The sequence below is a fragment of the Azolla caroliniana genome, unplaced genomic scaffold, assembly GCF_043228905.1.
Source record: "Azolla caroliniana isolate FFs.n. ecotype wild unplaced genomic scaffold, voAzoCaro1.0.p SCAF_10, whole genome shotgun sequence".
Classification (NCBI taxonomy): Eukaryota; Viridiplantae; Streptophyta; class Polypodiopsida; order Salviniales; family Salviniaceae; genus Azolla; species Azolla caroliniana.
Genome location: NW_028230445.1, coordinates 5,294,705 through 5,355,652, shown reverse-complemented (window position 1 = coordinate 5,355,652; position 60,948 = coordinate 5,294,705). Strand labels below are relative to the sequence as shown.

The window sequence follows — 60,948 nt, the reverse complement described above, 5'->3', positions numbered from 1 at the left end:
GACTCATTACGACCAAGCGAAGACTAGTAATACCTCACACGCTCGGAATCAAAGCTTTTTGCTCCTCGATCGATCAATGGATTGGTCGGTAGTAGCAGATTCAGAGTGAAAATGGTGTGGTTACAACTTACCCCCATGGAAAGCTGGAAGGGTGGTTTCTTGATAATCTGGGAAGGGCAGAGCCTGAGATTTTGGGAAGGGTAGTCTCGAGATTTCCGTGAAACATATAAAATTTGAGATGAACATACAGCAGGTATTTGAAAATTCCGTGTATTTTTGAGACATCTTGGCATGTAGCCTCGCCCTCTCTGTGAATCATCATCATCATCATCATCATCATCATCATCTCTTTCGTCGATCTCCTCAGACATGGCCATCCCTACCAAGATCAAAGCTATCGATTTTTACAGGTATTTATTTATCAGTAACTACATTGCGCTTCCCCTCCCCTTTTCATTTTTTTTTTTTGTTTAATTGCCTTGTGCCTTTTCTTGTTCTAACTTTTGTTTCTTCTTTATTTCATTTTAGTTCTATAAATTACCGGGTTATGCTTTGTTTTAGATACGTTTGTCACTGTTTTAGTTGCAGAGAATCCTGTGCCTCTGCATGCGTATTTAATTATCTAGAAATTACTGAATTATGCTCCAATAGGATCCTTTTCTTGCCGTTTATTTACAGAAAATTTATGCTCTTTCTGTTTATTTTTCCTGTTTTCCTCAACACGCATGTGAGAATGTTCTCTAATAATTTGAAGTAAATGTGCCAAACGTAATCCACAATTTAGCCAAACGTCTTTTATTTAGCCAAGCCCTTTTAGCAAATCTTTGCATTCTGTTTTCTTTTAAAAATTTAGTATCATGTGATCAAGTTCATAATCATTAGATGGGACAAATGAAACACTTTTATTTGCAAAACTAACTGAAAATCTTTGAGAATGAATAAATTATTCTTTGTTTTGTTTCACATTGTTGTTCTTATGTAGTAATATTTGGTTAAATACAAGCCAATCAATCTCGGAGATAATAATATTAGTTTAATTATGAGTTAATCAGCCATGAAGTCCTTTATTATTGAACATGTCAGGATTTTTTATGCTCAATGATCTCAACTTTGCATCACACGAGATTATCACATCCATTATTTTGTTTGCATTGTGTAAATTCGATAGTGTCACAAACAAAAGAGTCTAGATATTCTGCAAGAAAAATGAATATCAAGAGCAAAACAAGAAGCCTCAATGAAATAAACTCAAGTCCACTGAAGCTAGTTCATGCTTCCTAATTACAAGTTTACTTAACCTAAAATCTATGAGATTCAATCAGCCCATTTAGCACATATAATTTTCCATGCTTTGCGGAATAGTAAATTAGGTTAATTGTGAACTAATTAATCTTGAAAGCCTTCGTTATGAAAGGATTTTCATTTAAATCCACATTACATCTCTTGCTCGTAATTGAGTCAATATATTCTAGCATCTCCTTTTAATGGCCATGGGGTGATTGCCTGCCACTTTTCTTATATGCTCATACTGTGTAGCCTTTTGAATTCTCCGGGTTGGCTGCACGCTGGGTTACCTCTCTTCGAGAGAAATGCTATTGTTAGAACACAGGCTGGGCATACATTTATTCAACAATGGCCATTTTTTGAAGGTGGAAATGGAAGAAGAAAGAGGAAGGAATGATATATTAACATCTTTCAAGAGGTTCAAATGGCCTATGAGAGTGAATGGGAGATCATGTTTGAAAACATGGTTTCCTCTTGTGAAGGATAGACCAGAGTAATTATAAGCAAATTACTCAGTTGTCTAAGATAACTGGCTATCTGGCCTGCTTTAACCTTTAAGGTCTCATGATTATTTGGTTGAGGGTATCACCATACATGTTCTTGAGAAAGATTGGAGAGAGGGAGGGTCTTAATGATGAAGCAAAGGGACAATAATAACATCAAAGTTTGAATACATTCAACCAAATGTTCACTGGATCAATAAACTGATAGAATGTAAACTGAAGTCCAAGAATATGCATGCCATGTTGTCGCATAAACTTGTGTGCGTGTGCTACTTGAGCGAGACCATAGGGGACTTGAACCAGGAGGATGTGATGCCGTATGAGAAGACTTAGAACCCTTTGAGGGCAGCCCTTGTCTAATCCTCCTTCCTTTTGAGGAAACCTTGTCACACAAGGAGAATGGGGATTAAGACCCATGCTTAATACAAAAAACTCATGGATCAAGGCAACACCCACTAATTTGTTTACAAAATATTCCCTTTTCAAAATAAGGTTTACAATGAGTGATTACAATTGTGGATGCAAGAGGTGATGACAAAGAAATGGTTGCTAGGAAACAGGAAGTAAACTAGGAGGAAGAACTCTTGAGTTTCGGTGGCTTGAGCTCACGACCAATGGCCATTGCACCTTTTATTGTCGAAGCTTTCTACACCATCTTTTGCATCCTCCTCTTGGAGATCCTCCTTTTCTCCTCTTTTTCCCTTGTTCAAGCAAGAAGACCCCTCAAGAATAACCCAAGTTCGAGTTGAAGAAGAAGGAGAAGTGGCCCAATATCCACTCTCACACCCCAAAAACTCGTATAATAAAATAAAAGAAGAAAGAAGAAGCCTAAAAGAAGGGGGTAAAAGAATACCCAAGGAGTAGTAAAAGTAAAAGACAAGTTCTTCAAAACACCCAAACCTCCCAAAAAAAATCCAACATCAAAATGAGCCCTCAACTCCCTTGTTTATAGTGAAAGAGGAAGTTCACACACTGCATTAAATGCTCACCCACTCCCCTTCCATCGAAATGATTTCTACACACACGTCTTAGAGCCATTGATTTTTATTTCTCTATTATATTTACGTATTTACATTAATTTCTACATTATCCCCCATTTTCTCTTTATTCCTTCTTTGGACCCACCACATCATGACAACATAAGGGAAGTTCAATAATTAATGACCAAATAACGCCTAGAATTTTGATGCAATGACAACTTGAACTGGTCATCTGCCTTGATCTATATATAGATGAGAGGATTGCTAAAAGGTATACAGATTGAAAAAGTTTTGCCATTTGGATTTGATTTTTCAGTTAACATCAATACTTTATTGGTTTACCCTTGTCATATCTCAGCATTTAATCATTTTCTATGTGGAGAAGCATTAACATGATTCCTGTAAACGTGATTCTATTTCAGATAGTTTGTCACATTTAAATCGACAAGTTTCATATGCATTATTTTTTATTTTCCTGTTTTTTATTTCCTTGAATAATGAATACAGGAAAATCCCAAGGGACTTGACAGAAGCCAGTTTATCTGGGGCAGGATTGTCTATTTTGGCCGCATTATCCATGACTATCTTATTTGCGATGGTACTTATTAATTTTGATAAATAAGTTGTTTCTTCAAATTACATCCAGAGTTGTGGGTAAAATTTCATTGGTTTCGGTGAACAGGAACTTAAGAATTACCTTAGCGTGTCAACAATCACAAGCATTGTGCTAGATGGCAGTAAAGATGGAGATTTTCTACGAATAGATTTCAATATGAGGTCTGACCATGAACAATGGAAGTGGATATGAATTTAAGACTTCTGCATAAATATGTCTATACATTCACTTGTAGTACTGATCATTCTTTCTATTTTCTTCACATGCTTACAATGTTGCATTTGTTTACTCCGTACAGTTTTCCTGCTCTATCATGTGAATTTGCATCTGTAGATGTCAGTGATGTATTGGGCACGGTAATATCTTTAATTTGAAGAAATTTGATTTAGAATGTCTGTTATCATAAATTATCGATAAATCTTGATTTTAAGTTATTGTTTCTTAGAAGGCGTTAATATATCTTTCTTTCAATGATATTCTTTGCAGAATCGATTCAATATAACGAAGACTGTTAGGAAGTTTCCAATCGATCCAAAATTGAACCAAATCGGACCTCAATTCCATGGTGGCCCACTTTCGAATCCTGTAAGTCATGGAAATGAGAATCATGAATCCCTTGATGATCTTGGTGAAGGTGCTGTCATTGTTACAGCAAAGGATTTTGACAGATTTGCAGCAGAGTATGAGCCATCTACTGCACGTCTTTGATGTATGCATGCCTTACAGTTTTTTGCATGTGGCTATTTGAGCACTATGTTTGTGTTTCCCATTTTTTATGCCCTCTGTTTTCATATCTTATCAGTAAAAAGAACTAAAGTCTTCTGAAGGAATATTCTTAATTTAGCATCTCGTCTGTGCAGTATACCAAAGATATGTTTGTGTTTTATTCTTGTCATAGAAAGTATATTCTACATCTATAACTAGTGCAGTTCCTGATCCAATGACCTATTCACTGAGTATACTGTAAGTTATGAAAGTAGGATTGAGGAACACAAGGAAAGTCATTCATGGTCCCCTTATGAAACGCACAGCAAGATTATATAAATCAAAGTTATCTGTTGGAATACCTTTTAATGTAAAACACAGGATCAATGGAAATGTGTTGAAATAGATTGGGTATTGGATTAACTTCTATATGTTGAGTATCATCTTTTGCAAGTACTAACTGTCTGGGCTTTAAATTCATTGCTGATTTTTGAAAGGGTAGAGATTATTTTAGGATGGGAAGATTACTTATGTTGTAGGAGTGCTATAGTTGTTGAATTGGGATAATTTATTTATGTTATAGGTGTTTACCATGGTAGTATGAGCAAATGTGGAGAATTGTTTTTTTCTTGAAAAAGCCTCGTTGAGTAGATTGTAAAAAGGTGATAAAGTAGGATTTCCTGGAAAGCTAAGGTTTAATTAGTATATATATGATCACCTAGGAAGAAAAAATTGAAGGAAAATAATAAGACTTGAAAAGAGCATGTGCGCTGAGAGGATTGCTATCAACAATCATCATTATGATTGTTTCTTGTTATTTTATGCTCTTTTGCATTTGGCAGACAATATATGATTCTGGGCATTTAAACCATTCTTCTTTGATAAGGGCTGTATTTATCACTGTGATATCAGGGCATTCTTCCTATTGAACTTCATGGATAATATAGCTAATTTTTGCCAAAGTTCAATTTGGGCTTTTTAAAGCTTGTCTCTCTGACAATCGTGCTTTTTTCTATGCATTGTGCCTGAGTGCTTCTTTTTCAGCTTTATGATTACTTTTTTCTTTTTTCTTTATCTGGTGTGATATGTCTTGACATGTCTAGCATGTATCAGCAGATGGTTGTATCTTTGGTCCCATCTATCATTTGGCCCTTAAAGTTTTGCAGATATTAAAAATGTATTTAATTTTTTTCACTTTTTCTTTTTCTTTCATTTCTAAATATACAAGGGATAGTCAAGGTACCTTTGGCAGTTATACTAATTTGCTTTTTTTATTTTGGTTTACTCTGATAAAATTTTCAGATGTAATCTCTTTTCGGTGTCATAAGCCATTTTTGCCCCCTAGAAGGCATTAATATGTTCTTCTTTCTTTCTAAAGTTTTAGAAAGCTAGAGTTGGAGGACATTCTTTCTTTTCTTTTTCTATTGTTACTTGCTTCAATGAGTTAACATAAGCAATTATAGTCTTTGTTAGATCTCATTGGTCTTTTAGAGATATTCATCTCTCTTTCGTTCTTTTTTCCTCCATTCTTAAGAAGCTATCTGCTGATGAGGTTTGGGGATGCCATTAATCTTGATGATTGCTTGTATGATGAGGAGAAAAGCATTGATGCCCCATGTTATAATCGGAGTTGAGATGGGAGCACCCCCCACTGAGGCATTATGTCAATCAGGGATTTGTAGCAAATGGACCTATGTTGGAGATACTTCAAAGGCAAAAGTTTAAGTCTATCTAAGTTCAAAATCTTAGTTGCGTAGCTAATGGAACTCCTTGACACCTTATATTTAGTTATATTTGCTTTGGTTTGTTTCTTTCATTGACACTTGGTATGGACGAATCACAATCATCTTCAAAAGGCTAGCCTTTCTTGTTGGATGTATGCACTCATTCTGAATTTCTTCACAAGCTTAATGCTACTATTATCTAGCTAAGCAGAGAGTTATGCCAATTTCATGTAATAATGTTAAATACTCATTTTTATTCCATTTTGTTGCAGGTTTCCAATTTTTGTTGTGAATTTTTATGCCCCATGGTGTTATTGGAGTAACAAACTGGTGAGCTATCTTTGTCCTTGGTTTTGTGCAGAACAATCAATTTTCTCATATATTCTGTCTTTGCTTAAAAACAATGATATCGATCTGTTTGTGATTAGTTTTGACTTTACATACTAGTGTAAGAGCCTAAGATTTTCCTGTTGTCTCTCCTCAAGAAAGCAGTGATATTACTTAGTATTCTGTAAAATATCTGTACTTTATAGCTTTGCCGGAAATTCATAAAACTTCACCATTTTTGACTAAATCTGGTTGTTAAATGTTTTATTTTAAATTTCTAGGAGCCTTCTTGGGAGAAAGCAGCCAAAATTATCTCTGAAAGGTGCTTCTCTCGTTGCTGAGTTGTATGTTCTTAGACTCATGTATAGTTCTTTTAATCAGGGGAAACTCAAATATTCACCTATGTTTATTTTGTGTGAGTGCTGCAGATACAATCCAGAAACTGATGGTAGGATCTTGTTGGGGAAGGTAGACTGCACTGTCTATGGAGAGCTTTGTCAAAAGTAATTTCTCTTTTCATGAATCCCATACTTTTTTGTCTCTAATGCCTGCTGTGCCTTTATGAGAGTCTGGGAGTTCATGTTTAATCATCTCTTAAACAGGAGCGCATTTTGAATATTTGGTTTTCCAAGTAACAATAATTAAAATATTTAATAGATATACTCTTTGACAGAGTCTAGAAATATTTAATTTCTTCCCCTTTGATGTTTTCTTATATGAGGGATTAACTACAGAAATAGACAAGCGGATAGAATGAGGATGCATTGGAGCTCACCCCTATTGCGATCCCAAATAAGCAATTCCCTACGAAGCTAAAGAGGTTGGACAATTTTTACAATTGCGTCTGATGGAAATTCAGGTAGTATGGGAAGACTGAGAGGCCTTGAACATTTAGTGGTAGTGAGGGGACACTAAATAATGCTGAGACACGAAATTCAAAAGAAGAGAGCCTTCACAAATGGAGACCCCTTGCAAATGTGTCCTTGTCTGAATAAAATAAACATTATAACAGTACAAGGTTAAGCTCTAGATCCTTTAACTAATAAAACAGGGACTAGTGCTCAAAGAAAGGTTGTACTGATAACATTTACCCAACAATTTAAGTCACTCTTCTGGCCATAGTTATACTATGTGTTGTGAAGGGTTTGTTAATAACGTTCTTTCAGCTAGACATAGATCAGAGTACGAGGGACAAGTGTGGCTTTAGGAAAAGAGTTAAGAAGAAAGAAGTTTAAAGGTATAATGTGAAACGTCCTAAAGAGATTTAAAACTCAATTTGTAAGCTTTTTCACACGTCTTCACTTTTAGAGAACTTTAGCTAAAGCTGACGCCTGTCCTAAAATTTATCTTTTCATAACATAATCTGCTAATCTACCCCCACTATAGGACCCAAAACTTAAGCTTGTATTTTAAGTGTTTGGTAGTAACTAGTTAGAGAAGACACCTTCATATCATTGAACGTGCTTTGTTTTTCTATATTTTGTCTCTCCTTGTCATTTAGCAGTTAATATTTAAATGATTGATTACTGTTTAGCCTCTTTCACGTATATTTAAGTGTTAGGTTTAGAGTTTGATTTTTAATTGTATGGTGTTTTTCAGTCTATTTGCATGCAATATTGATGAGTTCATTGTTATGCTATGACTGTGCAAAACAATACTTTATATTTTACTATGGTTCTTTTGAGGTGTTAGGTTTAGAGTTTGATTGTTAATTGTATGGTGTTTTTCAGTCTATTTGCATGCACTATTGATGAGTTCATTGTTATGCTATGACTTTGCAAAACAATACTTTATATTTTACTATGGTTCTTTTGTAAACGTTTTTGGTCTCGTAGGCACTATTTGACCTCTAATGGATTATTAAGTCTCTCTATGATGCCCAAGAGTTTTAGTAATAGATGTTGCAATTGAGATTCCGTGCTATGGCTAGGACTTTAATAGTTGTTGCAATACAAACTATGCTGACTAATGGTTCTTCTATATATCTGTGGCTCATGTTCAAAATTTGCTTTTTTATGATGTTCAAGGTTTACATTTTTATAATTCTTCTGGCAGGCAACACATTCAAGGGTATCCTTCAATTCGCATTTTCAAGAAGGGTCATGATTTAAGGTAAATATTCTGAGAATGCGTGAGGATATTGTATATTAAATTATTCTATTTTTCCTGTTGTCAAATAATGTTGATGCTAATGCGTTCTGTTTGTTGAACTATGTATATAATGCTGGAATCTGAATTACAAATGTGTCATAATTATAGAGGGTAAGCTCTCATATCTATTGAATTTTGCTAGTTGTAGCATACACCAAAGGTCAAATTACACTTGAAGGGCTAAAGTTTACTTTGAACTGATTTTGTGAATGTATTAAAGAGAAGAGCATGGATATCATGATCACGAATCGTACTATGGGGAGAGAGACACACACTCTTTGGTCACGGTATCAACTTCTTGCTTTTCCCATTTCATTTTATAAACTTAAACATTGTTATTCATTGTTTTTGTAAAGAAGTACAAAAACTAGTGTCATTTACTGGATATCTCAAGGATACTCCTTGAGCTTCTGAATTGGCTCATAGGTCAACTTTGGCCTATAGTGGACGTTAATTAACTTATATAGTTACATGAGTTTCTTACAATGAACATAGAGATGATTTACCCCTTGGAAAGAAAGAAAAAGTTGTTTTACTAGAGTATTCCTGGCAAGATGTTAGAGCATTCAAGACCTTAGAACCCTCGATTATATGCCTGGATGAAGTATGGCTCCTCACCATCTGTAAGAGGGGCCATTTGTTTTACTCTTACAACCCATTCTTCCTCTGTAAGTGTGTGGTGCACTGGGAAACTGCTCACTATCAGTAGATAACTACTATGGCCTTGTTGCCTCAAGCTTTACAGTACTGACCAGTCATATACAATGAATATTATTGATTTTGTAACCTTCCACTCGTATCATATGATCAAATCTAGAGTTCCACACAGAGATAGGAAAATCAATCACAAAATACTTACAGTTGCCGAAAACGTATGCTGCATGGTCAGGTTTCATTGTTTTGCCTACTATACATGCAGACAAGACACCTGTGAGATGTACAGGGAGAAGTATCTCATCAAAAGCATATGTGTGGTGAGGGTAATGATTTGCATTTGGATATAACCAAAAGGCTAAGTTGTACGTTTCGTCCACAAAATCTGAGCTGCCAGAAACAAAGTCTGATATTTCACTTCCTCAGTTCTCTTACAAAGTTCTCTTGATTCCTGCCTCAAGCTTGCAGGCTATGGAGTCATTGGTGACAGCTTTCAATGAAGTTTCACACGAAAATAAATCCCAAGATCTAGAGTCTGCTTTAAATGCAACAATAAAGCATCCTGCTCCCCGTGCTGGAGGCTGCAGAATAGAAGGTTTTTTGAAAGTTAAGAAGGTATGTAATTGTTGATTGCCTTTTATTAATTGTTTCTAAGACAAGAATCATTTATTTCTGTAGATATCTATCACATCCCATGAATATCAAAAATATCAGAGAATAAGACATTTACATGACTGCTATTTCTTGCTTGTTATTTGATATCTTTAGGATTAAAGCGATTGTATATGTTTAGGGGTTTATTGTGTGAATGGGATTTGTCAATCTAGCAATTGCCTATAAGCATCGTAACTGGATCTAGGGCATATGTATATTTTTTGGCAAGGACTAAAATGGCGTATCGACCTCTACCATGCTTCTTATATTTGATCATACATATTAGGGTATCTGGTGACTGTTGGTTGATCTGAAATTATGGGTTTCTGACCATTGTTTTCAGATATAAAAACTTAAGATATTTTGTTGTTTACATATTTCAGAATTAGGATTTTTGAAACTAGGAATTTCAGCAGCAAGTTTTCGGTTTGCTCACTCATGCGGTCTTGTGCAATATGGTGACCTTCCAAAAATCTCTTAAAAATCTTTGAGATTTTGAGGTAGGTCAGGTTGACTAGGACACTCTTGTGTGTTCTTGTATCTTTGGGACTTGTGTTGTGCTGGCGGAAACTTTCTTGTGATCTTTGATTCTAGTTGGAATAATAAAATACTACGGTGAATGTCGTAAACTCTGTTACTCTTCTCAAGCATACTTTAGTGATTATTATTTTGGTGAAAGCTCATAATGGTTAACCATTTCACCCTTGAAGATTGTTTGCACAAGGGATCAAGGCTAAAACGATGAGTAAATATGTTCATTGTAAAAATTATCCATATTTTTACATTGAAATCATTTAGTTATCTCCTAACAAAATGGTCTGAAATCCTCTTTTTCCACAATTTAACGGTTGAAACCATTAGCATTGCTATCTGTGTTGATGTATCGTTGGTATTTTGCATTCATGGCATTATTGAGAATATCAATAGAAAATATAATGCGCAAACATGTAATGCCCATTGGTTAGAAGGCTGACTACAATAACTTATCACAGGTTCCAGGAAATCTAATAATATCAGCGCATTCTGGATCTCATTCCTTTGATTTATCAATGATGAACATGACACATTATGTATCAGAATTTTCCTTTGGAAGAAGGCTCCCATGGAAGATGTTGCAGGAAGTTATGAGGCTCACACCTGAACTGGTTTCAACTGGAGATCACTTACCCGTAAAAATTTATGTATCAGAACATGAAAACATCACTGTAAGGCTTGTACATATGAAATTGCTTGCAAGCAGATCTAAGTATTGCCTAATCACGATGATTTTCTTGGTTTCTAGCATGAACATTATCTCCAGGTTGTGAAAACTGAAGTGATCTCTGCCAAGGCTCAAAGCGAAACAGTACTCGAGAAATATGATTACACTGTTCATAGCAATATCATTCAGACAAGCAGCTTGCCAATTGCCAAGTTTCATTATGAACTTTCACCAATGCAGGTGTGGTTTACCTTCTTAGTTTTAATATTTCTTCGCATGCTTGATACTTACACTGTTATGCATTCGTGTTTGGGAAAAGTTACCCTGCGTTCACTAAAATGTTGGTTCAAAATACCTCTAAATTAAGACACTTTAAAGAAAAGGCTTAAATTTAGAATTTTCTAATCATAATTAATGGCAGAAAATATAGATGAAGAAGGTTTATTACTCTTGGGTAAAGGCGTAGATTTTTAATGAAAAATCTCTGCAGTACCCCAAGTTCATTTTTTCCCGAATGTCCTTGAGTTTTCATTCTTGCCCACAAACTCTATTGGGCAATTTCCAAAAGAGAGAAAATGGGGATGATTTGACCATATAATTGCTGAAACACTATTTATAATTGAGAAAATGATGAAAACTTCTGGGCATTTAAAAATGAGAAAACATCTAAAATACCCATGAGTTTTCTTTATCTCCCCATATGGTCCTGTGATCCCCCAAGAAAGAAAGAAAGAAAGATATATTAACGTCTTTTAAGAGGCCAAAATGTCCTATAATACCAAACAGGAGAAAACGGGGATCAATTGTTCAATAAAGCAGATAATTGCTGTAGATGAGGTTGACTAAGAGCATTTTGGAAAATAATGGAAGCTAAGAAAAAGTGATTATATTCCGAGTTTCTCAGGAATTCTCTCCTATTTCTCTCATGGGCCAAATTTTGGCCTTAGAAGACGTTAATATATCTTTCTTTCTTTCTTTCTTTCTTTTCTCCTATTTACAACACTGCTTCTGCACTACAGCATGTATTTTTACATGGACTTTTGGGATGTCCCCAAAATTGGATTATCATGTCTGCAGGTTCTAGTGAAAGAGAAGTCAAACTCATTTGCACACTTTATCACAAATGTTTGTGCAATCATCGGAGGTGTCTTCACTGTAAGCTACAACTATGATTCTAGTTATGACTTTGTTTTCAATATATTTTCCGATTTAAGTTATAAATGAGTTGTCTAGAATGCTTTTTATTAACAGGTGGCTGGCATTATTGATTCAATATTACATGGTACAATCAGAATAATGAAAAAACTGGAGTTGGGAAAGCAATTCTGAATAGTATTAGGAGAGAATTTTGTTATCAAATGTTTCTAGAGTGGAATGCTAGCTATCAGTGAATTGTGATAACTATGATATGTCGGTTGTACTGATAGTCATGGGAATTGAAGACAATTTTGAGAAACAATTTCATATTCTTAATTAAAGTTCTTACTTTATTTTTGTTGTACTCTTTTTCACAACACTAGTGTTTAGTGTTTTCATTTTGCTTCATGTATTGGGGCTCTATCCTTGTGGCGAGGCATGAATTTTCCAACCCATGCATTTGGAGTCTGAACGTCATGAATTGCATTGAGGTAGGGTTTGAACACATGGCCGTTTGGCATCCAACAGACAAATACGATGCCATTTCTGCTAAAAAGGCATTGGATTGTAATACCAACGAAAATCATACTATGGGGGAGGTGAGGTTTGAACTTGAAACCTATGTCCTAGAGGAGTGCATATCCAATAGAGTATTCTAACTACTAGATCTGCTACATAAGGTTGGGTCCAAATGAACTAGTAATGTGTCACCAATCTACAAACAATTGGTTATTTGTATGGGTTTAATTAAATACCACCATAGGACAATAAAAATTTACCTTTTTTTTCCCCTTAGGAAACCTTTTGACACTAATGTTCTTATAGTTAATTCATCTATGGTTCGTATGTATATGATCCAACATTTTGTATTATGAATGTATTAGCAAGGAAATAAGTAATTTTTATTAATCATTGCTTAACAACACAAATAAAATGTTGAAATTGGGGCCGAGCGTATCATGGAGGTTGTACATCTTAAACTTAGATCCAAATAATTGGTATTGAAAATTGGGTGCAAGCAATAATCTTTATATTAGTAAAGGGGAGCAATTGAAAGTTTTACTAGGAATCATAGCAAACTGATAAGGATTGTTTTTTATTGGCGACCCAAAAAGTTTGATTATGAAGGTGTATGATCTTGACACATAGACTGTAAGCATGGTTGTATATGTCCCATTTATGTGGTCTACAAATGAGTAATTGAGAGGCCTTTTTGAAACTCTTGGTCTTAGATCCAATGTGAACTTCAATTTCATTGGAGATTTAAAATAGTCTCCATGGAGATCATGACAGTGAACAATCGTTGATTCTCTTTCTCCTGCTGCCACCATTGGCTTCTGTAGTCATCCAGTTTTAGGGCTCCTGTAATACAAGTACATAAGAAGAAATTTTCTCCATTGCCATGTTTAAGGAACATAATTTAAATTTTGTGTTTTTAGCTTCAAATTATTGTATTAATGGAAAGAGTCGATAGTCTATTTAAACTTAATGGATAAAAATAATATGGCTGCTAATGAGGGATCCACCATTTTCAAGTAAAAACTGTTAGATATAATCAATGATCAGCCCCAAGTTGTAAATCTATCCCCATATGTGCTCTTAGAGTGCACATTTTGTGATAGCGCCCCAAATGAGGAGCGGCTAGTGTGCAACTCGACCATATGGGTCGATAAGGTGTTAATCTAGGAAACCGTAGATGCGTAGGACACAATATATTTGGGAAAGAGAGAAATAGATAAAAGGATTGGCTAATCAAGTCAGCTAGAATATTTTGTGGGCAAGTTACGATGTACTTAGTCTTGAAGTATGCGTCATTGACTTCAAGATAAATATTATCTAGCACTAGCCTGTACCTAGGGAGTTGGGTCATATTAAATGACAAGTCAGTTGACAGAAAAGGAATATCTCCACTACTGTCAACTGACTTGCACATTTATACTAAGACCAAACATAGATTATAAGTCACTTTTCTCACACAGTGGTCAGATTGATCATTAGTCCTCACTAATTTTGTAGTGAGCCGGTCCATATACTATCTAAGCTCTAAGGTGTGAGCGCATGGGAAAACTACCATTTTGAACTACTCTCATATGTAATAGAAATTCTGTTTTCATATATCCATCTCTGCAGTTGTAACTCTATATACCTATCTACTCGATTCTCAATATTTCTAATATGGTATCAGAGCGAAGAGGTTGATCTAGATTAGGTATATACGGGTAGTTGCTGTCTAGCAAGAGAGAGAGAGAGAGAGAGAGAGAGAGAGAGAGAGAGAGAGAGAGAGAGAGAGAGAGAGAGAGAGAGAGTATCAATGGCCTTGTCCACGAATGTTGCAGCTGCTCCATTGCGCATTCGCCCACCTCCATTGTCTGATGGAAAGCTAGATGGAACCAACTACACTCTATGGAAGTTCAAAATGTCTGCCATTTTGGATTCCTACGAGTTGTTGGAAACAATCATGGGACCCACAGGGGGAGACCCTGAGCCCATGGCAACCTTTGACCCTGCACACCCTACCACATCAATTCCTCCAAATGCTGATCTACTTCGAGCCTGGAAGAGAAGGAATGCTGATGCGCTATGTACCATAGTCACTGGTGTATGTGACTCCGTACTAACACTAGTGCAACATACAACTAGGGCACATGAAGCTTGGAGCATATTGGCCAGCCAGTATGAGACCAGAAACTATACAAGGATACAAAACCTCGAAAATCAGCTTGCTGCAGAGAAGCTCGCTGATGGAGAGAAAGTAGAATTCTTTGTAAAAAGGATTAAGGATCTTCAAGATCAGCTGGCGGCTGTTGGAGTAGTCGTCTCTCAAGAGGATATGGCTCGTCGGTGCATTCGAGTACTTCCTTTCAAGTATGATGGCATTGTGACAACATTGAACACTCAGGTTCGACCCACTCCTTTAAAATTTGATGAACTAAGTGCAATGCTGCTTGAAGAGGAGCTTCGGCTGAAGACAAGAGAAGAAAGGGAAGATTCAGCATTTGTCTCTAGGACTAAGGGTGAAGGGGCATCCAATTCAAACAATGCGAATAGGATACCGAAGAAGAAGAAGTTCAATGGATCGTGTTTCTACTGTGACAAGAAGGGTCACACAATCAAGGATTGTCGAAAGAAGATGGCGGATGAGAAGAATGGTTCTAATAAGACTTCTTGGAGAGAGCCCGAGTCCGCTAACAATGTCGTAGATGAACTTGAGTTATGGGTCGCAACTGAAGAAGTGTGTTCTTCAGTTGACACTCAAGTTGTTGATGAGTCTTGGATTCTCGATAGTGGAGCATCCCGACATATGACCAGTAATCGTGACTGGTACAGTTCTTGGACACCTCTACAAGAGCCCATCAATGTTGTGGTCGGGAACAATGCTCGATGTCCGGCCAAAGGAACCGGAACCGTCTCCCTCAAAGCAACGACCGGTGGGACAAAGCATCTCTCTCAAGTGTTGTACGTGCCAGATCTGAAGAAGAATCTACTGTCCATTTCTGCACTGACTGACAAGGGTCTTGATGTTCGATTCAAGAAGTCGGGTGCAGAAATAACAGATTCTGCTGGCAAGGTTGTAGGAATAGGGGTGAGGCGCAACAATCTCTATGAGCTGAGCGCGTTTACCATTTCTACTGACCACAACACAAGTACCAACACAAAGCAATGGCATGAGAGATTTGGGCATCTCAACGTTGCTGTGTTGAAGGAGATGAAGAAGTCGAATATGGTAGTTGGGTTGCCAACCCTATCTGACTTAAGTCATGTTTGTGATGCTTGTATGATGGGCAAGCATCAAAGATCAGCCATTCCAAAAGAGAGTCAAAATCGGGCAAAGACTCCTCTACAGCTAATACACATTGACCTCTCTGGAAAAATGGTGACTCCTGCAATGGGTGGATCTCTCTACTATATGCTAATAGTCGACGACTTCAGCAGAAAGATGTGGGTTTACTTCCTTCGGGAGAAGGCTGAAGCTTTTAAAATCTTCAAAAGATGGCATAAGTTTGTCGAGCGAGAGTCTGGAAAGTTAGTGAAGGAGCTACGCTCTGATCGAGGTGGAGAATTCTTATCAATAGAATTCTGTGAGTATTGCAAAGAGCATGGAATTAAGCGCCAACTTACAACTGCCTACACCCCACAACAAAATGGCGTTGTCGAACGTCGAAATCGAACAGTTGTCGAGATGGCTAGGTGTATGTTGAAGGCACAAGCGCTGCCCGACCCATTCTGGGCTGAAGCAGTGAACACAGCAGTTTACATCCTCAATCGGAGCTACACGAAGGCACTTCAAGGGAAAACACCCCAAGAAGCTTATTCAGGCAAGAAACCTTCAGTGCTGCACTTCAGAACCTTTGGGTGTATGTGCTACGCACATATTCCAGATGTGAGCAGAAAGAAGTTGGATGCTAAAAGCAAAAAGTGTATCTTTCTCGGATATAGTGAAGAGTCAAAGGCCTATGGACTCTACGATCCAGAGGCAAGAAAGATATTGACAAGCCGCGATGTGGTGTTCGATGAGGAACAACCACAGCTAGCTGAGAACAACGATTCTCAAGTTATCTCATCAACTGAAGAAGTATTTTACCCAATCCCGACCCATTATCCAAAAAAGGAAGCTGAACCATCTGATGGTAATGGTTCACTAGTTCAGCCTATGCCAGTCCCACATGTAAAGAAAATACCTAAGTGGGCTCAACAACTCTTCAATGATCATACTCCTAAAGTTGAGTTTCCTGAAACTTCAACTGATGGATTACGAAGATCAAGAAGAATACAGGAGCAAGGAAGAACCTCTGACCACATTGTCAACATGGCTCTGATGGTGGACATCATAGGCTCAGTGAGTGAGCCGACCTCGGTGGAGGAAGCTATGGCCGACCCGAAGTGGAAAGAGGCGATGATATCAGAATATGATAGCATCATGAAAAATGACACATGGGAGTTGGTAGAGAGGCCAACAAAGAAGAAGGTGATAGGCACGAAGTGGGTATGGAAAGTAAAGTATAAAGCTGATGGCTCTTTGGAGAAATTCAAGGCCAGGCTAGTAGCGCAAGGATACTCCCAAATTGAAGGGTTCGATGTACAAGAAACATTTGCCCCGACAGCTCGCATGACAACAATTCGAATGGTCATAGCGTTGGCTGCTTCAAGAGGATGGCCGATTTATCAAATGGATGTCAAATCAGCATTTCTGAATGGGCATCTCAAGGAGGAGGTATATGTGACACAACCACCGGGGTTTGAGATACCGAATTCAGAAAACAAAGTTTGCAAGCTGAAGAAGGCACTATATGGTCTAAAGCAAGCACCAAGAGCTTGGAACAAGAGGATAGACAACTTCTTACGATCAATCGACTTTAAGCAATGTGCTTCGGATGCAAGTATGTATGTCAAAATGAAGGACGGGAAACAAGTCATCATTATCATTTACGTGGATGATCTAGTACTTACTGGTGACCATGAAGAGTGCATTGGCCAAACACAAGAGTGTTTGAAAACTGAGTTTGAAATGACAGACTTGGGGATTCTACACTACTTCCTTGGAATTGAGGTTTGGCAAACCTCGGTCGGCATCTTCATGTCACAAAGAAAGTATGCAACAGAGATCTTGAAGACCTTCGGGATGATGGACAGCAAGTCGAAGTCGACTCCAATGGAGTCAAACTGCAAGCTATCCCAAGAAGACTCATCACCAATGGTTGACATAAGGAAGTATAGACAACTAGTAGGAAGTCTAATTTTCCTATGCAACACTAGGCCGGATATTTGTTTTGCAGTCAATGTGGTGAGTCGATTCAGCAACAAGCCGAAGGAGACTCATTGGAAAGCTGCTCTACGTGTATTAAAGTACATTGTGGGTACTTTAAATTATGGAATCTTCTACAAGCCAACAATTGACCAACTTAGTGGATATTGCGACTCCGATTGGGCTGGAGATAGTGATTCCAGAAAATCAGTTTCTGGATATTGTTTTTCAATAGGATCTGGAGCTGTTTCATGGAGTAGTAAAAAATAACCAACAGTGGCACTATCTTCAACAGAAGCAGAATACAAAGCAGCATGCATAGCGGCATGCGAGGTAGTTTGGCTAAGAAGAATCCTTATGGATGTGGCAGTCCCAATAAGGACGGCAACGGTATTGAGGTGTGACAATCAGAGTTGCATGGCCATTGCCAAGAACCCCGTATTTCATGCACGTACTAAACACATAGAGATTCAGTATCACTATGTGCGGGAGCTAATAAATGATGAGATTGTGGAGCTTGAGTACTGTCCAACATCAGAAAATGCTGCAGATATCTTCACAAAGGCGCTTGGAGCAGAACAGTTGCAACAACACCTTCGACGACTAGGTGTTGGCCCAATTCCAAGTGAACTCAATGGGTTGATCATTAAGGGGGCGTGTTAGATATAATCAATGATCAGCCCCAAGTTGTAAATCTATCCCCATATGTGCTCTTAGAGTGCACATTTTGTGATAGCGCCCCAAATGAGGAGCGGCTAGTGTGCAACTCGACCATATGGGTCGATAAGGTGTTAATCTAGGAAACCGTAGATGCGTAGGACACAATATATTTGGGAAAGAGAGAAATAGATAAAAGGATTGGCTAATCAAGTCAGCTAGAATATTTTGTGGGCAAGTTACGATGTACTTAGTCTTGAAGTATGCGTCATTGACTTCAAGATAAGTATTATCTAGCACTAGCCTGTACCTAGGGAGTTGGGTCATATTAAATGACAAGTCAGTTGACAGAAAAGGAATATCTCCACTACTGTCAACTGACTTGCACATTTATACTAAGACCAAACATAGATTATAAGTCACTTTTCTCACACAGTGGTCAGATTGATCATTAGTCCCCACTAATTTTGTAGTGAGCCGGTCCATATCCTATCTAAGCTCTAAGGTGTGAGCGCATGGGAAAACTACCATTTTGAACTACTCTCATATGTAATAGAAATTCTGTTTTCATATATCCATCTCTGCAGTTGTAACTCTATATACCTATCTACTCGATTCTCAATATTTCTAATAAACCTGGATTGTAAGCTCTATCAAGATTATCCTCCTTAGACCCTTGTGGAGCCATCTTAGCTTCTTCTTCTTTTTCCGAAAAGATTTCCTTCATTAGTATTAAGAAAAAAACGCCGAAAGGCTACAAAATGTACAATTAGAGAGTGTTAAATACAAAAAGGATAATCATGGGAAGGGCCAAGGCTAATGATATTTCCAGATTGGTCCTTGAGAGGAGACCGTGAATAGAGGCAACTTCCTCCATAACTGCAGTAATTTTTTCCTTTTCTTAAGAACAACCTCCGAATAGCCTGACATATTGTCATATTGCCCACACACTACCACCAATAAGCTCTCCCTTCTTAGCTTTCTTACTAAATGCATAGGAATCTAATTATATCAAGTCAATAGTTTGGAACATCCCCTAAAGAATCTTAACTCTCATAGAATTCGAGTAAGTCAATGGTTTGGAACATCCTGTAAAGAATCTTAACTCTCATAGAATTGGAGTAAGTCAATGGTTTGGAACATCCTGTAAAGAATCTTAACTCTCATAGAATTGGAGTAAGTCAATGGTTTGGAACATTCCGTAAAGAATCTAACTCGAGTAGAATTGGAGTAAGTCAATGGTTTGGGACATTCCATAAAGAATCTAACTCTAGTTGAATTGGAGTATGCGGAAGCATCGTGAGTGTATGCGAGTGGGTGCGTGATAAAGAAAGAAAGAAATATTAACGTCTTCTAAGAGGCCAGAATGGCCAGAAAGGCCAAAAAGACCAAACAAGATATTACATCTTAAGTGTTGTCTCGTCTTTGAGAACAACAAATCAAAATAGAATAAATATTACTTAGTAAATATAAAAGTAAATAAAATAAAAAGAGATGAGGGAAACTGGTTTTTGACACGTGTGAGATTCTCAAGTTAGGTATATTATAACTTTTGTCTTTGAAAGATCTCTCACATAGATCGATCCAGAATGGAGAGGTCTCCAAAGTGAGGGAAGCACCTACGATGGTTGGAGATAATGGCCTTTATTTGTTGACAAGGGTGTTGAGGTCGTGGTCCATGGGGTCGGGTCCTACATGCATGACAATTTGTTATTGCATGATCTATTGTAACCTCTTTGGTATGTCTTGGTCGGGAGCCTATTGTGTATCCCTTGATTGACTTGTAGCATTAGTAGGAGTGATGGGGATAAAGAAAGTTGTGATTGTTCTTTGTGGATGAGCTTGTATTATTGTCCTTCAACAACTTTTCCCTATGTCTCTTGAGTTCTAGCAAGAAAAGTCGTAGGCACCGTTGTTCCTCATATTCCATTACCTTGCCTAGTGGGCTTCGCCTTGTTTAAAGAGGCAATGGTATGTCCCTTTGATTTCATAAAAGACATTACAGTGACAAATATAGTGTTCTTCGAATTCCACTCCTTAATGACACTATTGGCAAATTCTTTCTTCTAGAGGTGTTCGTGTATATCCGCTCACCTCAATCTCTAACTTATGTGATGAAGTTCGCATCTGCCCTATCACACCGCGCAGAGCATAGGGAGCTCCCAAAGACGGGCAATCATTGACACTAAAAGTCTCCATAAATCTTTCTAATGATTTGCCTTGTTAAGAGTCGATCCCTGCATTTCTACTCTAGAGAAAATAACCAAAAATAATAAAATACACAATAGGGGAATGACAACTTATGCACTCAAGAGGAAACTATATTAATCAAGAAAAGATCATGAAGTAATCACAATGGGCCAAGGGGGTTTTATATACGAGTCCTCAAGGGGCTGCCAAATCTACTCATAGATATCAACTCGAGTATGATTCTGTCACTTAACAACTAACTAGATATCACAATCTAGTTTTTCTTGTAACGAGACAGTTCACACCGATTACATTATCATGCTTCTCACGCACTTTTTCACACATTTTGCTTTTCTTCATAAGCACATGGTCACACTAGTTGAGCTTGATTCTCAACACGTATTATTAGCTTGTTGCCCACAATACCTCTGCAAAGTAGCTCATTATTGTGCGAAATCCGTTTACGATGATATTTATTCTCCATTTTCACAAATCCTCTTTGGATTAGCTTGTTCAAGGGCCATGTTACTTGGATTCTTCAACAACCAACTACTTTGGGAAGAGAGTGTTTCCTTCAAAGTTCGTATGTAGTATGGAGCTTGGGATACCAAGTGGATTATTTGACCTAAGCATTCAGCTTAAAGAGACATCACATCTCCCTTTCATGTAACAATCGGCAATGGTTCAGTTTGAATTGAACCGAACTGTGAAACCACAGCTTAACGGTTTAAATGATTCGGTTCGGTTCAAGTTCAGGTTTTTTTAAACGGTTCGGTTTGGTTCCGGTTTGGTTTCAACCGCTAAAAACTATTGTTTAAATAGTTTTTTGTTTTTTATTTTATTTTTTAAAATTTTTTAAAAAATTAAAAAACTTGTTTTTAAACAATCTTTTCATTTTTAGACCTTATTCTCACATTTTAGGAACATCTTTAAACAAATAAAATATTTTAAATTTAAAAATTAAATTTTGACCTAAGTTGAAAACCGAAACTAAACCATGAAACCGCGGTTTTAACGGTTTAATGGTTTAACTGTTTGAAACAAATTTTACGGTTCAGTTTAACGATTTTGTGGTTCGGTTCAGGTTTCAAAAATTTTAAACGGTTCAGTTCCAAACTGGTTCGGTTTTGACCCTCTCGAATCGAACCATTGCCGATTGTTGGCTTCATGCACAAACTCAAGGACCAAACTCCATGAAACCACGGTTTTAACAGTTTTATGGTTTAATTGTTTGGAACAAATTTAACGGTTCAGTTTAACAATTTTGTCGTTCGGTTCAGGTTTCAAAAATTTTAAACGGTTTAGTTTTGACCCTCTTGAACCGAACCGTTGCCTATTGTTAGCTTCATGCACAAACTCAAGGACCAAGGATCATCTTGCTCGAGGATATGCAACTCTGACCATGCTTGAATGACAATGTCATAGGATACACTTCCAATGGACTCTTACCATTGCATGGCTATTTGACACCATGCTCACCCTGCCGCATATATGTTATAGCCATATGGGCCCAAGACCATAGGACGTAAATAAAGCCTCCACAAGTCATGTTATTAGGATGACGTGTTACCGTACAAGATGTACGGAAGAAGAGGAAGAGGAAGAGGAAGAGGAAGAGGAAGGAGAAGCGACGGTAGACGAACAAAGAAAAAACAAGAAGAAGAAGAAGAAGAAAGAGAAAAGAGGAGGAAGATAGAAAGAAGAGAAAGATGAAGCGGAAAATAGAATAGAAAATGCAGACAAGAAGAGGAAGAAGAAAGGGAACATGAAGAAGGAGAAAGCGAAAGGAGAAACAGAAAAGAAGAAGAATAAACAGAGAGAAGGAAGACGAAGAAGGAAGAGAAGAAGCATAGAGGAAATCGTAGGAGACAGAATGGCGGGAAGAAGATAAAGAAGATGTAGACAACAACGGGATAGAAAATGTATGAAGCATAGAAGAAGACAAACACAAAAACGGAGGGAAAAGAAAGACTTAAACGAAAACTTAAATTTATAGGACAAATGCACATGCACACGTGAGTGCATGTGGACAGATAAGAAGAGGCGTGAGTGAGTGATTAGTGTGAATGGTCAAGGGGGCTTGCACCCCTATGTATCTACCCCCTTTTGTAGCTATTTAACCCCCTTATGGGGAATGAATGAAACAAGGAATAATTCTCTCTCAATCTTTCTCTCTTGTCATCTCTCTTTCTCTCTCTCTTCCCTTACGTTAAACCCCCTTGGGAAGGGGGTGGAGCCATTGTAGGCACCACCCCCCACCCCGCAATGCCATCACCAATCTCACAACGCTAATCCTCAAACACATCGTTTCCATGTTTATCATTATTATCAACCCTAACAGATGCAGTACAACCTCTACACCAATCATGATCATCTGAGTTGAATTAGCCACAATGCCCGATGTGATGGTAGAGGTATTTTTCCAAACAATGAATCACATCAACCATCTCCAAACTATGCCACCATAAAAACTTACAAGCAAAGGTAGAAGGAATCTGGTAATCACAAGTGATGAAGTGGTTCGATAATAATGGCCTCGAGATTGAAGAACTTTCCACCCTTTTGATACTGTATACCTCTTCAAAATGATGTGAAAACATATATGTTTGCGGAAGCGTTAAAATAGAAACACAGGAAACACAGAGTGAGAGAGAGTACGCGGGAGAGACAGACAGAGAGAGCAGAACGCTAATTCAAAATTATATGAAATGTTCTCTGTACATACAATGCGCTTACCAACGCTATTTATACAAGTCCTCATGGGACTGATAGAAGTACCGTGTACTTCAATGCTCACACGAGCATCTGACACTTACTACGAGACTATAACTACCTAGTAGTCTAAACTTAACACTAGGCTGCTGGTTACCAATTGGATCCGGCTAACCAGCTCCCCAGCTCACTGGCTCTGTTGCTTGCCGGCTTGGTTGCTCACCGTCATATCGATCCGTCTCGCTTACCGGCTCAAGCTTATTCAGCCGATCCGGCTCTAGTTGAGCTTGCCGCTCAACACTCCCCCTCAAGCTCAACCTGAGGTAGGATAGTAGTGTCAACGTCTGTGGCAGTTGGTTCTACCAATCGACTTCTCCTGGCGTCGCTCCGTGTTGCTCGCGCTCCCCGTCCGGTCCGGTCCTGTTTGCTGTGACCCCTTTGGTTCTACGCGCCTCGACCTTCTCGGTCGGCATGTTTGCTCAATAGGCCCATCTCAGCTCCTTCGTTGTTATGACTCCGGCGCTTGCCGATCCGTCGGTTCCTCCGCGATGGCATCGACTTCCACTGCGTCCGTGTCTCCTTGACCTTCAGTTGATCCGACTCATCCGGATTTGTCTGTTGATCCGAGTCGGTTGTCTTAGACTCGTTCCAGCTCTTGTCCGAATCGGTATTCTCCGATTCGTCTACCGGTCTCAGACCCTTCACCACATCGGACCACGTCCGGGTCTTGGCCTTGCTTCCATCTTCGGCTTCTTCAGCCGGTTCATCGAAGTCGAATTCTGTATTTGACTCCGCATCATGGTCACTTCCGTCGTGGTGACCTCCGCATAGCATGCACTTCTCTTCCTGAGTGCACACTTCTTCCTCCTTCTGGTTGGCTCGGTCCTCCTTGACCTTGCCACCACTGCCGCTCGTTCCGACTTGTTCGGATGTGTCGACTTCCTTCGTCGACTCGGCTCCTTTCTTCTTCTTGTCTCCCCTTCTTCTGGTTCTACTCTTACCGACGGGTTCAACAGTTTCTTTGCCTTTGCCCGTTTCGGTAGTTTCTTTGCCCCTGCTTCTCCCCCTCAAGTGCGACAGGTCGAGATGCTGAACACCAAGCATGTCGGTAAAGTGCTGTAACTTGTCCGATCCGAGCGGCTTGGTGAAGATGTCGGCAACTTGCCGATCCGTGTGAACATACCGAAGTTCAACTTCACCGCTCAGGACCCGCTCACGCACAAAATGATAATGCACTTCTATGTGCTTCGTGCGAGCATGGAACATAGGGTTCTTGGCGAGCTGCATCCTGCTGATGTTATCACAATAAATCGGGATCGGGGTCGGTACCTCGATCCGCAAGTCTCGCAGTAGTCGCCGAAGCCAAATGGCTTCGCCGGTAGCCACGGTCGCACCCCGGTACTCAGCCTCAGTGCTAGACAGAGCCACTGTTGGCTGCTTTTTGCCGCTCCACGCAACAGCCGCACTCCCAAGAGAAAACATAAATTCGGAAGTCGATCAACGATCTGACGCATCACCGGCCCAATCGGCATCCGTGTAGCCGACCAACTCTTCAATTATACTTCGCCGGTATAATAGTCCCCGGTCCTTCGTGCCGCTTACATATCGCAATATTCGTTGCGTGCACTGAAGGAATAGTAACCGACGGCCAAAAGCGTAGGAATAAGAAACTATATAAAGCATAACGTATGTAACGGTTCACGCGGGGAAGCGTGAACGGCTAATTAGACCCTGCATATATAAAGGGCAGAAAACCTCTTAAGGAGGTGCGTGTAAATTTTGGGGAAATGTAAAAGAACGCCTGATAATAGAATACCATCTTCTCTGAGTTTCTGTGTATAGCTACGACTAATTCAGTGTCTGTGTCTCGGATACGTAAGCATAGTAGTACGTAAGCGCAACCTGTGATAAGGAGTCGGTTGTAGCCGTCTCCCCTTACACACGGAGGAATCACAAAGGTTCTCTCCTTACGTAGTACGCTTAAGCTCTGTTCGTTGTTCCCACCCACCTTGGGGTCTAGGTCGAAGGACTGACCACGGACCGTGTTCCTAAGAGGCAACACTTTTGGCACGCTTGGTGATCTGTGTTTCCTCACAGACGAGCAACAACGAATGGATGTTTAGCTGCAGACGACCTAGAGAACCAACAAGACAAGACCGGCCAATAACAAGGTCCGTCACACGCCAGGCAGAAGAACGCGCCCGGCAAAAGCCACGCATCGGCGACCCCAGTAATACCTGCCAGGAGTGCAAAGGGGATTCCTTGCTCCCCAAATACCTCGACGAGGCGAGGGGACCACACTTACCGCAACCACCTGGTGACCTTTTTCGATCCGCCGTAGCTCCCACGATGGCCTTTGCCTACCCCCGCTTTAACGGCGAAACCGACGCCGCAACTCATATTCGCATGTTCTTGAACGTTTGGAATGCGAACCACATGGCACAGAACCTTTCCGAGACGGTGGCACATCAGTCGAAAATGACGGAGTTCGGATTAACATTAGATGGGCGTGCGGCGTTCTGGCATTCACAGATGGATTTACCAGCCATAACAACCTTCGATCAGCTGCAGTCCGCCTTCTTGCGTTTTTTCCACCGGAGGGTTCCTCAACACGAGATTCTCGGGCAGCTTTATACAATTAAGCAACTACCGACCGAGACGATAGCAGACTTCAGCTTACGGTTCCAAAATTTACGACGGAAATTGGATCGAAGCCCGGTGGAGGAGGAGGCTCGGGAGACATTTCTGGCAGCGTTACGCCGGCCCATCCGGGCAACACTCAACAGCAATAGCGTGAAAGGGGAAACGACGGATATGGTGATTGAACGCGCGTTACAGCTCGAATTGGATGACGAGGAGGAGAGGTTTTTGATGTCATCCTTACGACAAGCGTTACCTCAGGATGAGGAACGCCAGTTTCGTCAGGCAATCCAGTGCACGATTTGCTTGAACTCGGGGCATTCCGCGGTGGAGTGCAATATGCGAATCCACTACCCAATCTGCCACTCGAAGGTCCACATAATCGACCAATGCGAGTACAATATGTTAAACAGAGCCACGCTCGCGGTCTACAGCATGGACACACAACGGCAACCACATCGGGCGGAACAAAGGAGGCAAGAAGACCGACCCCGGTGTAAGGATCGCAACCCGCGGGAGGACAGGTACAACCGGAATCGCCGGAATCACAACGAGTCTGAGGAGGAGGACCCGGAGGACGAGGATTATCGTGGACATCTGAGTTACGCCAAAGGGGGTCGGCGATACGAACATCAACGCCCGACAAACAAACGGGGCGGCTTCAATGGCTATCGGGGTAAGCCTCGACAATATAGGGATCACCGGTGTTACGACGAAAGCTCAGGGGATGAGCGGCACCAGGAACAATGACGGGATCAACAACAGCCACCGCGAAGAGCAAGTAGCGCCCGGAGAACGGCACACTCCACTTGGGGCTGAGAAGGGAGAATCAAGCATCCATTGTTTTATTTGTCAGCAACCCGGACATTATGCCACACAATGCCCAGCACGCAAGGGAAAGGGGCCCGCCGTCAACACGATTACGGCGGAGGTGCAACAAGTCACGACACGTCAGCAAACGAAAACGGCGGATTGGGCTGCGCAGGACGAGGTACGATGACAAGCCCAAGCCTGGGTGGAAAAAGAAAACGCGACCAATACGGAACGTATGAGGCAGGAGTCCACAAACGCAATGAAGCGAAAAAAGAACGAAAAACCGGGGCCGGACCCCATTTGGCAGGTGTTAGCGGGCTGTGAAATCACGCTACAACTAGTTCCACGTTTCCGCCAGACCATGGAAGCACAGGTGGCGGGCATGACCGGGGCGAGCATTGCCACAAACCTCACTGACGTCAGCGAGGGACCACCAGTGGTGGATCAACACAACTCGGCCATTACAGTAATATTGCACGGGCAGGAAGTCCCTGGATGTGTAATCGACGGCGGCTCGGGCGTCAATGTGATTAGCGCGAAAACTTGCGAACAGTTGGGCATTTCCGAATGGGAGGCGTGTCCATTCTGGCTTCGCATGGCAGATACCCGATCAGTGCGACCGTTGGGGCTAATTCGCAAAATAGGCATCATCGTGGGCGGACACCGCTTCGACATATCGGCGGTCGTCCTCGCTTTGGACGCGCCAGGAGCGTATCCAGTGCTTCTGGGTAGACCATGGCTTCGGACAACAAATATCAAGCAGAGCTGGCAACACGAGTGTATCAGTTTCCAGCAGGGACGCATCAAGGTTCGTGTTCCTACGGAAGGCAACACGCCCCAACCTAAGGGGATAACACCGTTGTATGCAGAAGACATCAATATGTTGGCTGGGGTGGAGGATGCCGAATTGGAAGCGTACCTTGACGAACATCCTCGGATTATTCCGCTGTTCGAGATAGATGTCATCGCAACTGCGGCAAAATATACTACGGCCATTGTTCCAAGCGAAGAGCTGTACAAACCAAACCCAGAGTCCATATTGGAACTCAGCAGAGCACGGGCGGCCTTCGTAAGGGAAATGGAGATTTCACAACGGGTCACCGCTTCCGCTCTCGACGAAGTGAATGTGGGTACGGGATCGGAACCCCGGTTCCTCTCCATAGCAAAGGAATTGAGGCCGGACCAGAGAACCACAATGATCGCACTACTCACGGAATATAAAGATGTGTTCGCATGGGCTCATGAGGACATGAAGGGGTTAGTGTCGAATACAAATGTATAATGGACGTATTCACACTATCCACTTAGAGAGCCCAAGTTCGGGCTATTTCTGTAAATAACATAAAGGGCAATTGCCCTAAGTGAGTCACTATATAAAGTGACTTTGTAACCTTTTGTAAAGGTTGGTTGTTCATTGTTGTAACTGTTGCCCTTTTATGAATATATATATTCTTTGTGTGTGTGTCTCTCTCTCTGTGTGCGTATTTTCTTCTTTCTTCTCTCATACGCAGGTATTTCTTCCTCACAGATTCATACTGTGTGATCTCTTCTGCACTGACGGCCTTGTTCATTCCCTACATTTGGTATCAGAGCTTGGATGTCCTTCATCCCGCAGTCGGCCTCCATTCGAATCTTTGGATCACAACATTATGTTTTTTATCTGTTTTGTATTTGAAGAAACCTAGAAGAGAGAAGAAGAAAAACGAGGCTTGCATCTCATCGCGTTAGATCATCTTTGCTTGGAGAAAGCCAACCGGCTGTATTCTGTTCCTCGTGATCGTAACCGCTCGAGGTGAAATCCCCTTGTGCAACATTGACATGATCGTGCTCCACTCGGTTAAACGGCATCCGAACAGGTCACCGAACGCTGCTCGCCGCCCGTTGTAACCACTCGGTGCAGATCGGTTTCAAGACAACAACCCTAATTCGTACTTCATCTGGTTGATCGACATTTTGGAGGATCAATTGGATCCGTCTCTCTCGTCGTTGCAGTCACCCGAAGCAAAATCAGTCCAGACAATCGGTTTCAATAATCGGTATTTGGCATATATATCCGGAAGCGAACCGGGCTCACTTCGACTCGGCAACATTCGGGAAGACCAGTCGGTTCTGTCCCTCAAGTTACCGGAGTCAATTCGAGCAAGTTCAATAATACATATATCCAAAACCGAACCGACTCGGGTTCAAATCCGACTAGAACGATATCGGGTGAGCCGACCGACTACACTCCAACAAAGTTCGTAGTCAATTCCGAACCGAGCTTCGTCAACCAAAACCGAATCTGATGGCATCAACATCCGGCTCATCGGAAATGAGTCTAAGGAGGTTCGACGGTTCGAACTTCAATTTTTGGAAGGAGCAAATGCAGGACTATCTTATAGTCAAGGGTCAAATCGATCCGATTGAGAATGAAATTGCTCCAGAAATATACAAGGCAAATGAGTGGCAGAAGCTGGACAGAATCGTCCGCGCCACGATTTGGATGCACCTGTCGGAGTCAGTGTACTTCACAGTGCAATCGTGCACGACAGCCTTCGAACTTTGGAAGAAGCTGTCGGAAACCTACGAAAAGAAGGTCGCCTCAACGAAGATGTATTTGATCCGGCGCCTCTACAACTTGCGGATGAAAGACTCCGATTCGGTACAGGCACACCTTAACGAGTACGAAAGTTTGAGCTCCCAAATCTCGTCACAGGGGACAACAATCGAGGATGAACTCAGAGCAATGATACTCATGAGCAGTCTCCCCTCCTCTTGGGAAACCTTCGTTACAACTGTGTGCAACGCTTCTACGACTGCCATCAAGTACTCCGAAGTCACAAGTGCAATCCTGACTAAAGCAGCTCGGAGAAAGTCTTTCACCAAAGACTCGGCAAAAGAAGCCTATGTAGTACAAGGTTCGACCGACCGATCGAACAACCGGGGAAGAAGTTCTTCCCGACCGCCGACAAATCAGCGAAGCTGCAACAAGTCCCGGGAAACCTGAATTTGCAACTACAGCAAGAAACCGGGACACATCAAGGCCGACTGTCGGGCACTCAAGTCAAAGACAGACAAAGCTCAGAGAGCTGATCAGAGGAGTAACCGACATGAGGAAGTCAACTACGTCGGATCTTCAGTCGAGATATTGACGACCGACCCGAACATATTGTCCATAGAGAATCCAGTCGAATCAGAAGTTCTGCTCACGACTGAGGAATCGAGCACATGGATTCTAAACTCGGGCCCGTCGTATCATGTGACACCTCACTGATCACAGTTTCGGCAATATTCGGACCGGCACTCCGACTCAGTTCGAGTCGGAAATTCGCAACACTGTGCTATCATCGAAATCGGCACCGTAGAGCTCAACCTTCCGGGTGGCTCTACACTCGTACTACACAACGTCCGACACGTTCCTGAGCTCTCACGACCCTTGATCTCAGTTGGACAACTTGATGAAGCTGGCATCCGTGTCGCGTCATTACGCGCGTGCGTGGAGAAAGGCGGGACCACGGGGGTCTTGGACTAGGGAGCGACGGAGCGTAGGAAGTCGTGCTTCACCGTTTCCGGGGAGATCCCAGAAGAACACCGGAAGCGACTGAAGGGAGAGAGAGAAAGAGAGGGAGCGCGCGCTTAACACCGACTCACGCACACACACACACATGCTGACCCGACTCACGCCCTTATGTACAGGAAACGCAGGAAAGGGGAAGCACCCGACACCAACGGAGACGCGAATATACACAGACAGACGCAACGTATATATATATATATAAAAGGAAGAATACATTCCCGGCGTCGAACCGGACCAAGGTAGGTTACAGCAGTCGTCGGCTGCCAAGCCGCCGGTCGGGGACCTCACGGGCTCGTCGCGCCGAGCGGGGTCTCCACCGGTACGTGCCAATTCTGGTGAAGGGTGAGAGATTTCGGCCGGTGAGAAACCGGTCTTCCGTAATCTGCATCCCGGCTCGTTGCCGGTTTGATCCGTCAGCTTCGGTTCTTCCTTCGCGCTTACCTCCCCGTTCGCTCGTTCGACTTGTCGATGGGTCTTCCACCGCGATCTCCGTAGTATGCGTACTTCCGCTGGCCCTTGTTCGGCCGTATGCACGCCCCGCTCCCCGCCGTATGCCTGATGTCCTCCGTTGAGCATTCGTGTTGTCCTGATTGTCGTCCCATGTTGTTTCGCATTGCCTTCGTCCTCTCGCCGCCACCTTCCTTCTCCATGGTCTTACATCGTCGCGTCGGCTCGAACCGCCATGGTCTCCGGAACGGTGTGGAGGATCCTCCTCGGTCTTCTACGCGCTACCTCCGAACCGCGCAACCCATCTCCGTGCTCGCCTTTCTGCTCCGGCACCTCCGTGTGCCACATTCACTCGTCCGTTGTTTGGCACTGGCTGTGCCGTACTCTAGTTCATTGCATGCCTTGTCGGCCCGTTTCCCGGCCAGATCGCGCATCACCACTCACCCGCATACTGGTGTCCTCCGCACCCGAGGAACACCCCGCTTGGCCCTTCCCGTCTTCGTGCTACTGCAAAAGGTCCCGAGTCTTCCGCTTGCCGTCGTCCCCTCGCCCCCACCAGCTTGTCACCCCGGGCTTGCCGTGTCAGTCTTCGCTACTTCGACGGAGCTACCGAGATCTACGAAGTGAGTGTGGAGGATCCTCCTCCGGCCTCTCTTGCCATCCCCTGACTCCGACCCTGTGCAGTCCACTAGGTACCCGTCACCTCGTTCCCGACACCTCCCTTGTGCCGTCTTCCGATTCCTTTGTTCGGCACCGCCTGCATCGAACGTCGTCCCGTAGTCACGCTTTGATCCGGCCCGCGATGGCCACTGGTGAGACTCTTACTCCGTCCTAGGTGTGCCTTTCCGGCCCGACACACCTCCTTGTGTTTGCCCCTACCAGCTACTTCCGAAACCGTAACCGGCCGGTGAGGGTTTCGCACTTCGTCTGCCCCGTCTTACCGACTCTCGATCCGCTACCTCGTGTCATTGGTCTCGTTCCCTGCCGCCACCAACCTTCTCTCTCGGTCTCACGTTGCCACGTTGGTCGAACTGTCGGAGTCTCCGGATCGGTGTGAGGGTCCCATAAGACTGGACTCCGTTTCCATGCTTGCCGAAATTCGGGTGTCTTTTGTTTGAGTCCCTCCCGAACTCTCCTCGTGTCTTCCGCGTAGTCGGGTCCCGTTTCCCGCCACCACCAACCTTCTCTCTCGGTCTCATGTTTCCACGTTGGCCGAACTGCCGGAATCTCTGGTTAAGTGTGGGGATCCCGTAGGACCGGACTTCCTTTCGCCTACTGACCTTGCCGGAAGGTCAGATTCGGTTCGTAGCCGCCTCGCCGGCCTGATACCTCCTTGCCGTTCGTCGCCTCCTGCCATCCGATCACGTTCTCCTGCCGCCACCGATCTTCCGTATAGGACTCACGCCGGCTCTCGGGCCGACCGCCGGATCGGTGTGAGGATCTCCGTAGACCGCCCATCCGTACCCCTTTTGCCTTCGTCACCTCGCTGCCACTGTCAATATCTTGGTCTTACGTCGACCGCGTTGCCGACTGCCCAAGTCTCTAGAACCGGTGTGAAGGATCCTCCTTGGGCGTTCGTCGCTTTGTCTTCCTGACCCTATCTCGGGCCGTCCTTTTCCGCATGTCGAGAGGGCGGTTTTCTCCGCACCCTCTCCCGTGGTACCGACGTACCGTCTCCTCGGCCTCTTCGTAGGCCGACTCTCTTCCTCCCTTCCGGAATGGTCATCCGGGAGTCCGCTCCGCCCGGTTCTCGTACCGGTCACCGCCCCTTTTAGTGGTGTCGGTGGATAGCATCCGCTCTGTGATCAATCAAGCCCGCCTGAGCTTTATTCTCTAATGTCCGGAGTTTCGGCTCCGATGCCGACCTTGCCAGACTCGTCCCGAACCTTTAATCACCTTCCTTCGAATTCTCGACCTTCGCCCGGTCGGTCTTTCTCCCCATGTAAAAGAGGGTGGCTCGTCCCGCACCCTCTCCCGTATCGGCACCTTTATGCCGATTCTGGCCCCGATCGAACAATCCACGATCGGATTACGCTCCATCCGAATCGGAATGCCGATCTTCTTGTACCGCTTCCGTCCTCGGTCTCCTCGCAAGCCGTTCCCCATCCATCTTCGCTGGCATCGTGCCAGGACTCCTCGGTGCCGCCATCCATCTCCTCGGTCTTACATGGGCATACGGGCCCGAACGCCAAGTTCTCCGGAATCGGGTCCGTGGGCTCTCGTCCGCTCCTTCCCCGTATCGTCTCGCCGGTGATTCTTGGTCCTTCGCCGCCACCTTCCTCCGGTTGGGACTCACGTGGGCACTCGGGCCCGACTGCCATCGTCTCGGGAGCAAGTGTGGGAAGACACAAAGAATCGCCCGTCCGTTTTACGCCCTTGTTTGTAGCCACCGACCCTTTGTGGTCGGCGGTCGTCTTTTTACCGATCGCGCAAGCCCCGCCTGGGCTTGCTTCTCCGATTTCCGGGGTTTCAGGCTGACACGCCCAAAACCGCTGGTCCCAACTATCCGGTTCCGCGATCTGTATCTCGGCCTCGTACTTGGTCGTTCCATCTCCACAAGTTGAGAGGGCGTTTTGTTCTGCACCCTCTCCCGTGGTACCGTGGTACTGATCTTCCGCCGTCGTGTGGGGCAAGTCCGTCTCCTCAGTCTCGGCTTGTGGCCTTGATCTTTCCTCTTCCTCGAGCATCGCCTCGAGAGCTGCGTACGCCTCCGCAATCCTGGCCCCAACGCCGACCCTTGCCGGCTCTCTTTGCTGTCCGGCCTCTTCCCGCTGTGATGGCACGCCGTCACGCCCCTTCCTCTTAGCCTTCTCGGCTCGCTCATTGTCTAGCCGTAGGCACACCCTTCCGACCTTCGACCGGTCCTCCGTAAGCCCATTCGCTCCGTCATCATCTTTGAGCTCAATCCCGATGGCCTCCCGTTCCGCTCGATCGATCGACCTGACGAACAATAGGACCTTGTTCGTCCCCACCAAACCTTGTTCCCGCTCCGGGAGCCGAGCAAGCCGTCGCTCGAACTCTCGAAACGCCTTCGTCGCGCCCCGGTGGGTCTTTGCCGATGCTACCCACTGGTCGAAGTCGTGTCTTCCTTGGCTCTTCCGCTGTCCTCCGTATGCCTTCAGGAGCGCCTCTTCGAAGGCCTCCCACGAACTATGAGCCTCACGGAGCTCCTTTACTTCTGCATGCATCCGGACAACTACGACCCGACAGAAGAACTCCAGCCTCAACGCCTCGTCTACGCCACGCTCCTCCATTTCCGCATTGTAGGCTTCCAAGTAAGATGGGACTTTGTCCCCGTTGAAACGGCCGACTCTTTCGACCACTCGCTCGACCGCTTGTTGTGCTGCTTCTCGTCTCATCACCACTCGTGCCGACTCCAACACCACTTCGGCCACCATCACCGCGAGGTCGTCTTCTTCTGACTCCATCCTCCCTTGCCGCCTTTCACGTCGGGTTCACCAAAGATGTCGCGTCATTACGCGCGTGCGTGGAGAAAGGCGGGACCACGGGGGTCTTGGACTAGGGAGCGACGGAGCGTAGGAAGTCGTGCTTCACCATTTCCGGGGAGATCCTAAAAGAACACCGGAAGCGACCGAAGGGAGAGAGAGAAAGAGAGGAGCGCGCGCTTAACACCGACTCACGCACACACACGCACACACACACATGCCGACCCGACTCACGCCTTTATGTACAAGAAACGCAGGAAAGGGGAAGCACCCGATACCAATACGCAACGTATATATATATATATATATATATATATAAAAGGAAGAATACATTCCCGGCGTCGAGCCGGACCAAGGTAGGTTACAGTAGTCGTCGGCTGCCAAGCCGCCGGTCGGGGACCTCACGAGCTCGTCGTGCTGAGCGGGGTCTTGCGCAGGAGATGAGCTGAAGCAAACCCTGAGCGAACACGAAGGGGGTAGAAGAAGAAGAATAAGAAGAAGCTAACCCTAAATCTAACGGTATACCCTCTAACGCAAAATGGGCAACCCTTTCGCAAAGGCCGCTCCCTTCCTTTTATAGAACAAGGAGAGGGATGCGTTAGAATGTGGGATAAATCCCAACTTAACTACACTTCGGCGCCATAAAGGCGCCCTCATTATTCACACTAAATGTACAAGGGTGAGCACACATGCTGCACCCCGCCGATGTAGCCAATGTTTCCCGGTTTCCACCTCTGGACGAAATTCTTCACGACACCGTGTTGGTTTCTCATCAGGAGGGTGGACACTCCACAGAGGGAACCTCCTGCTTGCTAGAGGACCAAAGGTACACTCATTGTACCCTTTGTATGTCACACTCAGAGAGGGTGACTTATTTCTGGTAGATATCCCTGTGTCATCCTTATGGCATGGACGACTTGGACACCTCAGCAAGGCCGACATCACGCACCTATCCAGAGCCGGATATATCCCGAAACTCTCCTTCTCGGACCATCAGTTTTGCGAGCATTGCCAGTACGGAAACAAGTAGCCGCATCACACCCGACATCAGCACCAAGAGAGTCGAGCCCACTCGATTTGGTCCACTCGGATGTCTGTGGCCCGATGCCACATCAGTCACTCGGTGGTGCCTCGTACTTCGTCAGTTTCATTGACGACTCGACTCGAAAGGGGTGGGCTTACCCCATCAGAACCAAAGATCGGGTGTTCTCGATCTTCTCAGATTGGCTCGCAATGGTCGAAAACCAGACCGGTCGGAAACTGAAGTGTCTCCGAACCGACAATGGAGGTGAGTTCAAATCTGATGAATTCGTCAAATTTTGCCGAGAACGCGGCATTAGACGTGAATATACAGCACCATATAGTCTGGAGCAGAACGGAATCACAGAACGCATGAATCAGACGATTCAAGAACGCGTTGTATCCATGCTCCAACACTCCGGACTATCGGATGGCTTCTGGGCAGAGGCTCTACTCACGGCAGTACTCATAATCAATATGTCGCCAAGTAGACCTCTAGGACTTAAGATACCTCAGGAAATATGGATCGGCAGAAAGCCGAATTATGACAAGCTGAGGATTTTCGGTTGCGAGGCATACGCCCTCATACCGAAAGACGACCGCCGAAAACTCGAACCGAGATCAAGGAAATGCGTTTTGCTCGGGTATGGACCTGACGGCGAGATCGGATACCGACTCTGGGACCCCGAGCACAGGCAAATCGTCCAAAGTTCGGATGTCGTGTTCAACGAGTCGACTATGCACAAAACGGCCTAAAGGCCTATTGAAGTCCGAAGGGTAATATTTTCCGAAGTGCCAACCCTTCATGACGGCCCAGCACACAACATGAGATCAGTTTCACGGGTAACCGACTTCTCTCGCACCGAATCCACAGATTCGGCACAATTGAATGGCTCGGCTTCCGACCATCCGACATCGACACCCGGTGCAACCAGTCCAGTCATACCTCGAAGATCCGAGAGACTGTCGCAACCTCCGGAGAGGTACTCTCCCGGAATTTTCTTCATCGACGCCGGTGAACCGACGTCCTACGAAGAAGCATCGGCAGCTGCCGATTCAGCCACCTGGCATCTGGCAATGGAGTCGGAAATGCACTCCATCCGCGCCAACAAGACTTGGGATCTGGTCGACTTACCGAAGAATCGACGTGCTCTTCCTTCCAAGTGGGTCTATAGACTAAAGGAGACGTCCGACTCGACCACCCCAAAGTACAAGGCCAGATTACTTGCGAAGGGATTTCGATAGGAATATGGCGTCGATTTCGACGAAATCTTTTCACCAGTGGTGAAAATGACAACCCTTCGTTTTATGCTCAGTGTTGTGGCTGCCGACAATTTGGAGCTGATTCAGCTACATGTGAAAACGGCATTCCTCCACGGTGATCTAAAGGAGGAAATCTACATGGAGCAGCCGAAAGGCTTTGTGGCCACCGGTCAGGAACATCTAGTCTGCCGACTCAGGAAGAGTCTTTACGGCCTGAAACAGGCACCCCGACAGTGGTACAAGAAGTTCGACAATTTCATCCAGTCGGTCGGCTTCTCCAAGAGCGATGAGGACCACTGCCTCTTCACCAAAACAGCTCAAGACGGTTCTCCCGTCTTCCTCATCATCTACGTGGACGACATGCTACTCTCCGGTCGGCATACCGGAGAGCTCACCGAACTCGTTCGGAAATTGCGATTGAAGTTTGCCATGAAGGACCTCGGTCCGGCAAGACACATACTCGGAATGAAGATTAGTTGGAATGGCGCCAAAAGACAGCTTTTTCTGTCTCAAACCGACTACATCGGACGTGTCTTGGAACGCTTCAACAAGCAATCGGCCAAGTCTGCTTCGACCCCGCTCCCCATTCATCTTCGGCTTTCTCAGCGAGACTGCCCGACATCCGGTCCGGAGGGGGAAAATATGAAGTCGGTACCGTATGCACCGGCAGTAGGCTCTCTGATGTACGCGATGGTCGCGACACGACCTGATATTTCTCATGTCGTAGGAGTCATCAGCAGATTTATGCACAATCCCGGCCGATCGCACTGGAACGCAGTCAAGCATGTGTTCAGATATTTAGCTAGAACAAAAGACCACGACATCCTTTTCGGTCCGAACTCAACTTCAGGCGTAGTCGGTTACACCGACTCGGACTTCGTTGGCTGTGTGGACAGTCGCAAGTCAACAACCGGATATTGCTTTAAATTCGGCAATGGAGCAATCTCGTGGAAGTCGAAACTTCAAGAGTGCACAACCACCTCAATGACCGAAGCAGAATATGTAGCTGCCTCTGACGCAACGAAAGAAGCTTTATGGCTCGGTCGGCTGGCGCACACATTTCGGCAAGTCGACTCCAACTCGGCTCCAGTTGTCTACAACGACAGTCAGAGTGTTGTTGCTTTGTCGAAAAATCCGGTTCATCACAATGCCTCCAAGCATATCGAAGTTCGATATCACTTTGTTCGGGACTACGTCATTTCTGGGAAAATCGGTTTAGAGAAGATATCCACAACCGATAATGTCGCAGATGGAATGACCAAGTGTCTTTCAGCAGACCGGTTCCGGTCTCTTCGGCAACAGATGAGCGTAACAACATATCGGTCCGGTTGAAGCCGGACATAGTGCAGGACGGTTTTGGACAACAGACATCGGTTCACTGACGATCGGCTTAAGCTTTTCCGACCCGACCAGTTCGGTCTTCTGTCTACGGATCATGCCGATTTGAACAAAACCGACTTGTCTGGGAACCTATGCCTACATCCGTATTTTTTAGATAACCCATGTATACTTCCATTACGGGGGAGTGTCGAATACAAATGTATAATGGACGTATTCACACTATCCTCTTAGAGAGCCGAAGTTCGGGCTATTTCTGTAAATAACATAAAAGGCAATTGCCCTAAGTGAGTCACTATATAAAGTGACTTTGTAACCTTTTGTAAAGGTTGGTTGTTCATTGTTGTAACTGTTGCCCTTTTAGGAATATATATATTCTTTGTGTGTGTGTGTGTGTCTCTCTCTCTCTGCGTATTTTCTTCTTTCTTCTCTCATACGCATGTATTTCTTCCTCACAGATTCATACTGTGTGATCTCTTCCGCACTGACGGCCTTGTTCATTCCCTACAGTTAGATCCCAAGTTCTATCAGCATAAGATCAATTTAGCAACGGACGCGAAACCTGTCTAGCAGTGTCGCTACTGCATGAACCCCAATTACATGACCTACATGAAAGAAGAAATTGACAAGCTGCTGAGGGCTGGGTTCATACGGCCAGTAAAAAAAGAGACATGGCTTAGCCCGATAGTGGTTGTCCCAAAGAAAAACGGCAAAATACGGGTATGCGTGGATTAATGTAAATTAAACGCTGTAACCATTACAGACGCATTTCCCTTACCCTTCACCGATAGCGTGCTGGACGCCGTCGCAGGCCATGAGATGTACAGTTTCTTAGATGGCTTCAGTGGCTATAACCAAGTACGCATGCACCCCGACGACCAGGAGAAGACGACATTTGTCACAAATTGGGGAGTATATGTGGCGGTCGTCATGATGTTCGGGCTAAAGACAACACCGGCAACATTCCAACGAACGATTACGGAGATCTTTGGGGAATACATTCTGGCGTTCATGCAAGTATTTTTAGACGATTTTGCGGTATATGGGCGAACAAAAGCCCATTTCTCGCACTGACGTCTCTGCCTGGAACGTTGCCGCACCGCACGCTTAAGCCTGAATCCCGCGAAATGTGCCTTTGGCGTGACCAGCGGGACTCTCCTAGGCCACATAGTCAGCAAGGAAGGAATAACGGTTGACCCAAACAATATCTTTGCTATTACACAAGCTAAAACTCTGACAAATGCCAAAGCATTTAGCCGATTTCTGGGCCAAATACGGTGGCATAGTCGGATGATACGGTATTTGGCGGACTTCGCCACGCCACTACACGTTGCCGTACATCGGACTCCTTTCCAATGGATTGCAACAGAGGATAAGGCCTATGAGGCACTTAAGATAATGCTCACACAGGCCCCCGTAGTACAACCTCCAGTTTGGGCGAAGCCATTCCACGTGTTTGTCGACGCCTTAGACATAGCAATAGGAAGCGCGCTAATGCAACTCACCGAACCAAACTGGTACAGGCCAGTATACTACGCAAGTCGTAAATTATCAACAGTAGAGCGTAACTATTCCACAACAGAGCGGGAGGCGCTAGGGATTATCTATAGCATCAATAAATTCCGACATTATTTACTAGGACGGAAATTCACGTTCCATGTGGATCATTCGGCATTATTGTATTTGGTAGAGAAACAAGCCTTGACAGGGAAATTGGCGCGGTGGATGTTGCTGCTCTAGGAATTCGAGTTCGTAATTCAACACCGGCCAGGGACGCAACATGCAGTGGCAGATTTTCTGAGCAGACTTGAGAATGGAGAAACAGTACAGAAAGACGACGACAATTTTCTAGACGCCGACATATGGCGAGTAGCGACAATTGCAGAAAAAACGGAATCCACCTTTCCGGATCGATGGCTTATGGAAATGACGTACTTTTTTACTACAGGACTACCTCCACCACAATTACGCACAAACGAGAAGAAACGACTAGTCGTTCAAAGCCGTCACTTCTGCCTAGTCGAAGGGTATTTATATCACAAAGGAGTCCGTCAGGATGAAAAAGAAGCAGTTTTACGGGAGGCACACTGCGGCACGGCCGACGGCCATTACACGGGCAACGTGACAGCCCGCAAAGTATGGCAAGCGGGCTTATGGTGGCCAACAACGTAGAAGGACGCATCCGAGTATTGTAGAAAGTGTGATTTGTGCCAACGAATGGGTCAGCCCGCGGAGGACGCAAGGATGCCACACCAGCCCATATTACCGCTGGACCCCTTCCAAAACTGGGGATTGGATTTTGTGGGGCCCTTCACACTAGCAGCAGCCCGTACAGGCAACAAATACATATTGGTAGCCACGGATTACTGTACCAAATGGGTAGAAGCAAAGGCACTACGAGAAAATATGGCGGCCATCACAGCCAAATTTCTGTACGAGCACATCTGGTGCCGGTTCGGCTGCCCGATTGAGCTCATCAGTGACCAGGGGAGCCACTTCCTCAATACGGTGGTTCGAGAACTAACACAACATTACGCAGTCGTCCACAAGAAAAGCACGCCATACTACCTGCAGGCGAATGGATTAGCGGAATCCACGAACAAAACTTTACAGACCATTTTGAAGAAAACCGTCAATGAAAATAGAACGGACTGGGATACCAAACTCCAGAGTGCGTTGTGGGCGTACAGAACTAGTTACAAAACAAGCATACTGTCAACACCGTTCCGGCTAGCGTTTGGACTAGAAGCTGTGATGCCGGTCGAATTTCGAGTACCTAGTTTGCGCATTTAGGTACGGAACCAATTATTAGAAGCCAAGTCAGAGGAGGAACGGCTCTACCAACTCGTCGAACTAGGGGAGAAATGCGTCCACAGCATGGCTGTGTTGGAAGAAGAACAACGACGGCGTAAAGCATTTGTCGATCGATATCGGAGCGCAAGGGAGAAGGAGTTCGCCGTGGGCCGAGCGGTGCTAGTTTTTCAAACACCATGGGCCAGATGCCGGGTAAGCTACGTTTCCGCTGGACCGGCCCATACTGGATAATTGGAGCGGAACAGGGCACGTTCCAACTAGGAACACTGGCTAGAGAAATAGTACGGCAAAAAGTGAATGGGTTTCGGCTCAAACCTTACCTAGGCCCTACGCCACCTAACCCATTCACCGTCGAACGGGACAAAGCCGGAGAACCCGCAGCATAAAAGGGACAGGTCCAATTGTACTATAATGTAAAAATAGGGGGTAACTAGCCATTATGAAAAAAGAAAATGAAAAAAAAGAGAAGATAGTGACTATTAAAATGACTAAACGCATGCACAAACTCCTAGTTCAAGAACACACGGCACCACGATGGCTCACCACCCAATGAACCCTAAGCCACAAAAAGAAGGAAATAGAAGGTTTTCTGCACAAAGCAGAAACACAACGTCTAGCTATCAGCACTCCCATCACTCCTCCTCACCTTCTTCCCCATCACATCTCAGAGCTCCAACTCACCACTGCTACCCGTCTCCTCTCCACGAACCTACTCTGGCGATGTCGATCTTCATCTCTACTGCCCTACGCCGATGGCTCGTGGAGAAGCACCTAGATGGTTACATTCGGGTCGCAGAAGCACCTCCGCACCCGGACGCCATGGACATCGTCAGGCGGCTTAACATCGACACGGTCACCAACTCTTCCATTCGGAAGAAGTTAGACTTATCCTCACTAGGCGAAAGACATTTCGAAATACCTCCTACAGAGGAGCTGCAGTGGTATTTTGGTCCATACTCATCCTCCGCCAAAGCCTATAGAACAAAACAGATTCTGGATCCCTTCTTCCATGAAGTTGCCAAGTTCCTACTAGAAGTAGGTTGCGTCCATGTCAACGCTTACGGGATGCCTAAATAGAAGGCAAGCATCATTATCGACACCTTTGAGGGGCGTACAGTCGACTGGGGGTCATCATAGGGCCGACGTTAAGGGAAGGCTTGCATGCGTACCAAGCAGGCAAAAAGCTCAGGCCAATCATCCAATAATACCTTACGGTGTCGTGAAGAAAACCGTCCCCAGGCGCAAACCGTGTATAATGTGTGTGAACCGGCCCTTACACGTGGGAACGTCCCTTGTCGCAAAGTAGATAGGTAGGCGCAAGGGTTAAATCCTAGGTAGCAATATTCTATAGGGGAAATCGAGGAGTATCTCTGTCTGAAAGGATAGAGAATTAATGTGATGTAAACGGGTGAAACGGTCTCCCTCCTTGAGATATAAAAGAGAGGAAGACGAGGGGGAGAAGGGGGGATCGCACACTAGAGGGAACGAAGTGCTGTCGGACTGGGACCGAGCTCTTCTTCTCTGTCGTTCTCCATAGCTCTCTTTTGCGCAGGCTCTCAGGAGGCTGATTCTGCTCCGTGGAACGCCCGTGTGCTTCCGGCAGAATCTCCATCTTGCTCTCCTGTGTGCGTGGGTGATCAGGCGTCGGCATCCACCTTGCCAACCTGGTCGGCTGTAACCGTCCGATTCGTCTGCATACTTACAAATACATGCCTATATTTACATACATACTCTAGTGTTCTCAACTTGTGTCTCCCGTGTTGTTGTGCCGCGTCTCCGTACGCTTCTTTGTCTATACGTGAGTGAGCCTCTCTCTCTCTCTCTCTCTTCACCTATTCCTCGGTTCAAGACCCCAGTGGTCCCGCCTTGTTCTCCACGCACGCGCGTAACAACGTGACATATTTGGTGAACCCGACGTGAACAGGCGGCAGAGGAGTAGAAGATGAGGGGGTCGGACCTCGCAGAAGCCATGGCTTCGGCTGTAGACCGTATAATGAGTGCACGCGAAGGCACCAGCGCCCTTGATAGGGCTATCGAGGTGGTTGTCGATACGATCGGCCGGTTTAGTGGAAAGGATGCCACAAGCTACTTGGCGTCCTACCGGGCTGAGATGGTAATGAGGGACATCTCGGAAGAGAGGCGTCTGGCCGGATTCCCTCGAGTGGCGATGCCGGGTATCCATACGGAGGTGCTCGAGGTACGGGCCGAGAGCCGGACCTGGGAGGAGTTCGAAGGTCGGCTCCTCGAAAGATACAGGCTTGAAGATGCGCTTCGACTTTCGAAGCGGGACTTCATGGAGTGGGTGGAGACCCCCGACAAAGGAAGGAACGCATCAGTGCTCCTTCGGGAGTTTGAGGAATGCTTCGCGCGCCTCTCGGTGCTTGACCGGACCGTTCTGGACACAAGTCGTGTCCTATTGTTCGTTAAGTCGGTTGACGAGCAGGATCGGGAGCAGGTAGGCCTCCTATTGGAGACTGATGACGGGCTGACGGCCGACTGGGCCGTGGTGAAAAGGGTATGTGGCTGTTTCGACAAACGGCGGGAATGGGTTGACAAAGGGTCGACGGGGGTGGGCTCTGTCGCAGCAAAGAAGCTCAAGCCAACACCACCAATGCGAAGGGAAGAGACCCGAGATTGGCTTGAGACCGGGTCGGCTTCAACCAGCGTGGTCAAGGGCTCGTCCGGGGGAGCAGCTCTGGAGGAGCTGACGTGGATGGTAAGGGATCTCCAGATCGCCCAGGCACGGAGGGATGGTGGCGAACAAGCCCGTGACCGATGACCTCTGGCTGAAAACATGTGCATGTGGTGTCACGCGGTTGGGCACATCCGAAAGGACTGCGGGGACTTCGTCGAGGCGATGAGAAGCAACGTGGTGTACCTGTGGAACGGTCGGGTGCACGCCAGCGAGACCCAAAGGGCCCTGAACCTGAACATCGGGCAAGGGGGTATGAAAAGGCTGATGGAGGAGGCGGCGGTTTGTCACGTGAAGACCGTCCACTACTCGGCGTCAGCTGGTGTTCAGGTCGGAGGTGGCGAGCTCCCGAAGATGAACAAAGCCGGGTTCTGGCTGACGATGCTGGAAGGCCTCGCCGGCGCACGGCTGAGGAAAGAAGAGGTGGACCGCGCGGAAAAACGGGTCCGGGAGGTAACCGGGTGGAGTGACCCGGTGGAAGAAAAGACAAGCTTCGTTGAAGCCGCTTGTCAAAACTACGAGGCTCTGGTGGAGGACAAGCTGGTAGGGAAAACCGGAGGGGCCGGGCCCTCACAGCGATACGAAACTCGATTCGGGCAAAGACGGAATGAGGCCGTTGTAACCGGCGCCCAAGATAATCCCAAGAAGGGCGGGTACCGGCTGGGCACAGAAATCGAAAGATCCACGGACCTGCGAAAGGTCCTGGAAGAACGAATCCTCGACAGCAAGGTGGAGCTATCGCTAAGGGAAGTGCTCGGGATCACCAAGAAGGAGTTCCACGACTCCATCGAAGACTAGGTGAAGAGGAAGAGGCTGTCGACGGAGACAGAACCGGAGAAGCCGGTGGAGGTGCGGACGACGCACATAGAGGACATGGTGCTGAAAGACGAGTTGGCGGAGAGCCACTATTCGAGGCCGCACTGGACCAGAGCGACCACGGAGACCCCCGTGAAGATCGGAGATGTTCATGAACCGGTGGTGGCGTTGGTGGACCACGGTTCAGAAATCAATTTGATGTCCATGGACTTCTTTAAGAAGGGGAAATGGCCGATCAACAGCAAGCACGGGTGGAAAATACGGGCGGCAACGCGTGCCACCGAGGAACTGCATGGAGCCTGTCCGAATGTACAAGTAAAGATCGGCGATGTCGAGATTGACCAGCACTTCTTCGTACAGGAGACGTCCTCACATCCGGTTATACTCGGAGAACCGTACATCACGACAGCACGAATGGAGACCAAGGTGTTGGACAACGGCTCGGCCTATGCGAGGGTCAAGAGCCAAGATGGGCGCCACTCGGTCCAGTTCCTGACGGTGAGACCGAACCATGAGAGGAACCGCGAGACCCTCGGGGGCGAAAGCCGAGAGGATTTTTGAAGAGGGCTATCAAGGCGTGGGGCCGCGATAATCCGGACACTCCGGGAGAACCCCACAAGTGTAAGATAGCGAAGAAACCCTGTACTATAAGTAGGAAATTTTGGTTCTTCGACAACGGAGGGTGTACGATAGTTGACGTTGTTGGACGGAAGAAGAAAAGGGCGGAGGAGCGACTTCGGGTATGTGGCGTCCTCGGCCTTGGGGAGGAAATAAACGGAGCCGTGGAGGCGGTCTCTTTCGACGATACCTTGGGGGAGCTGCGAGAGGTAGTCGGAGGAGTCCTTAAAGAGGACCGGACGATTCTGGTATGTTCGGAAAGGATGTACGAAGTCATCGCGGACTTCAGTAGAGGGCTCGAGTCGGGTCAGATGGCCCGGGTGGACACGAGGTACAAGACTGTGGACTAGAAGGTGAGGCCAGACGCAGCTCCCTTGCCGAAGGGCAGCGAGTTACGAATAAAGGGGGTTGCGTCGGACCCGAGTTTACGAAATCCGGCCCGCATAGAACACACGTTCACCGACATAACGCTACACGAGCTCAAAATCGGTGGGGCGGCTTCCTACTGCAGGCGGAATTCGGGGAATGCTCAGAAGGCACGGGAAGGCTTTCGCATTCTCACCGGAGGAGATCGGGTGCGTAGACCCGACAGTCGTGGAACCGATGGTGATATTCACGGTACCGCATGTGCCGTGGAGTCTCAAACCGATTCCAGTACCCAGAGCTCACATTCCGAAGCTGATGGAGCTGTTAAAGCAGAAGGTCGAGATGGGAATCCTCGAACCGTCGAGCGCCCCATACTCGAATCGGTGGTTTACCATGCCGAAGAAGGACGGCACGTTGCACTTTATTCAAGACCTGCAGCCGGTCAACAAGGTGACCATTCAAAACGCAGGAATCGGACCGACAATAGACGAGTTCGCAGAGGCCTTCGCCGGAAGGTCGATTTACTCGGTCGGTGATCTCTACTCGGGGTACGATCAGTTCCAGCTAGCCATAGAGAGCAGAGACATCACGACAATGCGAACTCCTCTCGGCCTAGTACGGATGTGTACCCTACCGCAAGGAGGGACGAACTCGGTGGCTCACATGGTGAACGCAATGAACAAGGTGCTGAGGGATTGTATCCCGGACATCACCATGCCTTTTCTGGACGACGTCCCGATCAAGGGATGCCCTTGGAGGAAAGGGACGAGACGATCAGGCCGGACGGGTGCCGGAAATTCGTGGCGACACACATCGATGACTACGAGAAGGTGCTACAGAGGTTGGAGGGCGCGAGGCTCACCTTCTCCGGTGGAAAATCGGCCTTCGGGCAAGCAGAGATCATGGTCGTCGGACACCTATGCGGGTCATACGGCCGGAAACCGTCTCCGGCTAAGGTAGAAGCCATCTCCGCGATGAAGGACGATTGTAGCTCGGTCACGGAGGTTCGGAGGTTCTTAGGAGCGTGCGCGTTCTACCACATATGGATCCCGCATTACGCTCACGTCGCGGAGCCATTATACAGGTTGCTGAAAAAGGGGCGAAGATTCGATTGGAAAGACGAGCATACGGAGTCTGTCCGGAAGATGAAGGAAGCACTCGCCGCGGCTCCGACGCTCCGAAAGGCTGTCTACGGAAAGAGCACTCCAATTTACGTAACGGTAGACACGAGTCCGACCGGGATCGGATGGGTCGTCAACCAGGAGGACGAGGACGGCATGCGTTTCCCGATCCGGTTCGGCGCGAAGGTCCTCAACGAGGATACGCCCAGGTTAAACGCGAGCTCTGGGGTATCGTTTCGGCGGTAAAGGCCAATAAAGACTACCTGATCGGGGCAGAGGTAATTATCGAGACGGACTGCCTGCCAATTCTTGGCATGGTTTCCGGATGTGCGACACTGGACCTGGCGATGCTCAGGTGGATAACGTACATTAAGTCCCTGAATCCGGAAATACGACACATTTCCGGGAAAGACAACGCCATGGCCGACATGCTTTCAAGGGCGAGGTTCGAAAACGACGGCGGCATGGTTTCAGAGGACGAGGAAGTCGGCATGGACTTCTTCGAGGCGGCTTACATGACAACCAACGGGGAATGCTCTCCAACGCTTAACGACTTCGACGAGAGCAAGTACGACGGGGAGTGGCTGCAAATCGGCGGGTTCCTGAAAACAATGACACCCGACACGGCATGGACAACGGACGAGGCCAACCGGATTCGGAAGAAAGCCTACCGATTCTTTCTCCGGGATGGATACATCTGGAAGCACCCGAAGAAGAGGAACAACATCCCGCTCCGAGTGGTGGCGAAGAAGGGGGAACAGGAGGATTTGCTGGCGGCGTACCACAATAGCCCGTGGGCTGGACACCGTGGAACGTGGGCCATGTTCGAAAAGCTAAAGGGGAAGTACTGGTGGTCGGGACTATACCGGGACATGCATCGGTTCGTGACGACTTGCAAAAGCTGCCAAATGCACTCCATGATCCGACACCGGGACGAGCTTCACCCGACCTACCCTCCAACTGTCCACTTCAAGTGGATGGTGGATTTGGTGACGATGCCAATGGGGGTAGGACAGATGCGGTATCTGGTGCTGGCTCGGGAAGATCTAACGAACCAGGTTGAAGGAGCGAACCATGCTAAGGCTGAGCCGCTAAGCAACGTGCCTATTAAGCCGACTCGGGATGCATCAGTGGGGTATCGGGAAGGATGCATTTGGAGGACTAATCGTACCTGATTAAGGAATCCCCTGAATTGCGATCGCGTTCCATGAAATTTCATAGGAAGTCCAATCTTCGGCTCTTTATGAAATCCAATGCATGGTTTTCTTGTATCAAATGCAATTTGATGATTTGAACACAAAAAATTATATCTTTTTTAACACTCACTTGTCAGGGAACTCTTCGAAAATTCAGAGGTTGATTGATGCAGTCCTCGTCAACATTAAATAAATCAACCTCTCCATTATTTGTATCTACTATATTTTTTTGAAGACTACCTAAGTTAAAAGGCTCGATTGAAAAAAGTGAATTCGAACTTTGCCCAATATCATTGTTGGACTCTACACGGCACCATTTAATATTTACATGGTTATATTCCTCAGTTGAGAATAATGAATTATCAGATAACATAAAAGGCTCAACAAAAAGTAGAGAATTTTTACTCGATGTTGAGGACATCTTGAGTAAGGTCAACTAAGATCGAATAAGTGAAAATAGTTGAAAATTTTCTTCTATAATAAGCCACATTCCAAAATAATTTTACTAAATTGAAAACAAAAATTTATTATATAAAGGAAAGTCATCTTCTCATTGTCATTATAGCATTTAAGATTTTCAAGAGCTCAAGAGCAGAGAAACTAACTAGCACTCTCAGTTTTCGTCTCCCCGGTCACCTCGACTCAACACCAGCACCATGAACAAGGGAATTAAAATTTCCAGGCATCTTCTTTTAACCGATTTTTATGATTCCATAAAGATTCCAAAAAGATGCTTTTTTTATTTAGATTTTGCAAACGGAACTTGAAGCATTGAATCTAGTTCCGATATATTCAGCGGGAACTTGATGGAATGCATCGAGTTCCCATTGAATGCCTAGTGCTTTCATTGGGAACTCAATGCAATGCATCGACGTAGAATGCATTTGGCTTTCAACGAGAACTCGATGCAGCGCATCGAGTAATCGATGAAAAAAATAGGCCTTCAATGGGAACTCAACGCAGTGCATCGAGTTCCCATATATTCAATAGGCTTTCAATGGGAACTCGTTGCACTACATCGAGTTCCCATTGAAAGAACACAAATTTATGCATAATGTGTGGTTGAAAGAATTTTTATTGATAGTTTAATGGCTATTTTTTTAGTGCTTTAAATACTAATTAGGATTAAAATTAAGGGCTTTTATATTGATTTTAACAATTTTTTTCCTATTTTTAACTTTTAATATGCATTTTCAATAAGATTTTCATATGATTATGTTATTGCCTACTGTTTGCAATGAACCTTGTGAAAAGGTTCCATCATTTTAATTGAAGATTCCCTCCCCAAACAAAAAGTCTTTCGATAGTGTCCCAAAAGAGCCTTCCAAAAGAACCTTAATTGAGTTGGGAGGTGATGGAACATTGAAGTGATCAGTAGGCAACACTAGGAAGACATTGGCTGATAAGCCCATTGAGCCTCACCTCAAGAGCTACCTCAATTTGGAATGGACATTGATTTATACTAAAGAAGAGCGAAACTTGCTCCTCGTATTTGCAAAGTCTAAAGTTGAGGGCAAGATACAAGTGAGCAAGACCTTCACATACAACCAAATGAAGAATGTTGAATATGAAGATAATGATTCACCTAACCTAGTGCTCGATGTTGAGAGCTTAGGGGGAATGCACAAGGTTCGAGTTGATGAAGGTTATTTTGTGACAAACTCCTATCACCACAAAGCCCTAAAAAAAGATGTTCAAACAAAAAACAACTTGATTGTCGGTTTATGCCCTTACATTAAAGGAGAACTCATGGTCATGCAAGCAGAGACCCCGCCAAAGTCTGCCCGAAAAGAAAAATCTGAACATAAGAAATACAAGAAATGGCAACAACCTAAGGACGACGAACCTAAAGTTTTAGAGTTCGTCGAAGATGAGGAGGAAGACATATATTAGAACTAATTCGTCCAGGTGGGCAGATTGTCTCAGAAATCCTCACCTGCGAACAGAATCGGATACGTGAAAACATCGCGAAGACTAAACTTGTTCATAAAGTGACTAGTCTTTTTCTATTATTGTTTTTGTTTGGACTGTTTTGTTAATTTACTCTTGATTTTGACCTTTATGTGTAATGTTTTATAGCCATAAGGTTTACATGAAGATACAAGAGCTAATGATGAAAAAAATGTCCCTACCTACGTGGGAAGAAATGAAGCAATCGTGCCCAAAAACATCATCATACAAGGCTCTTGAAGAATTATTCATTTTGTTTAGAGAATGGGTATGTGTGTTTATATCTTTTAGTTGATTTTAGGATAATGCACATTTTCTTGTAAATCTTGTAATTGCAGAAACCACCTCGCTCGAAGAAACTGTGTGATAGTAATGAAGGCATACCAAGCACATTCATCACTCATTTGGAACAAGCGAAATATGAAAAGCAAATGACAAAAGGAAAGGAGCTAGCAGTGACTAAAGACTCGGATACAGTCAAGAGTTTTTTGCACAAAAGTGATTCTTTCAGACAATTGTACTATAGTGTATATAATGATGATGTGGGTAATATGCTTGATATATTACCCAAGAGGCATTATACATTGCTCATCGCGGATATAACATATGGATTTTGAATAACGGGATCCACATATGACGGTTTGCCATATAAATATCCTCAAATAGTAAAGATGGTGAAGGACTTCGCTGAGCTTACCTTGGCTCCCTTGTGGCAAATAGTAATATTTCATAGTATGCGTCAGTCTTTATCGGTCACTACTACAACTAAACACGTGCATTGGTAAGCTTTAAGTTGTTATATATTTTATATATGGTTTCAATTGCACTTACTATATAGAACATTTTATGATATTGACTTATTTCCATTCCATTACAAATAGGGTTTAAATGAATATAACTCATACCCCGGGCGATCAAATGGTGAGCATTGTTGAGGATTTGTGCGTGAGGTACTACGGCGCAATTTCTAAGAAGAAGGTTTGGGCACATGTGAATGAGCGAAACATCGATAATTATATCATGTGCCCAGTTGTGACGAAGAAGTTGCACTATGTTTCTTGTGACAAAACCCAAGTGAACTCATACCAAAAGCCCCAATGTTTAATTAATAGATTGATCGATCTTTTTTCTAACCCTTATGATTGGGTGGTTGACTTATTCTGTGGAACAAGTATGCTTATGAGCATGATCAATTTATCTTAAAATAAAATTGATTTTCTTGACTTTATTTCTCACTTACGCAATTACGATTGATTATTCAAGAACAACGATTGTGTGTGCTTTAAAGAATTTTGGAACTATGTCGCCTTGGAGAAGGACCCTACACAAGTTAATTTTATTAAAATGAGGATCCAAGGTATCTGGGATTGTCCCGACCAAGACCAAGAGGTTGGGGCAAAGCATATTAATGAAACTGAGATGTTTTAGTTTACCTCCAGAGAACCGATGGAACCTATAGTTGAAAGAGGGAACCTTGTCGACCTCGAGGATGTACTACAATCCGAACAAATACAAGATTCAGTTGAGCAGATAGAAGAGGACAAGGCGGATATGACACAAGAGCCAACTGATCTTGGAGAGCAGTCAATTCCAGATTTTTTAATGAAATGAATTGTAGATTGCTTTGTATTTGTAATTGACACATTATTTTTAATTGTAAGAACTTTTAGTTTGAGTATAATCTTCGAGTAACATTTTTTCTTTACTCTATCCTATTAGTGTCTCTAACTAAATGTGTCTATCATATGTTACAAATGTTGACTTGTAGAGTATATGGTTAAGTATAATTTCCATTGAAAATATGCTTTTAACTTATCGATTGTATGACAAATGTTGGATATTATTGTTTCTCGATCAATATAATTGAACTTAGTGTTTAAGTATATTTGGTATCCTATTAATATGATTTATGTTGTCATAATTCTTGGTAAACTATTTTCAAGTAAACACATTCATATTGAGGCAAAATGGTTGCTCATATGATTATGTGTTCGCGTTTGTTCACATGATTGACATATAATTTTCCTCATGGTTTATTTTGATATGTGATATCTCTTGAGATTTTCTTTTACGAAAATTTTTCTAATTATATCCTTAAACCGTATTTACAAACTCGACAGATCGATCTTTATAAGTTTTAGAGACAAATATACAAACATAATTGCACTTCAAAAATTGTTAAGTTGGATTCGAATTTAACATTTTGTACCATGAAGCATATTACAATTATAATTGCATACATTCCCGTCAGCTTCACTAAGAATTGGATAAATTTATTATAGATTGAACAAATGTTGATTAAATTTTTAATCTCAGAAATATTTACTATATATTTTAGCGGTGTCTTTAACAATCATGTACGCATGTGGTGTATATGTTCTTAAAAGTTTGTTAAGAAAAGGTAATTCTTGACATCTCACATAATTATCGAAAAGGGAATGCGACATATTTTACCTGTTTCAAATGTCTCGCTGTTTTTTTCTCCTTTTACTTTTCTCCATATCTCTTGCTTTTACTTTGACTTCTCCTTAAGATCTTGGTTCGTGTTCTTACACTCCAAATGTGAATGCTCCATACCTTATATTCTTCTAGTGTTCAATAGCTTGAATTCTAAAAAGACTTCCACAGATACCAATGGAACATATCCTCAACCAATGGAGATGTGTGAATTCCAAATTTACATTTGCCTATGGAGGTACTAGAACATGAGGGTGTGGATGTTGACATGATTACTAGTTACCTAAGCTAGGGAAGATAGAACTATTGATGAAAGATTGTGCGAATTTGTGTAACTGCCAAAATGTAATAGTTTTTCTAATGAGCTTTCCACTCCTAACTTATTGACGGGAACACAACGTTCCTTATGCGCGACGCTCGGCCACAACCGAGCTTAGAATGATACAAAAAAAACGAGAAATAAAACACGACACAAAGGAGAGGAGGATACACAGGAGGTTTACGTGGAAAACCCCAAACTAGGGGAAAAACCACGGTAGCCCACAGGCTGCAAACTATCACTATGATGAAAAATGTACAACACTGAGTTCACTGAGGCACCGACCTCGTGCTCACAGATCTTTGCCACAGGCGGCGGTTACAATAGAGGCAACGACCTCTTTTTCTCTCTCTCTGTACAGTCACGCACGCTCTATATTCTTGCACCAACAAGAATGACAACAACAACAGTAACTAAAAGTTTGCCCTAAGTCATATTTATACTAATATGACTTTTAGGCTATTTACAAATATAGCCTCGATGGACTCTCAGAAACATATTTACGAATATGTCTCTTCGTCCGGTTCTCACCGGGTCTGTACCATCCGGTTCTCCGTAGCCGGGTACTCCTCATCCGGCTCTCCGTAGCCGGGTACTCCTCATCCGGTCTTCACCGGGTTTGTACCATCCGGTTCTCTGTAGCCGGGTACTCCTCATCCGGTTCATACCGGGCCTGCACCATCCGGCTCTCCGTAGTCGGGTCCTCCTCATACGGTTTCGGAGGGACCTGTCTCCCAACAAACTCCCCCTTCACTCCGGCATGGGGTGTCTTACCAGTCTGATCCTCTTCCGGCATGTGTCCAGCTTGTCGGGTGTCAGCACTTTGGTCAGCATATCTGACCCGTTCTCGGCCGTGTGGATCTTCATCAGTGCGAACTCCTGGTCATCTACTCTTTCCCGGATCCAGTGATACCTCCGTTGGATATGCTTCGTCCGGGAATGGTAGGCCGCATTCTTAACAAGCTGGATGGCACTTTGACTGTCGCAGTAGAGTCGGTATTCCTCTTGCCGGATACCGAGCTCTCCAATGAAGTCCTTCATCCATAATATTTCCTTGCCGGCCTCCACAGTCGCCATGTACTCCGCCTCCGTGGTTGACAATGCAACCGTCTTCTGCAGCCTCGACTGCCACGAAATAGCTCCCCCTGCATATGTCATTACATACCCGGATGTAGACCGGCTGGTATCCACATCAGCCGACATGTCCGAATCGGTGAAACCGTCCAGTTGAGGTTTTCCGGAGCCCTTCAAATATCGGAGTATCCATTTGACCGCGTTCGAGTGCTCCTTGTCGGGATTACTCATGAACCGGCTCACCACTCCGACTGCGTATCCTATATCCGGTCGAGTACAAACCATTGCGTACATCAAGCTCCCGACGGCAGAGGCATATGGAATCTTCATCATATCCGCCTTCTCTGCTTTCGTCTTCGGGCTTTGCTTGCCGGATAACTTGTAGTTTGCCGGAAGTGTCGATCCGACCGGTTTCACATCTGACATGTTGAACCGGTGAAGCACCTTTGTCACATACTTCTCCTGTGACAGCCATAATTGCTTCGCTGACCGGTTCCGGATGATGTGCATCCCCAACATCGGTCTTGCCAGACCCAAGTCTTTCATTGAGAAGGTCCGGTTGAGAGCCTTCTTCAGCATCCATATTTTGACTTGGTCACGTCCGACGATCAACATGTCATCCACGTACAGAAGGAGTATCAGGAAGTCTCCTCCTTCGAACATCTTCACAAACACGCAGTGATCGGCCTGCGTCTTGTGTTACCCTTGATTGGTCATGAAGGAATCGAACTTCCGGTACCATTGTCGGGGAGCCTGCTTCAGTCCGTACAGGCTCTTCTTCAACCGGCATACCAGGTGCTCCTTCCCTTTCTCCACGAAACCTTCCGGTTGCTGCATGTAGATCTCCTCTTCGAGGTCGCCGTGAAGGAATGTCGTCTTCACGTCCAGCTGCTCTACCTCGAGGTCCATGCTTGCTGTTATACTCAGCACCGTCCGGATGGAGGTCATCTTTACTACCGGGGCAAATATCTCGTCGAAGTCCACGCCCTTTTTCTGCTGGAACCCCTTCACCACGATCCTGGCTTTGTATCTCGGGGGGTTGCCGGCATCTCCCGGTTTCAACTTGTACACCCACTTGTTTCGGAGTGCCCGCTTTCCTTTCGGCAACTCCACCAATTCGTACGTATGGTTCTCATGCAGGGAATCCATCTCGTCCTGCATGGCACTTAACCATTTTCGGCTGTGGGTGTCATCCTTCACTTCTTTGAAGCTTTCCGGCTCCCCCTCATCGGTCAGCAGAACATGCTCTGCATCCGGAAATCTCCGGGTCGCCCTTCTCTCTCTGAGAGCATATCTACGTCTTCGGGCTTCGGTAACCGGCTCCTCCATTTGCTCTTCATCCGAATCCGATTCGGGGTCATGGCCGGTTCCGGTCTCAGCTTCCTCTACTTCTTCTTCTGCCCGTTCGGTATCCTCACCGTCACCGGCTGGTTCCTCGAGTGCTAACCGGTCTCTTGCCAGTTGGGTCTGCTCATGTAGAGTCGTTCCTTACCAGTCGACTCGGAGTTCATTATCTTCTTCTCCGACTCCCAGTCGGCGAGCGTCTTGTCCTCCATGAAGATAATATCTCGACTCCGGAATACCTTCTTGTCGACCGGGTCCCACACTCGGTAGCCTAACTCATCGTCACCGTAACCGAGGAATATGCATGGCCGGGTCTTTGGATCTAACTTTCCTCTCCGGTCCTTAGCTACATGCACGTACGCGAGACACCCGAACACCTTCAGATGCCGGTAGGATACTTCCTTACCGGTCCACACTCTTTATGGCGTGTCTCCATCCAAGGGTACTGAGGCTGATCTATTTATCACGTATGTCGCCGTCGACAGTGCCTCAGCCCAAAACTTCTTGGGTAGTTTTGCATGTGCTAGCATACTCCAGACCCTCTCCATTATGGTCCGGTTCATCCTCTCGGCCAATCCGTTTAGTTCCGGCGTCTTCGGCACGGTAAATTCGAGCCGGATTCCCTTCGAGCGGCAGTACTCCTCGAACTACCCCCGGTATTCTCCTCCGTTATCTGCTCGAACCGCCTTCAGCTTCCGGCCGGTTTCTCTTTCCACTCTCGCGTGGAGGTCTTTGAAGACGGATAACACCTGATCCTTTGTCTTCAACGGTGTGGCCCACAGCTTCCGGCTGTGGTCATCTATGAAGGTCACGAAGTACTGCGCTCCGGCATGTGACTCCGTGTCTACTTGACACACATCTGTATGCACCAACTCCAGTGGTGCATTACGTCTCATCGGTGGCCTTGGTCGGGAGGAGGTCCGGTTCTGCTTACCGGCTAGACAATCAGTGCACTTCTCTAAGTGCACGTTCTTCACTGGAATGAGGTTGTCGTCTGCAAGCCTCTTCATCCCCTTCTCGCTCATATGACACAGTCTCTTGTGCCACAACTCACCGGCAGTGTTGGATGCCACGTTCACTTCTTCCGGACATAACCGGGCTTTCATCAGGTACAATGTGTTTACCTTCCGGGCCCGAGCCACAATCAGGCTCCCTTTGCTGAACTTCATGACACCATTCCGGATGCTACCCGTGTAGCCTTCATCATCTAGCCGACCGGCTGATATCAGGTTCAGACGAACTTCCGGAACGTGTCGGACATCCTTTAGCAGCAACTTGCATCCGGTTGGTGTTGACAGCCACACGTCTCCTATGCCGACAATTCGGCATGTTCCTTCATTCCCCATCCGGACACAGTCGTGATCACCGGCTGAGTAGGATGAGAAGCATTCCGGTCCGGGGTAAGCTGGAACGATGCTCCGGAGTCTACCACCCAGGTCATCTCGTCGCCGGCAAGGTTTATCTCACACTCCTCGGTGATGAGCATCAACTCTTCTTCACTTGCCGCGATAGCCGTCGTTCCCTTCCGGTCCGGCCCCCTCCGGTCTTTACCGTTCCGGTCTTTACCGTTCCGGTCCGGGGTTTGCTTCAAATCGGTACCGTCAGTTTCCTTGTCTTTACGGAAATGCCTACAGTTCTTTTGGAAGTGTCCCGGCTTGCCGCAATAGAAGCAAGTAGGCCTCCCCCTTGACTTTAACCGTGTCCCCGACTTCTCCCGGATCTGGGGACTACGGTTTCTCTGTCTTCCGCGTTCCGATTCGGTAAGAAGCGCTTTGGAGTCGGAGCTCATATCTTTGTCTTTCCGACGCGCCTCCTCATCTAGCAAGCTCGACTTTACTCTTGCTAGGGATAACCGTTTTCCTTCCGGCCCGGCGTTGCCCAAAGTGACAACCAACGTCTCCCAACTATCCGGGAGGGAACCGAGCAGGAGTAGCGCTAGTACCTCATCGGCAAGAGGTACTTCCAATGACGTTGCCTGGTGTATCAGCCCCTGGAAGGCATTCATGTGCTCCGCCATGCTGGAGCCATCTTGGTACCGGAGTCTTACTAGCTTCCAGAATACCGACACCTGATTGACAACGTTTTTGTTCTGGAACATTATGCCGATCTTCTCCCAGAGCTCATGAGCCTTGCTCTCTTCCTTGAAGTTGTTGTACAGGCTCATGTCGATGAAGCACCGTATGTACGTCGTTGTCTTCATGTGCATCACCTCCCATATTGTGGCGTCGATCTTGTCCGGTCTCTTGTCCCCAAACTAAACCGGTAGCCAAAGATCTTTAACCACGAGCATGTCTCTCATCTTCGACTTCCGCACTGAATAGTTGGAGCCGGTGAGCTTGAACAAGCCGCCAAACGATTCGTCCATTTTTCTGTGTCGATTTCGCTCTGATACCACTTGACGGGAACACAACGTTCCTTACGCGCGACACTCGGCCACAACCGAGCTTAGAATGATACACAGAAAACGAGAAATAAAACACGACACAAAGGAGAGGAGGATACACAGGAGGTTTACGTGGAAAACCCCAAACTAGGGGAAAAACCACAGCAGCCCACAGGCTGCAAACTATCACTATGATGAAAAATGTACAACACTGAGTTCACTGAGGCACCGACCTCGTGCTCACAGATCTTTGCCACAGGCGGCGCCTACAACAGAGGCAATGACCTCTTTTTCTCTCTCTCTGTACAGTCACGCACGCTCTATATTCTTGCACCAACAAGAATGACAACAACAACAGTAACTAAAAGTTTTCCCTAAGTCATATTTATACTAATATGACTTTTAGGCTATTTACAAATATAGCCTCGATGGACTCTCAGAAACATATTTACGAATATGTCTCTTCGTCTGGTTCTCACCGGGTCTGTATCATCCGGTTCTACGTAGCCGGGTACTCCTCATCCGGCTCTCCGTAGCCGGGTACTCCTCATCCGGTCTTCACCGGGTCTGCATCATCCGGCACTCCGTAGCTGGGTACTCCTCATCCGGTCTTCACCGGGTCTGTACCATCCGGTTCTCTGTAGCCGGGTACTCCTCATCCGGTTCATACCGGGCCTGCACCATGCGGCTCTCCGTAGCCGGGTCCTCCTCATACGGTTTCGGCCTCGGCCTGTCGGCCTTGGCCGAGTTTGTTCATCGGCACTGTTCTTCTCCCTTCCCATCCGGAGGGACCTGTCTCCCAACACTTATGTGGATGCATTTGTAGGTGCAAATTGTATGTGTGAAATGGGCGAGCTTGTATTCGATGATTAAATGGATTGGAATGTAAAAAAAGAGCAAGTGCTAAGCTATACACACAAGGATTTGAATTTGCACAATTGTGCTATATGTACAAGTGTTTTGAGGAAGTTTTTTTAATGTTCTTATGTACTAGGTTGTGTGTGTGAAGGGTTAAAACCAAGAAATGACTGAATAGGTTTGGGTGAAGAAAATGTGACGAAAGTGCATCCTAGATGTGAATCCTACACTTGGCATCATGCATTGGAGGTGAATGTAAAGTTTTGGCTCTAGTGTAGAGTTGCTTGCAAAACTAGTAGCAATAGTACTGATGTGTAGGTTTTTGGGTACTCCTTCTTCTACCTCTATTTCCATGATCCACGAGGCGAGCCTTATTGTGTCTTCATTCCTCACTTTTGTTTCTAGTGTTGAAGAGAATCTTATTGTATTTCGTTCCTCTTTCAAGTTTTTGTGTCACCCATTTGGAAAGGCTCCAAAACATCAAAATCTAGGGGTACAAATTTAATTCTTTTTTTATCATAAAGCAATTACTATATTGGACCTGCTCGTTCTTCATAATGATTTTAGGGTTTAATGAATGGGAATCCCTTTAGATTATAAATGAACTTGGCAATTAGAATATGGCACCTAGACCTCATCGACCATTGCATGAAGGCCCTAGGTGTACAATGCCAAACACTCAAAATTTGGGTTCATGTGCCAAGTCCCATTGTTGTGACGTGTCATGTACAATGAGAGAAATGTGTTGCAATCCAAGTGTACAAAAGATTAAGGGTTTGGTTGAAAATGTAACTAAGAGGACATATAATGAGTTTAAAGAAAAATAAAAGATAGATTGACAAGAGTTAACAACTTAAACTAATAAGGTCAAGGCTTAGAACCTTGTTCGAATCTTTGAAGGGATTACTAAGAAAGTGATAGCAATGAAGTGGATATGGACATCTTTAGAGGTCATTTTGTAAGATAAGGATAGGTTCATATTAAATGAGACATTACTATTTTTATTCGGTGGAGGAGCTCCAAAATGGTATAAAGTGAGCTCAAGTGGTTATTATGGTAGGGGAACAAATTGGCATCTGACATGGAACTCCAATTGAAAGTTGCTTTAAAATCGGAAAGTCAATCACAAGTTTATGTACGAAGCCTATAAAGACCATCACCAACATGGTTGTTGATTGCAGACACTATGAGAAATTGAAGGATCATTCTATCACAAATTTTATTTGATATTTCCATTTATTTTTCTCTTGCACACTATGATATTTGTAAACTGAAGTGTTGGTGTGAGGTAAGAGCAAAAAAATTTGATCCTGATGTATTAGATAATTGTTGAGCAGGCAAGATCAACCGAATCCGAATCGACTCCATAAGCCAGAGCCGGATCATATCTGGAATGACGGGGTTGGATCGGTATCCAGAACCAAGAGTCGGATCGGTATGAATTGGTAGGCCATTAGAGGCCTACGAATTTTAGCCTAGTACATAGGCATATTTCTTGGAGTTAGTGTCAGTCGCTCGTATGAGCATTGAAGTACATGTCAGTATATCTGTCAATCCTTTTAAGGAATTGTATAAAAAGTGTTTTGTAGGACATTTGTATGCACAGAGGGTTGTTATTTTGAATCGAGTTTATGTTCTCCTCTCTTTGTCTCTCCTGCGTACTGCATATTTTCAAGCTTGCATTAACCTTCATTTTGTTTATAGAGTCGGTTTGTCCACAAGCTTCTGCATATTAACTTTTACATGGTATCAAAGCGCAAGGGTTGAGAACCCCTACTACCGACAACTACTCGAAACAAACAAACCCTAACCACTAGTAAGAACAAAATGCACGAGTACTTGCTGGGGGCACGGATACTAGAGCTACGTGGAAGGAGAAAATGTAGCAGCTCCGGATTTGGCACACAAGGACTTACCAGCCTGGGAGCAAGGAGCGAGCAGAGTCCTTTACTACTTTGCGTCCTATGTGCATGATCAAATGCTTTGCTACATCAGAGATGCAAAGTCGTTGAACGAGGCTGGGAAAATTTCTAGAAGATTTTTGTCGCAAGTATCATGGTCGTAAGTTGCAGCTCCGGCAAGAGCTCAACAACATCCGGTAGAGAGACATGTCGGTTATGTATTACACCACCAAGATAAAGGAGATCTGTGATGAGCTCGGGTCCATCAAAGTGACGTAGGACGAACACGAGATGGTCCAAATCTGTCTCGATGATCTAGCACAACGGTACGGGCCAATCCGGACGGCAATTTGCACCCTAGAGAAGCGATCGTCCTTCTTCGACCTACAATCGATGTTGATGGTCGAGGAAAACCAAGCAAGTGGGTCAAGGACCACCCAAACGGACATCCGGATGCTGTACATGGAGGCGGATCAACCTTGTGGGCATGGAGGACAAGGTGGGTCGGCACGCAACAATGGCGGCTGGCAAGAGCAGAATCAGAGGCATAGAGATAGTGTTGACAACCTTTCCGGACCCTCCACAAACTAGGGGAGTCAAAACGGCGCCCGAAACCAGCAATCGAAGGCCGAAAACGGAATGTTTGTATTGTGGCAAGGAAGGCCACCGAGAGAGCGACTGCTGGAAGAAGCACACCAATTCGGACAAATCCAGATCTAGCAAGGTCAGACAAGGGGACCGGCAAAGTTCACACTATGTAGAGGGATCGAAAGGATCCAGAACCAGAAAGACTGAGAAAGGGCCAACCTTCGTGATGAAGCACAAGGTGAACTCGATGAAGAAGACCACTTCCGATCGGAGGAAGTGTGGTATGTTGACTACGGCACATCAAACCACATGACGAGCCACGAAGAGTGGTTCTCATTCTTGGAGAAACTGGAACAACCGAGAGTTGTCGAAACCAAAGACGACACTCCTCACCTGATCGAGCATGTCGGAGAAGTTCCCCTTAATCATGTCGGGACCGAGAGGGAAGCTCATGAACGTGTTGCACGTCCCGACAATAACAAAGAACCTGGTGTCCGAAGGACAGATCGTGGACAAAAGGATGCAAGTATGGTTCATGCATCTAGGGTGCTTCATCAAGGAATAGGGTCAAGTCATCACGTGAGGGCACCGGGACGAGAGGATATTTATCCTCCACACCAACGACATTGGCACCGCCGGGACGGGACAGAAGACCGAATCAGATATCGAACTCTGGCACAAGAGGATAGG

At 45.1% G+C, this 60,948-nt stretch overlaps 1 protein-coding gene across 1 annotated transcript; it reads left to right on the top strand.

Annotated features, from left to right (window-relative positions):
* The first annotated feature begins 254 nt into the window (after positions 1 to 254).
* LOC147858828 (protein disulfide-isomerase 5-3-like) lies at positions 255 to 12,289 on the top strand. The gene is made up of 15 exons (XM_087326136.1): positions 255 to 410; positions 3,275 to 3,365; positions 3,450 to 3,544; positions 3,682 to 3,739; positions 3,870 to 4,063; positions 6,085 to 6,142; positions 6,421 to 6,461; positions 6,568 to 6,642; positions 8,195 to 8,251; positions 8,511 to 8,577; positions 9,413 to 9,559; positions 10,591 to 10,803; positions 10,881 to 11,039; positions 11,877 to 11,954; positions 12,051 to 12,289. Exons 1-15 carry the CDS (start codon positions 370 to 372, stop codon positions 12,126 to 12,128), a joined length of 1,452 nt encoding a protein of 483 aa, XP_087182262.1. The 5' UTR covers positions 255 to 369; the 3' UTR covers positions 12,129 to 12,289.
* The last annotated feature ends 48,659 nt before the right edge of the window (positions 12,290 to 60,948 follow it).

Coding starts and splice junctions, on each gene's coding strand:
- LOC147858828 (XM_087326136.1), top strand. CDS start 370: ATGGCCATCCCTACCAAGATCAAAGCTATCGATTTTTACAG. Junction 6,643..8,194: donor TATGGAGAGCTTTGTCAAAA/GTAATTTCTCTT, acceptor TTCTTCTGGCAG/GCAACACATTCAAGGGTATC. Junction 8,252..8,510: donor AAGAAGGGTCATGATTTAAG/GTAAATATTCTG, acceptor AATGTATTAAAG/AGAAGAGCATGGATATCATG.